The sequence below is a fragment of the Trifolium pratense genome, linkage group LG4 (genome assembly GCF_020283565.1).
Source record: "Trifolium pratense cultivar HEN17-A07 linkage group LG4, ARS_RC_1.1, whole genome shotgun sequence".
Taxonomy (NCBI): domain Eukaryota; kingdom Viridiplantae; phylum Streptophyta; class Magnoliopsida; order Fabales; family Fabaceae; genus Trifolium; species Trifolium pratense.
The window spans coordinates 59,767,709-59,837,581 of record NC_060062.1 but is presented as its reverse complement, the minus strand read 5'-3'; the positions used below and the strand labels follow the sequence as shown (position 1 = coordinate 59,837,581).

Genomic DNA, 69,873 nt, shown 5'->3' with positions numbered 1-69,873 from the left:
TTTACTATTATGTGCGGATTTAAGTTGTGCTTTGTCATTTTATTTAAAAGGAGTAGTAGTTGATTATAGTACCTATGAATTAAAGCTAATGAAAAATTGAAATTAGTTGAAAAATGATTAAATATGTAATAGTGATGTAATTTAAAATTGTTGACAAAATTTGATGGTAGAAAAGTTGTGAGTTTTTTTAAATAAAGAACCAAAAAATGTTGTCACCTGCTATTGATTTATTTATAGTTTGGGCATGTGCGCCACCATGATGGGTAGGAAAGATTCACAATGCAATTATTAGCGTTTTGTGCCATGCCATCTCTCTGACTCTAACTCTAACTCTAACTCACTCGCTGAATTCTTAGATTTTAGATCTTGTGAAGTGAATGTACTCAATCAAGTGGAAACATCCGCGAATGTTACACTGCCTGTCTGTCACAAACACTAACTTGTCTTACTATAATTTTAGTATTAATTAATAATAACAAAGAGTTAATTTTGTAATCTCTTTCATTGATCAATCAGCAAGTTGGACTAGTGTATATAGTATAAGTCGAATTGGATACGCCATCTAATTCATCTATTATAAACTTTTTAAAAAAAAAATACTTATAATTATAACACTATACATGCATTATTCTTGATTTAGAGTGAACAAACCACACATGTGATCTGTGGAAGTAGTAGGGACTAGGAACATGATGGGTAATAATACTCCGTCCTTCTCCGAGCTGTTCATGGAGCGGTTCTCCCAACATCCTCATGGAATATGTGCCCCTCCACTCCACTTTGTGCATTGTTACCTATTAGCTGGTTTCATGTACCGTTAGGAAGGATCTGTGCTGTATGTATGTGATTGGGAGAGAATTAGAGGGAGGATTTTGTAAATAATTCATGAAAGATAAAATGGAAGGCATGAGATTTTTTGGGAGGGGGATGATGACTTTGGTTTTAGAGAGTATATTTTTCTTCATGGTACAGTACAAAAATCTATTGTCTAGAAGTAGAACACACTTTATAAACGAAAGAGGGGCCAATAAAGAAAACCTAAGACATTTTTTCGACCTAAATACAAAACACTCTGCCTTAAGGACAATGCATTGACGAGACAGATCGCAAAAGTTCCATCCCAAAAAAGTATCGTTCAACAATAATTTTCAAATTAACCTACTCGTATTTATATTTCATGGAGACATTTTAACGTCAATTTAGATGGTTGATATAATTTAAATATCTAGTTAATTACATTCAATAAACGCAACAAAGTGTCACAACATTAGTATTGGGCACTAGACGGATTGTAAACTAAATAATTTTTTAACATTTAACATTGAGTTGTGTTATTTTGACGCGCAATTTTGATATCAAATTTTAATGTCAATTTAAACGGATATTTTTTTTATTTTTGCAAGTCACGGGCTAGTTGGATTGACCAATGTTTTCTTATGTTAGGTAGGATAGAAAAGTTTTAACATAATTTTTTATTTAATAAAATTGTATTAAAGAATTAATCTAAATTTAAACTTATGTATCACGGAAGATGAATAAATAACTGTTTTTAAATAATAGGCAACTTAAAAGTAGAAAAACAAATAATTGAAGATAGTTTTTGTTTAAAAAAAAAAAGTTGAAGATAGTTTTGGGCTGGCAATCCCAACCTGCACGGAGTAGATCAACAATTCTTTGAGGGCTACTATTTGCATACCCATGTTTACTAGTATACCCTCTAATCCTTCTACAATTTTTTTCTGTTGTTTATGTTAAAAGAAGCCTACATATAGTATAGAGAGGCCCCTAGATTGGTTGGTGTAGCCAATTCTACAAATTCAAATACTTGGATGGGAGCTGTCCCATACCAAGTTTAACTCTATAGAACAATTAGGACCAAATTATATTTGGATGCAACTAAATAACCCATGTTAGACAAAGAAAATGACTTATCTACAAGCAGTCATTGTTGTATCATAATTTCAACTGTTCTCTGGCTTATAAACACACCTAATCTAATTAAGAATTGGCCTCTTAATTTGGAGAAGGAACAAATGTCCTAATCCACCTAAGAAACACACCTGGCCTGTAGATTTCAAGGTTACGAGAAGTTTACTGTCACATGCTACTTTGAACCATTTGAAACACTCAAGAGTTTGCATAATGCATTTGTTAATATCTAAAAGGAAGAGTTTGCATAATGCATTTGTTAATATCTAAAAGGAAGAGTTTGCATAATGCATAATGTATAATAGCCTTTCCACCATGAATCCCTTAATACTTAAAATATCCCTTTAAGACCATTTTTTATGTCAGCTTCTCTATAGCAGTAAATTCCTACTATTGTTAATTTGGAGAAGGAACAAACGTTCTAATTCACCTCAAAAACAAATGTTGGAACCCTGAAAGTATACAAAAATGTTGGAAGTAGCTCTGTTGTAATTAGCAGTAAACTCCTACTAGCCTTCTACAGCCCAATACTGACACAATACATATCAATTAGCACAGCTACTATAAGTTCCAGCCTAATCTCTTAAACAATACATGCTTTCTCAAACAATTAGCAATTGCAATTAGATAAGCAGATAATGAATTTCTGCTTCAGAATTCATCACAGTTTGAATAAAAACAGTTAAACAAGAGGAATACCTTCAAAAGAAAAAAGAGGCATATATGCAAATGGTATAACAAACATATCATTATAACACAAGCACGTGAAATTAACTATTAAGGGACAATTTGAAAGAAGTACTCATCATCATCATCAGGATGTTGAGGGCTCAAAGTCTGAAAACTAACACAATCCATTACACGTGTCTGTCAAAATAAACTATTAAGGGACAAAAATAAAGAGCATGAAGGTAAGAAACTTGGGAATGAATACTTTGATCATTGGCAACTTGGCATTATTATTCAGCAATTAATCAAAAATACAATCTAATCAATCAACAGCAAGGGGATACAAAATATCATCACAAATCTACCCCCAAGTAGTTTTTACAAATCCAGTGTATACATTGTGTTTACTTTAATTTTGAATATACATCAAATATCCTAATTGATCATCAACAATGATTGATTACACAATGTAAAATACCAAAACAGAATTGCAGGTTCACAAATCATCTGTACTCCTTTCCCTTTCTCTGATCATCTTGAGCCCAAAATACCTGCCAAAACAGAATCACAAAACATGATTACTATTAATCATTCATTCCACATTAATCAAACATCAATTCAAATACAAAGAAAAGAAACTAAAAAAACTCACCTTCCAAGCATCATTAGTGTAGCCTGAGGATTAGTTCCAGGTGAAATACTAAAAACAGAACCATCCACAATTCTCAGAGAATCAATTCCAATGACCTTAAGATGAGAATCAACAACCCTACCAACAACACATCCACCATGATAATGCCATATAGTACTAACAGTCCTTCTACAAAAATCAGCCATCTCACCATAATCCGATTGATCATGCGGCAATGCCGGTCCAATAAACCGAAAATCTCTCACACCTAACCAATTCCTAAACTTAAAATCATTCATAGCTCTACTCCTCAAAACATCCCCTAATTTCCTAGTCCCATTAACACACCTCTCAACATCAACAGCATTGTCAAAGTAATTAAACCTAACAATTGGACTAAACCTAACATCAGTGGAAGCCAATCGTAGAAAACCGGCCGAAAGAGGCCCCGAAATCTTCGAAATCAGGGTCGCAACCGTCAGATAAAGCGGAGAAGCAGGCGAACGGATGAAAGCAGTTTGCGGTGGGGATGAAAAAGGAACAACATTAGAAGCAGCTTCTATATAAGCACCTGAATTAGTTATTCCTACAACTTGTATAAGCGAGTGTTCAAGAGGAATTGAAGGTAGAAAAGTGATACCGTTACGTGGATTATCATATAGAAAATGACCTACGTAAGGTAAATGATGAGTCACCGGAATTCCCCACGAAGAAAGATAAGGTCTAGGTCCGATTCCACTGAGAAGAAGAAGTTGAGGACTTCCAATTGCACCTGCTGAAAGAATCACTTCACCGCGATCTTTCAGAATCGCGTGATGATATTTACTGTTTTCATCGCGATAAAGAACACCGATAGCAGAAGAAGAAAAAGTTGTTGAAGAAGATGCTAGAAGGAGTCTTTCGACGCTAGCGTAAACGGCAATTCTCAGATTGGAATGTCGTGCATATCGTAAAAGATCTGCTGAACTACGTCGTTTACCTGACGAATCAAAAGTAGATCCACCGATTTTCGTGCCACTAGCGTGATCTAATGTGAAACCGTTATAGGGACCCACACCTGCTTCTAGAAGACCATCACGAACTGCGGATTGCCACGTTTTCAATTGAGGACGAAACACGATTTCTCGTTCAACCCATTCGTACGATTCGTTCACGAGTTTTAAATCCCAAAGAAGACCTGAATTCGTGAAAAACTCACGATCGGCTCTGCTGTAAAAACCGGCGTTGATCGCGCTACTACCGCCGAGAACGCGGCCACGTGCGTTGAGTACGCCGTCTTCTGAAACGAACGATTGAGCCGGTGAATCTTCGTTGTTTGCGTTTGCGTTCAAGAGTGTGTTCAAGAAACCTTCTTGGTTCATTAGGTTGAGTCTTCCGTGGCTGATTCCGCCGCGTTCAAGGATGAGAACACGGTAGTTTTGTGAGAGCGTGGCGGCTAATGGACATCCGGCAGTTCCGCCACCGACTATGATGTAGTCGTAGTAATCTTCTAACGGAAACTCGCTCGCGTTCGCCACCATTTTCAGGTAACTCGGTGGCTTATCTACAATACATAGAATTAGTAATTAAGATATGATTAAATTAGTGAAGAATCGAATTAAGAAGACTTAGTTAGTTAATTACCTTGGTGTTCATCTTGAGAGTGAGAATCTTGTGGAAAGGAAGAGGCAGAGATGAATATTGAGGTGAAAAATAACAGTAATAGAAATTGTATGGTAACGGTGATGGATGAACCTTCCACCATTTTTGTTTTCTTGAAGTTGAGTGGTTCTTGTTCTTGGATAGAACAGAAAAGAATGAATGAATGAGTGTGGATTTGATTTTGGAGGGAAGCAAAACCGTTATGTATATTGTTGTAAGTTTGTTGGAGTTTTTAGTTCCCTCAAAAGCGAGCGAACGATACACACTCCTAAACGCACCGTATCGATATTCATTTTAGGCACTCTTATCTTATTGAAGGGTTTTTTTCACCACAAAGGGATTAGAGTTTAAATTTCAATTTGATAATCATCTTACTTGAATTAAAGAACGTGGTGACCGGCGTCAAACACATTGCATCGAAACAGTTATAATTAAAGTGAGAATATTGCAAATATTTTGACGGCTTGATACTCAAGTCATTAAGATGCGTTGAGTGAAAAGTAAATGTTGTAGTATATTTGGATTGTCCTAGTAAAGAAATATTAGTTTAATTGATATGCACCGACGGTGTAAAATAGTTTTGCACAATCGTCCAATAAAAAACCATTATTTTGCCATGTCATATCAAGAAAGTGGGATGGAGTGGGGTGATGTGGCGGAAAACATGGTTGGTATTGATTGACAGTGTAAAATTATTTTACACCGTCGGTGCATATCAATTAAATCCAAGAAATATATATAGATCTATTGCAGCGGTACAATTGTTGATGTGGGGAAAACCATTACGAAATTCTCATCAATGGCTAGAGAAAATAATGGTAAATAATGAGGAGGCCGACTTTACATCCGTAAACAGTTATGTTTTATTGAATCTAATGTGGAAGATGGACTCAGGACTCCTGAATTGGACTGGTTTTGTCGCATAGTATTAGGTTAGGTAGTAAGTACAATGGCAAACATGAGTCTTGACCTGGTCTAAAACACTTAAACAAAAACGGATTAGAGTTTAAACTTTCTTCTAAATAAATTATCGCATAACTTGAACTCGAGTTCATTTATTAGAAGAGATTATGTTATCAAATCTCTAAAACATTGTACTCATTAAAAATTGTGATATATATAAATGATTTTATTTGTTTATTGAAGCAAAAATATATACTATTTTAAAAGAGTTATGTATATCATCATCAGGCTTACAACAAACTTTTGTCGGGAATTAAATCCTCTGTTAATCTTTGTTTTAGGAAGTTCTTTCTCTTGTGATAGTATTTGTGTGGAGTAGAGATTTTCTCCATTTTTTAAAAGAAATTTACAATACAATTATTAAAGTTTAGATGTACAAATATTTAAATAAGTATTAATAATTATCAAAAAACGTGCATTTATATCTTTAATTTACTTTTTTTTACGGTCTATTTTTAATTTACTTCAAAATTATAATAAATTAATAATGAATATTTCTATTTTTTTGGAAATGGAGAGAATCCTTATTCATTTGTGCTGTGCTTGTTTGACCAAGAGTTACAAGTAGTAATTGAACAGTTACTAAGCTAAATGCATTTTTGCAGAATTTTTTTAATTGCATCAAGAAAGTTAAGTTACATAACCTACTATTCATGATGCTTTAAATCATATCGAAAACCATTACTTCAAATTCTAAGTACTTGTTTGGAAAAAGACATATGCATGTTAACAAATAAAGTTACTTTGACTCTATAGCTTCTTAAGATTAATTGAGTCCAAAACGGAAGATTGTTATTATTATTTATTACCGTAAAACCAAACACGCTATAAAATATGAGTTGAGAACCTCTACATTTTTTGTTCTTTCCATTTTTTTTATCATCAAAGTTTTTAAATGTAGGATGTATAAAAGATATTTGGATCTACTTAATGTCACACTTTGCATTTATATTTTTAAAATTATATAATAATGGAGGAAATGGAAAGAATAAGAAATAGAGAGAATCCTAACTCATAATTTTTGAAATACTGTAAAAAAAATATAATTTTTGAAATATAAATGCAAAATTGTGACATTAAATGAGTCAAAATCTCTTTTATACCCTCCAAAATATTAAAAAACTTTTTTTTTGTTAGGCAAAATATTAAAAAACTTTGATAATGAAAGAAATAAAAATCATAGAAAATGAAGAGAGTGCTTGTTCTGCTAATACTACTGGCACTATTTGCTATAGAGCCTTAAATCTTGATTAGAGCATGAGCCTTACAATCCTTATATGTGATTGTTCAGACTGTTTATGATTTCTTTACATAATCGCGGTCACTAAAATTCCCCATCACTAAAATTTGTTATGAGTTGGGCTTAGGCCCCGTTGTATACAAAAAAAAAAAGGTCATGAGTTGAATAATAAACCATGAAGTATGTCCGGTCAATGGTTGCTTGAAAACTAGTATATGAGCCACATGTGTCCTATATCATAAAAGAAATGAAAATTTATCATCTCGCGTTTCTTTTCTACCGGTTTTTATGTTGATAGCAAATTTAAATATGGGACAAATTTGATTATGGGTTTACAATTTCATTGATCATTTTAAAAATACATTGATAATGCATGTGGAAGACCAGTTAATATAGTCCTACAATTTCAAAATCCAACTTTGATATTTAATGAATTTCATTATTATGTATAAAGTAGAAAAGGCATTAAGCCGCAATATTAAGTAAAACCGCAACTAAATGAAGACTTTAGGGTGTGTTTGTTTCAAGGTTTGTAATGTTATTCCTGGGAATATGAGATCTGAAATGTAACATTGCTATGTTTGTTTCAAGTTTTGAAAATTTGTTCCCAGGAATTTTTTAATCCCAGGAATGTTAATTACACATAACTTCTACACTTGTTATTCCCATGCTAATAGGGTGGGAATATAACATTCCCATGGGAATAAAACTCAACTTCCTATAACTTCTCATAACTTCCCACTACCACTCACATTTATTTGCATTTTTATTTTTTTCAATTTTTTATTTTATATAAATTTTAAAAACATTCCCAAGAAATCTAAATTTTAACCAAACACATGAGTAGGAATGTTATTCCTGGAAATAATATTCCTAGGAATATCATTCCAAGGAATGCAATTTCATACCTTGAAACAAACACACCCTTAGTCACATAAAATTAACAAGTAGATTGGCACAGCATGTGGTGGAAGTGGAAGCTGACGACTAACATGAAGAAAAAAAAGAAAAGCATTTGTGATGAACATGTACAAACTGTGATGAACATGCATGCGCTACAAGTAACACATGCATAAATACTACTAGTTGTACAAATTCATATTTATTTTTTTTGCCGTAAAAGTTGTACTAATGAATATGAAATGTAAATTTAAATTTCAGTAATAAGGTGCTAGTATCTCTTGACGACTCTCGGTTGATTTGTCAAAGCATGCACATAATTGGTTTTGCTTCTAAGTTGGGCATTATTAATGCTTATGGTCAAGCCCCGAAGGTACCAGGAAAGAAACAATTGTAATAGACCATATGAGGCCGGATAGATTTGGGGATGAAAGCATCACCTGGGTTACAGACAAACACATAAAATGGTTCAAATGCCATTGGCTTGTTATAGTTTGGTTGACTTTAAGACAGGTTTAAATTTCAACATCAAACATCCCTAAAAATGGTTACAGTATCTATTACTTTACTAATCCATTAAAATCGATTATATCAAAGTTATTAATTTATCCTTGTTATTTTTAACCATGTTGCAAGTTTTATATCCTTTATTATAATTTCATTAAAAAAAATATATAAAAAAATATAGAAATAATATAAGATGAATACAAAAAAATATAGAAAGGATAAGACGAGTGAAAAAACAATACTATATAGGAATCTATGCATAAAAATAGAAACAAAAAAAAAACAATTAAAATATTATAGAGAGTTTAGTCAATAAAAATAATTATGGAAAGAATATAGAAAAAATAAACTGAATACATAAAAATAGGAATGTAGAAATAGAAACATAAAAAATAACTATGTTAAAAAAAACATAAACAATATTTTTCATCAAAAATAAAATAAAATAAAAAATATTACTACCAAGTTTACTACTAACTATTAATAATAATAATAAAATAGAGTTAATTACTATCAAATTTATTAAATTACCCTATATATTTGTAATAAAATTTCTAATTTTCAATTAAAAAATATATACAGGACCATTATTTATCACTGAAACATAAAAAATTGGATAAACAAGTTTTACAAAAAATAACACAATAGTTTCACTTATATTTAACAATATTTTATAACAAATTTAAATATTTTATTCTAAATAAATTTTCTACATTAATATAATGATAAACTTAAATATCGAATTAGAGTCAATGGATCCGTGCGAATGCACAGGTCTTGAGCATAGAATAAGGAATCGTTGATGTTGTTACTCATCACATTTTTCGTTCTTATGTGGTCACATGACCAAATAAATTGTATTTGATTACACTCACAAAAACTATTATATCATTTAATAATTTTAAAGGTAAATGTTATTTAATTATTTTTTAACATACTTATTTTATTTTTGTGAAGGTATATTTTTAAATGGAGTGTTTGCTAAGGATGCAACCATTAATTTCACGGTATTCAAAACGGAGCTTAGTTACAATTAAATAATGGAAACTTTGAACATATAACATAGTAATCCAAAAATAATAAACTAAACGAATGAACAAACACATGTTTGTATTTAAGGAAAAAATAAGTACTATATTTTTTTATCATGTACCGATAATCTTGGTATCTCTTGCGGCAGCTAATTTATGTCAGAAAATTTATGTAATATACAATATACATTCTCTCCTTTCAATTGAATTGTTTTCAAATACAAGATAAAAAATTAAAATCCTAACTATTTAAAAGATCCAAATTTTAGCTCCTATCACATAAACCAAATTATTATACGGTGATGATGACGGCTTTAAGCAAAACAGCAAAAGATTAAATTGAATTTTTTGAAAGAGAACAAGAGTACATATATATAATGTATTCCATCCATGAAAGATGAATGTACTAAGGTACCGTTTGGCCTAACTTTTTTATGGTCTAAAAGCTACTTTAAAACAAAGTATAAAATAAGTGCTTTATAAATAAAGTTAAAGTTGTTTGGTGATTTTATTTTTAAAAAACTTAAAATAAATTATAATTTAAAATTTGTTTGTTAAAATATTTTATGAAATTTATAATAATATTAAAAATTATTATAAACAAATAAAATAATTTAAAAATATAATTAACAAATATTAACATTTTGTGTGAAATAATTTAAAAATATAATAAACAAACATTTTAACGAATAGTATTTTATAAAATCTACCGTTTAATTATAAGTATATATTATTTAGATCATTTATGTAAAAATTTACACAAATCTAAAACAATTTGATAGCAATGTTGTATCCCCTAAAACTATCAATCTTGTTTTTAAGAGAATTAGTTTTGCCATTTAACCGTTTGCGCCTTTTATTCATAATTTCATATGTAATTATCCTATATATTTTAATGAAAATATTATCCTATATTTATTAATGAAAATTCATTTGATACGTTATTGATATTCACAAAAATAAAATAAAAAAATCAATAAAAATGCATAAGTTCTTAATTTTAGAAGGTCTCAATAACATATAAAATAATTTTAAATTTGTGTAAATTTTATATAAATAATCTAACAATATAAATTTTAAATTCATTAAATATTTTATAAAATTTATATTTGTTAGAATGTTATTTTTTTATAATGTTAAAATGTTAATACGTGGCCGTAACATTATCGGTCTAATTTTATCCATTATATATATATATATATTGAAATGAATAATTTTGTAGTTTGAAGAAGAAAAATACTACTATACATGGTACTACATTTTACTTGATTATTTTAAATAATAGTAGTATATACTTTTATTGTGACTGTGAAAATTAATAAATTGTGCATTTTTCAAAATAATAATATTATAATAATATGAGTAAATAAAATTATTATAATAATAGTGCACATGACTTGTGAAAATTAATAAATTGTGCATTTTTCGCTTATCAAAAAAAAAATTGTGCATTTTTCAAAATAATAATATTATAATAATATGAGTAAAAAAAATTATTATAATAATAGTGCACATGACTTGTGATCAAGAAAAGTAAAAATAATGGTGCATTGTGCACATATGAGGGCCGTGAATATCACAAAATATATGATTTGCATTTGCTTTTGGTGGGATTCGAAGAGGTGAACCACCGAAAAGCTAATTTTACACAGAAAAAGTTAAAAATATTAGCTTTGCCAATTGATGTATTTTACACATGAAAATAAGCAACTTTTTTTTATCAAGTACTTTTAAAAAAAATTGTTTGGCCTGACTTCTCCTTTTAAGGAGTAAAAAGTCTAAAATAAGCTGGGCCAAACGGTACCTAAGCCATTGTAATTAACTAATAAAAAAAAATTGTGCTTTAAGAATCGGTGTTATATTTTACATATTGCAATATCTCTATCGACTCAATTATGTTCATAATTTTTATTCTCCAAACAAATACATATTATCGACTCAATTAAGTATTTTTTTTTTAAGTAAATATATAAATTAGTAAAGTTTTTCCATAAGTTAAATAATCAAAATAAGATTATTTTAATGGAAACTACTATATGATTTTAAAAAATTAGCAAACATAGCATTAAAACTACAAAGAAAAAAAATTAGGCTTAACTACACATTTGATCCATTACGTTTATTTTAAGTTTCAATTTGGTCCTTTATGTTTTTACCGTTTGCATTAGTTACCCCTTTCTGTCAGTTTTGTCAAATGTGGCAACTAGTTTGCATATGTAGATAAACACGTAGATACTTGGACACAGTGACACGTGTATAATTCAAACGATTACCGTGACAAAATGAACGAAAATGACTAAAATAATACTTTTTTAAATGTAAGAGATCAAATTAAAACATAAAATAAATGTAAGAATAAACTATATAGGTAAGCCAAAAAAAAAAAATTCACTTTCACATCATCCTAAATTTATGTGGTACATTAGTTCATGCATGCATCTGATGTAATGTCAATTTTAGATGATACCTTAAAGGAAACTTTAAATTTCCTTTAAAAATTTGAGATAATCCTAACCTCTTAAAATATAAACAAGAACAACAATCAAACTTATCATGATACTAAATATTCTTTTTTATAAAGAATACTTTAGGAATTTTTTTTATCATTTTTATAATTAAGAAATTTTGAACAATTTTCAAATGTTTTAAATGTTCAATTTCAATTATACCCTTATTTATTATGAGATAAAATTTAAAAATAAATAAATAAGTTGAATAAAGAGTAATTAAATAAGAATATATATGGAATAAATTTAAATTTATAAATTATTAAATGAAATAACTAGCTTGTTCAAAAAAAAATGAAATAACTATGTTAAACTAGAACTTTGACCCATGCGGTGCATGAGTCTAATTAGGTGTAATATGTAACAATAAAAAATAAAATACAAAAATTCTAAGAGCATTTTCAATAAGAGTAGTCTAGGGGATTTCATAGACTAATTATTCTATATTTGTTTATGTGCTTATTTTATATTTTATATATTTTTAAATAATTTTGGAACCCCATAGTTTTGTTTACTTATTAAAAAAAATTGTTGATAACTAAAGATTAAAAAAATGATGATAATTAAAGGTTAAAAAAAAATTAAAGACATAATCAAGAACATAAACTTAAGTAGACATCCATAAATAAATAAAAATTGTGATTAATTCCGCCTTTCAAATTTATTGAAAATATGGTTAACATATTAGGATTCCTAATTTTTTTCATAATTGAAGCACATGTTTTAGCGGTTGAAAGGTTTTATTGTAAGTAAGGGATGCAGGTTCCATGACAATCTGTATTTTTTTTAATATAAAGCTGCAATAAAAAGAAAGAGAAAATGAGAGGGGGAAAAATTTCGTTTAGGGTTAGCTTATGTTGGCAAGCTTATAATATAAGAGATTATCGGTTTTTAATTGTTTAAATTGTGCAATGAAAATTTATGGTGCTTAATTGTCGTATGAAATCTTTCCTATGAAAGTTGATGGAGTTTAACACTTTGTGGACATAATTTAAATCACAATTGGTCTGCTAGTGCATATTGTATCAATTGATCATCAGTTAATATTAAATCGACAATGTTAAAATCAAAATAATGAATGTGATTAGTGACATGACTATGGTTGTGTTTGGTTGTATTGCAAAAAAAAAAAAATGATTTAGCAGAATTGAGTTTGATAATAACTTTCTAAATTACACGTGATAATAACTTTCCAAATCTCACATGATAATTATTCTCTAAATTTATGATCCGGTAGAAAAAAAATATTGATCAGGAAAGACATAAAAATATTTCGTGATGAATAATATAGTCAACAATAATTTTGATATGATATACTTTTAAAATTGATGATGCTTATCAATTATTGCACATAATTTTGATATACTTGCCATAATGGTTGGAAATATTGCCTTGCACTGAAGGGTTGCGGGTTCGAATCATAGTCAAGACAAAATTGTATTATTTTTTAATAAAAATTGCAAGATAAAATGGAGGGAAAACAGGGAAAACAAATTAGAGTTTAGAGTTTGCTTGTGTATACAAGCTTATAATATAAAAGATGTAATTCCTTAGTCTATGTGATTTTTTCAAAGTATTCTTTATAAAAATGATCGGAAGGAGTAATAATATATCACACATTAAACCTCAAAATTAAAACATTAAATATAGTAAAAAATCCAAAACATTAAATACACTTTAACTTTTATAAATTTTTATACAATTTAAATTTTAGTAATATACTACCATTAATGTGTAATAAAAAAAAGTAATATACATTAATATAGAAACTGATATCAATAAATTTAACCGATAATAAACTACTATTTAAATTGAAACATTAATAATTTGATGGATATTCTTAAACTTTTATCCTATTTTAAAATGCACTTTTTTTTGTAGATAAAATGCACGTTTTTATCCATTTATAAATTTTAGAAAAAATTTAACTATTTATTTAAAAAAACAAAGTTAATTATTTATGCACAATTTGACATGGAATTTTCTTTTTTAAAATAATTTCTATAACATGGAATTTTCTTTTTTAAAATAATTTCTATAACATTGGTATCTGTGAAATGATCCAACCATGCAGAATAGATGTGTAGGCTACACCTTCACACTCCACCCAGTCGACCGACCTACACATAAGAAAGGGTGCCGAAATGTGATTGGTCCACGCGTCCCACGGGCCCTGTACGCGCGTGGACCCCATGTCTTTTAAATCTGGATTCCCTCTTTCGATAGCAACCTCTCACTTCCACCTCTCAAGCTCAGGCTCAGCACAATTTTTTTACTATACTTTTCCTTTCTTTTCCTTTTTCTATTTATATTTTTATTTTAATTTTTCTGTCAAATTATTATTATTATTATTATTATAGAACCTCACCCTTCATATTCATTCATTCATTCATTCACCTCTTTTCATTTTTCTTCTTTCTTTTTTCTCTAATCATCATAAAATCAAATCTCGTTTCAATTTTCCTTTCGCTTCTTCTCACACTTCCCGGAAACTTCTCTTCACTCCTCTCAGCATGGTTTTTTTCCTTCACATCATTTTCATCTAATAATAATAATATTCATCATCATCAAGATTATTAGCTTTACCCGTTTTATTATTTATCAGTTATTAGTTATATTTATCATCATTTTTTAATCTCTCAAATAAACTAAACTCATCTAGTTATTATTATTAATCCTTTTTAGAGATTAGATAGAGAGAGAAATGAGATGAAGCCGATTCAACTTCCACCTCCAACCGCCACCGGCTCAGCCACAGCCACGGGTTCTCCCAACCGTCCTCAGCGCCGCCGTAGAGACCTTACCCTTCCTCTTCCACAGCGTGACACAAACCTAGCTGTACCGCTTCCGCTTCCTCCGTCCGGCAGCGGAAGCGGTGGAAGCGGCAGTGGAGGAAACGGAAACAACGGTGGTGGAGGAGGAAACGGAGGATCAGCGACGACTCAACAACTGGTGATTCCGTTCGCGGAGCTTGAAAGGTTGAACCGGATCGGAAGTGGTAGCGGAGGAACGGTTTACAAAGTAGTTCACAGAATCAACGGTCGCGCTTACGCTTTGAAAGTGATTTACGGACATCACGAGGAATCAGTTCGTCGTCAGATCCATAGAGAAATCCAGATCTTAAGAGATGTAGATGATCCAAACGTTGTCAAGTGTCACGAGATGTACGATCACAACGCTGAAATTCAGGTTCTGTTAGAATACATGGACGGTGGATCTCTTGAAGGGAAACACATCCCTCAGGAGAATCAGTTAGCTGACGTGGCACGTCAGATCCTCCGTGGACTCGCTTATCTCCACCGTCGTCACATCGTTCACCGTGACATCAAACCGTCAAATCTGTTGATAAATTCACGGAAACAGGTTAAGATCGCTGACTTTGGTGTAGGTAGGATTCTGAATCAAACTATGGATCCGTGTAATTCATCGGTAGGAACGATTGCTTACATGTCGCCGGAGAGGATAAACACTGATATCAACGACGGACAATACGATGCTTACGCCGGTGATATATGGAGTTTAGGAGTGAGTATATTGGAGTTTTATATGGGAAGATTTCCGTTTGCGGTTGGTAGACAAGGTGATTGGGCGAGTTTGATGTGTGCTATTTGTATGTCACAACCACCAGAAGCTCCAACAACTGCTTCGCCGGAGTTTAGGGATTTTGTTTCGCGGTGTTTGCAAAGAGATCCGTCGAGGAGATGGACTGCTTCTCGATTGCTTTCGCATCCTTTTCTTGGTAGAACTGTTTCTCATCATAATCAGATTCCACCAAATCTTCATCAACTACTTCCTCCACCACCAAGGCCATTATCATCTTAGTTGAATGTAATTTTTTGGTTTTTAATTTAAATTATGATATGATTACTATTTTCAAAAAAAGAAGAACTGAATTGGTTGGATCAGATGCTGATTGCAGATTGCAGATTGCTGATTGGATTCGTTGAATTGATAGCTCTTTTGTTCATCAATCACACCATAACATGAATCTAGCATTGGCTTGCACTGGCCACCTCTTTTTTTATTTTATTTTTGTTTATTATCTTTATAAAATGTTATTATTATCATCATCATGTACCAAAATGTAATCCAATGCTTCCTTAATTTGCTTAAAATTATGTGAGTGCTTTTTCACTTATTTTGTTTTGTTGTTATCTTTTTATGCTAGTAAATGATTATGCACGCTTGGTTGTTCTTTAAAGGGAATGGAATGGAATGGGAACAGAAATGATGCATAGGCAGTTTTGTTGTTGTTCTTTTCTGTTTATTCTTATTACTAATGGAAAAAAGTATTTGCTTGCATTTGGTTAATCTATATAGATAGATGGATACTCCTATAGAGTTTTATTAGTAATGGTAATGGTAGTGATTTGTGGTTGCGACTTGTGTGTGTAGTATTTAACTTAGGTTCTTCACTTTAATAGGTAAATAAATTAGGGAATCTAATCTAAATGTGTATATATATAATATAATGATGATGATAGATAGCTATGATTTGTTTGAGTTGGGGATATTTGTTTCTGGGGTCCCCATTTTGGTTCAATGATGCTGTTTTTTTGGACACATTTTACATTTTTTTTTTCTCATACTTTTCTTTCTCAATATATACATTAGCGGTAACCTTTTTGTACTCTTCAAACGGATACTAATTCATGAAAGGAAAAAAAAAAATGAAAAGAAGAGCATCATTAGTGGTATGAAGGGATGTGGAATATTTGCACTGCTGTATATATGTTTATCCTTGTTGATTTTCACCTTGTAATAGAAAGATTGAAAGAACATAATCTTGTTCTAAACCCTTTTTTGGGTTTGGTATTTCTCAACATTAGTGGGATTTGATTCTTTTTAAGTGCTTTTAACTTTTGTTTTTTTTCTCTTTTAATAGACAGATGTTATAGTAACGTTATGTTAGTTTTCATCATCGTTGGAAATTGGAACCTCAAGTTTAGAAAGCATCTTTTGGCTCATCAACCACATTAGACTAACTTTTTGATTATTTGATTATGCATATTGTGTTCATGTTTATGTTTTGAAAGAAGGAAAACTTGCTATTTGGGATCCTAGCTTTTATAACCTGTAAGAAGATGAAGATATTTAACTTTATATTTTTGTTGTTTACAAAACCAATATTTAAGGAATTTTGTTCTGCAAATTTACTTATTTGGGAGATGTATTGGGTTGTACACTTGTTCCCACTCACATTCCGTTTGGTTTCATCCAATTTGGTTGTGGCTATACCAATTCTACAAGAAAAACATTGCAGTATTATCCAAATATGGTAATTGCTCCAAATGGAGGTACCTACCACCAAAAGGTGGGTGGAAGAGGCTTGAGTTGAATTGCCATTATTATTGCTAAAATATAAAGTTTGAACTGTAAAGGGAAGAGACATGTGTATATGCATATCCACTTTAACATCAGCATAATAACCGGGACAAGAATTTTTCACTGTAGCAAAATAACACAGTTTTTTGCAGTTACAAATCTCGGTCATTGATTTTGATTAAACAATCTAGATTAAACTATTGATGTTACACAATTAAATGATCTTGTAGTTGATTTTAGTTTAGATGGTTGAAAGTACGCTGTTTTATGTACTTAATATTTTAATCACTAAATTGCTTCTCTTTGAAATTGATCTTCAAGTGATTCAAACTCGTAATAACCCGAGTTATATCAAGCTGAAAATGTTACCCACTTGTGTCATGTTGATTGTAATTGTTGGACTTGTAAATTGTGAAGTCTATTGTCTCTTTGGAGCTGCGGCACGTTCACCTAATAACGGTGAAACGCAACGTCATGCAAAAGTTAATCTATATTTGGAGTTTCTATAAAGTTGAGTGAATCGTTTTCCGGCTTTTTATGCTTGGTCTTCTCTCCTTTTTTAAATCTAATGATTAATTGAGCCACAAAGAAAATAAAAAAAAGAGAGAAAGTACTAGATGAATGGTCAAACTTATGACAACACCAGAAACATAAGAGAGTAGTAGAGGATTGAAATTCATAAAGTTGCGGTAGAAAGTGTAACAATTTTGGACGGTCCAAATGTGTGTGTGATCAAACATACCTTATATTCATAAATCACTTGAAGACAACCATATTAGATTATCATATCAGATATGAATCATCCAGACATAGTTTATTTTGTCACACAAGGTCAAACCTGGCTGCATTAACACATGGTAAATTTTTATTTTTATTTTTTTTATTTTATTTTATAATATGGTAAAAAAAAACTTTGTCAACCAAAAGTGTGTGTGGGACGTAGCCATGGAGAAGTTGTTTACTTAAGCAGAGTCAATTTCTAAAGTCACGACAAACGCCCTAGCTACGGTCTTTATAAATAACTAGGTACCATAGTCAATGTTTCACATTAGGAGCAACACTCTTTGCTAAGTTCAATATTAATTTATTTCACATATTCATTCATTTAGAAAGAAACAGATGAGCTCAAAATGGACATAAGCGTGCGTAAGTAATACAATTGACTATAGAATTAACAAGTGCTATTAGAGAAAGAGTGCAGCAACTTCGTTCACCAAATTCACCAACTAAATCTAATTTAAAAAAAATGCACAGGTGAACATGAGTTTAGATTGTTAATAATAGAATAATTCTGTATACTTAGTCTTGATATTTTAACTTTATTGACTTAAAACTAACTCCAAATTGTTTCTCCACGTGTGTGTGTTTGTGGCCATTTGGTTTACCATTGGCGTTGAAAATAATCAAATTTGGGAGTTGAGATTTTTTTTATTTGTTAAAACTACAATGAAATGGCTCCGATAATTTTGAGTTTGCGAGTAAGGTAAAATCAAGTAATAAATTGTTATTATCGGTGATTAAATTTGAGTTCTCCTAAATGATTTGCTGTAGAGAAAATCATCAAACACTTGAACTCGATATTTTAATTTGTGGAGATTTATTTTTGATAATTGCAAAATTATTGTTAAATATTTCAAGAATTCGTTAGAATTTTTTTGTTGTCATAGTTAAATGTAAAAAGTGAAGAATCTTAGATTTAAACTTATGAGTTAGAATCTGACTGTATACATTTTGTTGTTAGTAGCTAGTTGCTGTCTGTGGATAATGCTTTGCTTTTGCTTTATAAAAAGGAGGAAGAAGATTTTGATGCATACATAACATAACATTATTGTCTAATACTTTTCCAGATCATCTGTAATCCGTACATATTTTTGGATGGGCTCGTTGAATTTTACCTTGTTGTGAATTACACCATGCACTAAAACTATTCTTTTTGCCGGAATTGGATATCCTGCCGTAAATATTCCTGCTGTTTTTACGCTGTTTTTAATCAGCGCCGTCCGATCTAATATTGATGGTTGTGATTGATTTGTACTGATTTTATTAAGAAGTAATAAGAACCGTCCGATTTGAAATGGATGGTTGAGATGCACTACAGCGTGTAACTGTGAGATTTATTACGGTAGTGCATCCTAATCCCGTTTTGCCCATTACTACTACTCTACTCTACTACTCTGATTTGAAGTTATTAATGTGAAAATTATATTGTAGTAAATACTAAATACCAATTAGGATTAACTCAATACCTTGTCAAAAAAAGCATGGCTAACTCAATAATAACTAAATTGAATTGTTTCGAAAATGAAGTTCAATTGATAATTGTCAGTAACATTGATTTATAGAAGACTAAATTGAAACATAAAATTTTCTATAATTGCTAGTATTTAACGTCAAACTCTTTCCAGTATGACCAATACATTTTCACTTTCCAATCCAACTCTAAATATCATGAACCAAACTTCACAATTCACATATCCCCAAACCAGTCTACAATTCAGTAACAGTGAGAAAACACACAACTATTTTCCATCTTCCTCTTGAATCACTTAACCACGAGTCAGTGTCCACGACATAAAAGTAAACCTCATTAGTCATTTGCTCACTCCATATATGTATTAAGACAAACAAACTAAAAGCTACTTTTAACACCTCCCACCCACCTACTTTTTTTAATATCACACATCTTCGGATTTAAAAATTCTAAACATAAAAATTACGGTGTTTTCTTGCATTTGAATGAATAATTCAAAAAATAAATAAATATATTTTTCCCATTCAAATGATTAAATTTTTTGGAAATAACGCCCACTCAAATCATTTTACAAAATTGATGTATGTATACAAATTAAATTCATTTTAATATACTTCTTAGTATTGTAAAGCTTAAACCAATTGTTTTACTTCTTTTTTTACTCATAAACCAATTGTTTTACTTAACGCCTTACATTAACATTTGTTTTAAGCCAACAAGTTTGTTGGGCTGACCCTGCTTCAAATGAAATAAATATCATCATTTTACTAGATATCATTGACCATACAAACAGATACTAATTTTAATAAATCTACGATTATATATATCTTATGGTTAGGAATATATTGTTGTTTCTTTATAAAAAAAATATTGTTGTTTTTTGAAACATTTGTTGTTAAACCGTACCAAATGAAAGGAAAAGGAAATAGGCTGTATCAATGAATCCAAAATGTAAAAGCTAACTCAAGGAGACAACATGAGTATTGTAGGAGTCTGGACAGTGACATGTGTGCTTTAATTAATAACTTAAATCATAATTAATGAATAAGAGTTCCCTATAGTGGACTGGATGGTGTATACTTCTACGATTATGATTAGGTCCTTTCACCTAATATGTGCATAATAAGTATTTTTCTTAATTATTAATATGCTTTTTTTTTTTCGTCTATAAATGAAATGACAAAGCCAGCCATTGAAAACTCTAACACACACAAAGTGGAGTGACCGGGGTTCGAACCCCGGTCCTAACGTCCGAGACTAACAATTTCGACATTTCTGTCAGTTGAGTTAGGATTTGTGGACATTGTTAATATGCCTTTTAGTGAAACATTAGAGAGCAAATTGTCCAGGCTGGCTTAATTGGTCGTTATGAAATCAGTTCAAGGCGCAGTTATGAGTGTTTGTTTCAAAGCGATTGAAGAAGAGTTTGGAGGTAAATGTACTTGATGTTACTGCATAATATCAGGGATGCTGAGGAATTGGTATCTTGCTAGCTCTAGTTTATTGTTGTCCTTGTGTTACGCTAATGGATAAGAGTCTCGCATTTGAATGAGATATTACACGGACATGTATTTATAAATTATGAGAGGAGTCTTCACCTTTTAAGTCGGTTTTGTGCCTGACAAATTCAATATGAATGAATGGATCAAATTGTTATACTTGCTTGATATTTTGGTCCAGTGTAAAACATGTGAATCGCTAGTAGTTGAAGAGTTTAACCATATAGCAGTAATCAATCATAATGATCATATATGTTGTTTTAATCAAATGTATATACTACTAGTAATAATAATTAACAACAAGGTCTGAAATTGAGCATGTTGAATTTGGAACAAGCCAGCCGTGAATAAAAATACTAGTTGTAATATGAAAAATGAATTGATTAATGTTTAATTTGGAACACCAGCTGCAAGCTTAGCCCTTAGGTCCTTTCTTAATATTTTGCCTGAGGGTGACTTTGGAATGGCATCAATGAAGAATACTCTGTTTATTCTTTTGTAAAACACCACCTGCGCATATATGCACAAAGAATACATCAATACAAAATGTTACTAGATTCATATCTTTATTTAGAGTAATAAATCAGAGGGAAAAATTATTTTTTATTATTTGTCAAAATATATTATTATTATTTTTAATCTTAAACAAAGACCTATAAAAACATTTTTCTATAAAATTTATGCTTGCTTTGCTTTGGAATTCACTTTCGGTATCGACTAGTATTTAGTTGGGCTACCCCGTTAATGTAGCTGATCAGTTGCAGAAACATTTTATAGAGGGGTTGGAATTCGAATCTTTAATTTCCTCGTTTCTTGATCATACTTACATATGTGAATTTAGCAACTATACTACTTAACTATAAAAAAATTTGAGCCGAGCAAAATTACCTGTTTAGAGACAAACTTCTTAATTTCATCCTCAGTTGTCTCGATATTTCCATTTGATCTCACAACAAATGCAACTGGGACCTCACCAGCAGCTTCATCCAGCATTCTGGAAAAACAAAATATGAAGGATTTATTTTGTTAGGTGAAATGCGATGACGATGAGTATATAAAAAATAAAACATTTAATTTATATAGTTTAATGGTATAAATTTTAAATTTTACACCGTCAATTAATGTATGCAATGCAAGAAATTAAGAAAAATGAATAATTAAATAAAGGAGAATGTGGGGGTATAGAATAGAATAGAATAGAATAGAGGCATGCACTTACGGGACAACAGCAACATCAGAGATATGAGGATGGGAGAGAATAATGGCTTCAAGTTCAGCTGGAGCAACTTGAAAACCTTTGTATTTAATCAATTCTTTAAGTCTATCAACTATGAACAATTCATCATCATTGTCAATGTAACCAATGTCACCCGTGTGCAACCAACCTTCTTTGTCTATTGTTCTCCTTGTTGCTTCTGGGTCGTTTAGATAACCTATATATATATATAATACTAATCATGTTAATTCAACATAAAGATTTTAGTTGCATTTTTAATATACAATTAATTACGTGGTTGGTTGGCATGCAATCCTCCAATGATTCATATTTCAAATATGACTTTTCTATGTAGTAATTGTATTTTAGCTTTGACAAGTACTTTTATCAATAGTTGACAAAATGCATGATCTGTTGACGGGTTTGAATACATACTCCTACATGTTTCACGTTTTCAACCTTAGTCAAAGGTAGGTAACTAGGTATAGAGACTTCAAAGGATTGAAATGTTTGGTGTGTGTGGACGACCAATAAATACAAGGTGCATTTAATTAAATAATTAAAAAAAATGTTTTTGTTTAGGTGTTTATAAAATATGTGGTAAAAAAGTCATTATGTTTAGTCTAAGGGTGAGAGATTTGAGTAACACATTAAAGGTCCTGAGTTCGATTCACAACTCATTATAAGCAAAAAAAAAAATTATGGTAAAAAAACAATTTTAAAAATAAAATAAACAAAGAAAGACAATACCAACTTGTGCAATGTAACGACCTATATTATCCATGTTGGTTAATTTAATTGGCTTTAATTTAGAGATAAAAGGTCTGCTAATTGTGAGTTTGTGACCATTATTGGTGGGGCTGACTTATATTTTGGGACGTAGTAATTAGCCTCACCCCAAAATTTCCAATCACGCAAGCCACCAACCTTTGAAAAGGAAAGCCCCAAGACCAAAATAGTAATATTACTTGTGCACCATGTATTTTTTGGACTTAATTAAGTTAAAATATGTAATGATTTCTTAAGCTACTAGCAGTAGTATGTTAACCAGATTTATTTTAGGTTGGGAGAATTTATAAAAATTACATGAAACCTAATACACATAAATGAAAATTTCGACAATTTTGACATATATTGGTTGATCTATAACCTATGGATAACTTAATAGTTAATACACATAAATGAATTTTTTTTTTTATACAACAAAGAGTGCAAAAACATCACATGACAGATCAAGACATTTCAACTACGTTGACATAATAAAAAAATATAATAGAGGCTGCATAACATAATAATAAATTGTATAGGAGTAGTACCTTGCATGATTTGGTCTCCTCTAATACAAATTTCACCAGGTTGATTACGAGGCAAAGAAGAATCATTTTCAGGATCAACAATTTTCATCTCAGCATTTCTGACAACAGTTCCACATGCACCCGGTTTCACATCTATTGCTTCTTTTGCAAATGACAAACACATTGATAAAACTGGACCTGCCTCTGTCATCCCATATCCCTATAATTATTCAATAATCAACACTCAATTAATTACTACTATTACTACATCATATAAATTAACACGTCCCCGTCAGCTTAGCTCAGTTGGTAGGGACATCGCACTATATGTGTAGGAGTTCGGGTTCGAACCCGGGACACTTCACTTATTCACCTTTAAGGTGGATTTTCTAGCCACTAGACTACTTGACAAAAAATAAATAATAAAATTAACACATTCATTAATAAATAATTAATTAATATAGTAATATAAATTACCTGTCCTAGTTTGGCTTTAGGAAATTTGGCCCTAACAGTGTCTTCAAGTTCCTTACCAAGTGGAGCACCACCAGATTTCAACACTCTTATTGATGAAAGATCATAGTTATCAAGTTCAGGTGACTTAGAAATAGCCAAGACAATTGGAGGCACAACAGGAGCAATAGTGACTTTGTATTTATGAACAAGGCTAAAAAATGCATTAATATCAAACTTTGGCATTAACAGAATTGAAGCTTTGGCTCTCAAACCACAGAGCAAAACAGAGTTGAGTGAGTAGATATGAAACATGGGAAGAACACAGAGTATCACATCCTCAGAATGGTAATATAGATTTGGATTTTCACCATCAACTTGTTGTGCTACACTTGTCACTAATCCTTTGTGTGTTAGCATAACACCTTTAGGTAGTCCTGTTGTACCAGAAGAATATGGCAAAGCAACTACATCATCAGGGTTTATCTTTGCCTGTTCAAATTTACAAGAGTAGAGGAAATTAGAGAGATAGAATTAACTAGGACTAGTAATTTTTTTGTCAAGTAGTTTACTGGCTTAAAATTTCACGCTTAAAAGGTAAATAAGTGAAATGTCCAGGATTCGAAACCCCGCACTTCACATTAGGTCATTTAATACAAATTTAGAAAAAGTTAAAATAAAGAAAATAATATTTTTTAACAAATAGTATTAATTAGATCCTAAAATTGTAAAAATAATAATCAATATTATATTTAAAACCAAATCATAATTTTTATGAGATAGATGAAGTAATATGTTACTTTAGGCAAATTGTCACCAATAGAAAATACTCTTAAATTTGCATCAATATGATCATTATTACCTCTTCAATTTCATTCTCATCAGCTTGAGCCAGCTCACGGAAATGCATATGATTTTCTCCTTCTGGTAAAGAGTCCACAAAAACCAGCTTCACATTTTCTAAATCCTTAACTTTGTCAAAGTAACAACCTTGTGTTACAAGCAACTTAGCATTGGAGGCTTTTGCTTGTTTAGCAATTTCAGCTGAGGTAAAGAAAGGATTCGCAGCGGTCATTACAGCGCCACGAAAAGAAGCACCGAGAAAAGAAAACACAAATTCCGGACAATTAGGGAGAAGAACCATGATGACATCGCCTTGTCCGATACCTAATTTGTTGAGACCGGATGCGACTCTTCGTGAAGCGAGTTCAACATCATAGTAGGTGTAGATTTCGCCGGTTGGGGCATCAATGAGGCATGGACGTGATCCATACTCTGATAAATTCTCAAAGCAATATGAATGAAGAGGAAGGTGCTTTGGAATGTAGATATCAGGAAGCTTGGATTTGAAAATGAACTCTTCAATTTTTTGGATAGTCATGATTTTGATTATTTGATTAATGAGATTTGTGTTGTTGCTTAAGCTATTTCTTTCACAAAGAAGAAGAACTGACACTTGTAATATAGGACTTGTTATGGTTAAGGTGATGTGAATGTAGCCAACCACATGGGAATTTGTTAAACTTTGGTCGTGGTTGGTGAAGGGACAAAATGGACAATTCCAAAAAAATTGGTAAAGGAAATTATTTAATATATAGCATATGGTAGGTGGGGGAGGTATGAATATGTAACATATATAATGTACATTTTATTTTAAGAATCTCTTTGGTCAAAAGAAAGTAGTTGATGTATTATCAAAAAAAAAAAAAGAAAGTAGTTGATGAGAGTGACATGAGTTTTTTTTTTTTTTTGAAGCAGAGAGTGGCATGAGTTAAAATACAAATAATTCTCTAGTATAAATAATCTCGTTGTGGTTGTACAAAAAATAACAAACAAAAATTTGTTGTGTATTTTTAGAAAATTGTTTGCTAAAAAAAACACTTTGGGAAATTATCAGATTAATATCAAACAATTTTTTTTTTTTGGTGAATACATCAAACAATTTATATTACAAAATTCATAAAATGGACATTTTATTTTATTTATAAGTTGTTCGATAAAAAAATTAATGGTTAAAATTGTCAATAAAAATTCATTTTCACTAAAACCTATGAAAATTGATGGGGTAAAAATAAATGGGAAAGTATTTTTGGTTTGGTTGGTGGTGATTATTTCTTTTTCTAAATCAAAGGATTATAATTTTGGTATTTTTCTTTTTACCTACCATAAGACCATTTCAATGGGATGAAGTGGTTTTTTCTCATTTGGACGGAAATCTTCTACTCTATTATCATATGTTTTTTCTCTAGGCCTCCGAGATATCTTTTATATCCCCAAATATTTCAATTTTGCCCTTGCTAAAAACTTCGGTTCGCAGAAATCGAAGTTTTTTCTAGTTCAAATTCAGGGAAAATTCGGTTAACAGAAATCAATTTTTTTTTTAAGGCAAAAAAAATTGGATTCGTAACAACCAAAATTTTTATTGAAAGGCAAAAACGTAAAATTCAAAGAGGGAAAAAGAACCATGAGACCTAAATCCTTTTCATCACCAACCACACCATCATGTGGCTGCAATCATTTTGATTCTCTATTGGTTAAATGGGCCTGGGTCTATCTACTTCCCTGACTCCCATGCCCATTGGGCCTTTACTTCCACTTTGACAATTTTCCTTTTTCACCCTAAAGAATGTTTTATGAAAAATAGAAGGAAATCATGCTTTTATTTTCGCATATCAAACAAGATTATCTTCATTAGAGCAATATGATTATCTTTGATGGAGAAAACATATAGAAATCAGTTTGCACAAAAAATTAAAGTATTGTAATAATACTATGGTTCTAATGAAAAGAAAGGAAAAAAAAAGTATGAACTCAAACTTAATGAAATATTTAGAATAACTTTGATGAAAGTGAAAGAATATATGAAATATGAACTCAAACTTAATCAAGAAATATCTGTTGATCTCATGTGATATTAAGGTTCAGATAAATTCTAAGAAAGACTTTTACAATGAAATAAGGGAGGAAGAAAGGTCAAGGTCAAGATTCGAGAACTTGGTAGGAAAAAAAGAGTAGAAAATCCTATTACGAGAGGGGTTATAGACAGATAATACTTTTAAGGCCATTATTTCTATATTAAGTTCCTTAACATGCACCCTTAGGACACATGTTAGCTTTCTTCATACTTAAATGTTTTTGATACTGAGTGCATAAAAAACATAGTGCAAGTATCATAAATAAAGTTATTATTCATCAAAAAGTTAATATATTTATTTCCAATGTATGAATAACACAACTTAGAAGAACTTGCATTATTAGACAAGTTAAACAATGTCCTTAAGACACTCATTATCATTTGCTATATTTTAAAATGAAATATGATATATGTATCTAAAGGTGCAGTGTTCTATATTCTAAATGGAAAAGTTCTGCAAATCTCAAATTATAAGCCATTGCAAAAGTTGTGCAAAATCTACAATAATCCACTTCATCTCTCTAGCTCAAGCAACTGAACACACACACTTCATCTCCTAAAAATGGAGAAGTACTTTTCGTGGATCTAGTTGACCACTACAGTAACTTGAAGGAACTGCAGATATTTCTTGTCTTCCTTTCCATTCTTCACCAGGTTTGAGAGTAATTGCTTTTTCTACACAAGCAGGCTGAACACACAACATATGTTTGTACTCATGATCCCCCATATCAGTTATGGTCTTTGCTTTCTTGTCCCATGGGTTCCATACCACTATATTCATTATTTCAATAAAAAAATAACATAAAAACCAATTCCGAGATACATAATATATCACATTTTATCATAATCCTCGTGCACGCACATAAGTATTGATAAACAAACTAACCAGCATCAGGAAGTCCATCTTTTCGTATTTCAAAAGTTCTCTTCCTTTCATGGTCTATGATAGCGATTTTTGTGGGAGTGCTTACATACACTTTGTCCACCTAAACAAACAAATATTGAAAGAGTTACAAAGTTGAACTAATCAAATTTAACAACATAAGAAGAAACTACGCCATTGATGACATATACTACTCACTTCAGATTCAAATGTTATAGCATCTCCTTGTTCTGTATATCGTTCCCTATTCTTCAAGTTGTCTAGATAATCTAATGTCTCTAGTCCCTCTATTCGAACTTCACTGAACATAAGCAAAGTGAAAGTTAGTTTGCACTTGCAACCAGTACCAGTCACAAATATATTAGAAGATTAAAAAAAGTAAGTGATATAGTACAATTAAATGATGATTAATATATTCATCAATATCAAAATTTGAACTATTTAAAAAATAGTCATTGACCAATCATATATTTTCCACGTTTTACCGGTAAAATTAGACAATATGTACTTTAATAATAAATGAGAAAAATTATTTAAAGAGAAAACAAGGCAAGAGCAGTTTCATTTGTCACTTGATTGATTTTCACCATTGATATAAGGCAGAAAGATATTGATATTTATGTATGAAAAAAATGAACATGTCACAACAAAACCTGATATCGGTAACATAGAGGTATGTATGATAGGCAAATGTGAAGGTAAACGATTTTCCATCTGTATTTGTATTTCGAATACGGGATGTCAACATCAAATCTCCTGTAGGTCCCAAAGCTATCCTTAGGCGAAACTCATATCTACAAGCAATAATAATAAAATTTTCTTTTAATCCAAATTATCACTACAAAATATAATACATATAAATGCAACAGAAAAAGGAGAATATTAAGTTCATTTTTTTGACAATTACATAGGTAATTTATTTATGTTCTGTAATTCATTGTTGTCTGTGTCAGTTGCTTGTAACACAAGTAACAGTTTTGTTAAAGTTTTAGGAGTTTGTTATAAGTCACAAATTCAGTTAGAAGAGTTTGTTAAGGAGTTGAGAAAAATTAGGGAAGCTAGTTAGTGATATAGCTATATATACCTTGTATCATTGATCAAATTTGAATAACATGTGTTGTGACTCTTCCCTATATTAATCTTCTTCAATTCATCATTTTCTTTTTATTTTTTTCATAAGTGTTCATAGTGTGTGCATTTAGCTTCTCTGTGCATAAACTCATTGATAAGGTTTCATAGATTGATAGACTCAACTTGTGCCTACTGTGTCCAATCGTGTGTGTGTGTGTGTGTGTTTTGAAACCCAACATGTTCAACTATATATCGATACACACACCTATGAGGCCAATTCTTTGAATCATCTTCGGAGTTTTTAAGAAGCAAATCAATGAAAGCTCTACTCTTGCTACTTGTTGGAAATGGAGGAGGATTAGGATCTAAGGTCCACAACTTGTTCCTTGCAAATCCATGATGTTCAAGAGAACCAAGGTTTGAGAACTGCATATGGATATACAGTACTTAAAGAAACAAACAACGAATGAAAACATAGAAGCTTCATAAAATACACATACTTGAGGAAAACATATTGGAATGCCTCCGCGTATAGATCTCGGAGGATTAAAATTAGCCTGCAATGATTCCAGTAATGAATGAACTTCAATGACATCAAACAAAAGGAAATAGCTACATATGCAAATTTTAGTCACAAGTTGAATCCACTAACACAAAAAAATATTAAAACAAAATAATTTATTTCATGTCATTGATAGCATTCTACTATGGCTTTTCCATTAATGACTTGTAAAATTAAATTCTTAATAGCATTCTACTATGTCTTATCTATATCAAACCTGTTAATGAAAATAGTTTTGCATCCTCTCTTTTTGTCTCCCAAGTCTATTTATTTCATGCATTATCTTTTTGTCCATCTCTACATCTACTATGAGAAATTGCATATACCCATTTGAACAAGAATAATTTGGCACATTTTGAAACAAAAACATATTTTTATGTTGGAATAGGATAACATAGTTTGGTTACCTTACTACTAACAAATAGCAATTCTTCTCCAAGTTCATTTTTCCAGGATGTAACTTGCCCTCCGTATAAATACACCTGCAAATGAAAATAATTCTTATATATAATTAGGTTTGTTAATATATATGATGATGATGATGACGACGATTATATATATATATATATATGCGAAATTTGAACAAGGATAAATGCAATTGATATGATACATTGATGCATCATGAATGAAAAATAGATCAATTGTGGAACGTGAATTGTGAAAATGTGATACCATTAAAGATCTGTAAATAAATAAATAAATAAATAAAAAAGAAGAAGAAGAAGAGAATTTTGGGTATTAATTTAAAATTGAAACTGGAAATTGATAGATACCTCAGCAGAGAAGCCACGATTTTCTTTAAGAATGATCTTCTCTAACCCATTAACGCCTTTACACTGTTTGACGTACACCGTTTCCCGTGACATTTTTCTATTTTCTCTCCAAATCAATGGAAATGTAATGTCCTTCTTCCGATCAATCAACTTTTCTCAGCTATATATATATATATCTCGTTGTGTCTGTATATGAGAGAGAGAAATAAATAAATTTTAGTGTTTTCTATTTTTTTTAGTTTATATCATTTCATTGATTTCAATATAATATGGTATATTGTGTTTTCTATTAAATATTATAGTAATAAATATTAAATTTGATAATTTAAGACTCATTTAAATTTGTGTTTTCTATTATAATTTTTACTCATAAAATAAATAGTATTAGATACTTCATCCGATTCTTTTTATAAGAAACACTTTGAAAAAATTACACAGACCAAGAAAACATATCGTAAGTAGTTACCTTCATTTAATACTCTTATAAATTTAAACATATTCCATATATATATTCTTATTTAATTACTTTTAATTCAGTTAATTTACTTGTTTTTAATATCCTCTCTGATAATAAATAAGGGCATAAGTGAAATCAAAAATTTAAAACATTTGAAAATTGGTCAAAGTTTCTTATAAAAATGACCGGGGGTGTAAGACATTATTTTTTACAAAATATATATATGTTCAATAATAAAAAATATAGGATAATTACATATGAAAGAAAGGGAAACGTTCAACAAGTTATGTCGCTAATCCTTTTTTATTGGCAAAATTAATTCTCTTATAAAAACAACATTCATAGCTCTAGGGGACGCAATATTGTTATTCATAACCTTTTGAACTCTTTGCAAAAGACTCACCGTCTCTGCTGCTAGGAAGGCAAAAGTGTCAAATGCAAATAGTATGAAAGCATGTTGATTGTAAGAATATATTTTCGCATGTTTGGCCACTTTACTTGAAACAACTTAGAGGGTTGTCTGTTCACAATAAAAGTTGTCTTCAATCCAACAAGTGGTGAAACTCCAGTCACGAATGCATGCTTTCCACCTACCCTCGCATACATCATGATATCTCATATATGTTGTCTTAGAGTTCAGCATCCTTCCTGTGGTCGGCCAAAAAGTTCACAGACGCTTCTTTTTTCACATATACGTGCCTAAAAATATCAAAAAGAACATTTCAAACAAAATTGTGCCTATATTTGAAGCCTCAAAGTGTTTGAATATGTATTTTAAAAATTATAAAGAAAAAGGAGTTAAAATATTTCTTTATCTCAATTAAAAATGAATTTTTCTTAACCAAATATAGATTAACTTTGTTTTATTACTGTATTAAATTATTAATTAAGTTTTTATTGCAATATGGAAAATCCAATTTATCTTCTTATAAACTACGATCGGGAGAGGCCTAAAACCACTTGATATCAGGATTTACCCTCGAACCAGATTAAACTAGTGGTGAAGGTAAAAAAAAATAAAATTATTCCCCATACTAGATCAAGATGACAATGGGTATGGTGTCGGTAGGTAGTACTTACTACTTATCCTCATTTCGAAATTTGAAAAAATATCCGTACCAAGATTTTATACTCGTACTACGACTATAAGTAAGGTGTCACCATACAAAAATGAGATTCTAACTACCAAAGTACCACTTCGAAAAAGGAAAAAAAAAATATTTAATCTCTATATTTTGGCAGACTTTTCAAAATAGTTTCTACATTTTTTTATTATATTTTTAGTCCTCATATTTTTGTCATTTTTAACATTGATCCTTATTGTGAAATTTAAGTTGACTGAATAAACGGAAAGTGTCACATAAATGTCACACAAACTCATTTAACGATGTTAACGCGCAAACATCCATGTGAAAGCTTGGTAGACAAAATAATGACTAATGGAAAGATGAGTTGGTTAGATCGCAAGAATGAGAACGTGACAACTCAAACAAAAACTTAATCAAAACAAACATAATGATGAATAAAAATTGCAAGTAGTAAATCTACAAAATTGCAAGTAGCAAGCGGCGGCAACGAAAGACATCATCAGAAGCAGGAGTGAGCAGGCGGAGGAAAATCATGGGATGTGGTGGGACGTGGTGGTCGCATGTAGATTGGATTTTTTTTATTATTGCAATTGCAACAGTGAGAGAGAAGAGTTTAGAAAGGAATACGGTACAGACACACATGATTAAAAAATATGATTATGATTATCAACTTCATGTTTCACTCCATGAATAGCAAGAATATTAACAAAATTCTAATAGCATTTTAACCCTACAAGAACATAGCATCTAGTGGTGGTATTGAATGAATTCTAAAGACGAAAATTGTACGTTAAGAAAATTTCATGTATGAAAGTGCACGGTAATTTACAACCAAGAAAAGAAATAACACTAAAATCATTTACAAAAAATAATTATGAACAACGAATCTGCACTAAGAATGAGCTATTATGCTGCCAAAGAAACAAGGAGCTATGATAAATTTCTTATCAACTAAAATAACCTAAAAGTAACAAAGTATTCAACATCTAGTCAAATATCTAGTCAATGATGTTCAATTGGTCACAATTCAACTTTCTCCTTGCACCTTAAAAGTGCCCACGAAGAACTTAGATTTAAGGAAAATCCAATCATCCACACTTAAACAACGGAATCACTTCTGATATCCATTTCTGACAATCCAATCACACCTATGAGTTTACATGTTAGAACAAGTTAGAATGTGTAGGATCCATTATTCATAATAGGATCTAAGAATGTGTTATTAGTACCTGAGCATTATCTGTTTTCAATTTTTGAAGCTCTTCCTGGGTGCATATGAGCCTAGATGATACAAAACAAGATTAAGGAGAATAAGGCACCAATGTTTTAGCATATAATCCAACTAACTTTTATAATACAATACCTCCATTGCAGATCAGTTATCTCATGAAGTAACTCCTTTTCCCTCTCGTGAGCTGATTCAAGCTGCAGTCATGTATAGCCGATATTTGCTTTAAATTAAGCGGATGTAAAGGCATTCAAGTAACAATAGAATTATTTTAATAAAACAAAAAGAGAGAAAGAAAAATGCCATAAGCTTCCATTTATAATTGATAAACTTCCCTTAAAAATTGGTTGTCAAAGTAACAAACCAAACCATTTAATTAGTTCACTGAAAATTTCATACTACTCAAGGTGGACTTAGCATCCAATAAAACTCAAGTCTTTATCACTACACTTAAGGTATCGTATCTGTGATCATGGGAACAAGTTTGGCAATACACAACTATTCTGCCAACATGTAGCAATTATCGATCACTACTAGTATTCAGAGAGATGAGAATTTGGACCTAAGTACCCTGTCTTCCATGCATCTTATATTGAATTTACCTCCAGCATACACACAAACACAGTATTGGGCCAACAACGTGAAGTTTGCCCCCCTCAAAGGTAGTTTCTTTCTCCCGGCAACTTCTTGGCAGGCTACCAATCAGGCTTAATTTGCTTAGGAGAAGGGTTATTTGAGTCGTAAGTGACAATACCTATGCATTGTGTGTGGGAAATCAGGAGCCAGAGCTACATCTCTTTAGTAGGTAAATGTAGGAAGGGTTTGACTTTTTCTTTTTTTTCAACGGCCAAGGAAGGGTTTGACATTACTTTGGCATTTTGTTCTTTGGTTCTCAGTAGTTTTGTGGGGTGAATTGTTTTGTTTCTATTATGTTGCTTGCTTGTATATGGATTTGAGTTACCCTTGTACTTTTATATCATAATCTTTTGCTATTTTAAAAAAACCTCATCTTAATTATTACCTAGGTTTTGACTGAAATTTTTTCCTACTTGCAGGACTCAACAAATTGGAGAGGATCTGAACTCTACTCTATAAATTGATCATTAGTTGAAAATGTAACTAAGCTAACCTTAAGAATTCACTTTTGAGAAGTACATCATATCATATAAATTCTAAATTTCAAAACCTACAACTCACGGATCATTTTTATCATCCAACACATTTTGACACTTCGGCCAATAGAACATGATTCTCAAAGAGACATAGGTCATGCTCAAATAAATTAAAACGAGTCAAAATTATAAAAGTTGATCCCTTTAAATACATACCAATGATTTCTCCGTTGCTGCTATCTGTGCTGGGGTATTTGTGCTATCAGCTGCATGGTTGAGAAATAATTTAAAAGTTTGAAATATAAGAGGAATTAATGGAAAAGGTTCAAATAAATCAACAGATTGAGGTCGTACCGGCAGATTCACCCGCAGTAATTAGCTTCATTAAAGTTAGAATGGTATCCTGTTAAAATGTCATGAACAAAAAACAGTTACTCTTGGATATTAGCTGGAGGAAATAGAATTGAACTATATAAGACTTGAGCATACCCTCTGAAGAATATTTGTCTGCAGCACAGAGTGCAACACGGGGAACAGAGAACAGCCAGAAATATTTGATGGCGTAGAATCAGATATAGTTGATAATAACGGTAAAGGTGAATGTACAGGAGTAGCATTATGCTGGCTTATAACCTACAGCCAATAAATTGTTTCAGTGAATTAGGAATTATACCTTCCGGCCGGCTATATGATTTATGTCTAACTTCATTATCTACCTATAGCTGTAACGTTCTACACTAATGTCTACTAGTATTACTAGTTTCTAAAAGACTTCATGCTTCATAAAAACGATAAATAATAATAATAATATATATATATATATATATATATATATATATATATATATATATATTTTAATATAACCTGATAAAACATAATACTAAGCCTATAAAAAAAATTCCATTACTTTTTTGGAAAAGATGGTAACACTTTCAAGTTGCAAATCAAACACCATTATTAATGCCCAAGTACAACAACTACAATAATCATAAGGCAAACACCCACTAACAAGCCCGCGAGCACTGATTGAAGAATTGAAACTCAAAATATTTATTGAAAAGTGCAGTTTTTTTAGTTACCAATGCATCAAATGTTCTACTTTTCATTCCTTAACATCATTGACACTCGTATAGTAATGTCATAAGTGAATAAGATTAAAATGGATTGATCTATTCATGTATTATGAGTTGGTGTCAATAAATGTTTGATCGAATTCATTTATTTAACTAAAAAAACAAGCTCAATTTTCTTAATCAAGTCAAATTCTTCTTTGGCTTGACATACTAAATCATTTCAGAAAACCATTGGGTGAGAGAATATTGATAAAGAGAAAATATAATCAAAACATAAATGATAAATGAGTCAACCTCAAACTACATTTTGTCAAGCAACTTAGGCTCAATCTTAAAATTTGGCTAGTTTAAATAAGTGAGTTAAGGTTTAACACTCTTTGTTTTTCACGGGCAATCCAGTATTTCAAATTTATATGGTTGAGTTGATTTAGTGCATGTTTGAAATCACACTGAGTTTGACGAAATCACAGGTGGCAATGTGATTTTGTTTAACTACCAAAGTGTATAATTGCCAAAATCAGGGTGGGGCATCAAACTGACCGTCAAACTAAATGTGCACTTAAATGATTCATACCTCTAACAATGAGAGCTAAAAACTTTGATGTAACCATAAAAAGTGAAAAATAAGTCAGAAATTTGTGTGCGTCTAACTATTATTAAGATATAATTAATATATATCTTTAAAATCTATGTACAAGAGGAAGATACAACTCAAGCATCAAAAGCTTAGTTTAGAGTAGGACATTTTTTTTTGGGGGGGGGGGGGGGGGGGGGGGTTCCCCACCTAAAGAAGAACAGGTGACAGTTATGCAAACCTCTAAACAACCAACCTGCATGCTGTGACTCTTTTGCAGTATAGGAGAAGGAACCACCTGAAAGAAATCTTACTATTCAGTCTTCAAGAAAAGAGAATGATCAGTAGAAGTTATTTCTTACCTTTTCCGGGTCAACATTCTCAGATGTAACTTTAAAACGTCCTCTCTGTTGAACAACGGGTACCTTTGCTTTATCATCTGTGTCATCAGAATTAGCTGCTACAGAAATGATTAGTTAGAACTTAGAAATGCAGGAGTAAATAGTGATCCTTGAGGACTTCTCAAGAGCACGCAATTTGTGTTGCTCCCTTGAAATTGAAATCAAGGCATGCCATTCTTCAAAGTAATGTGAGCAGGTACCTGATGATTTTGAGACTCTAGAAGGAAGTTCAGTAAGCACATCCTCTCCTGCTTGTAGAACTGAAGTTGCATTGGCACTTGAGACGTTTGAGGGAAGATTTTGTAGCTTCTCACTGTCATTTATATTGCTAAATATTAAATCTGATAATAGATTAGAGAAGTGTTTGATTTGTTTAAAAAAATATTGTAACTTATAAAAATAATGGTTTGTCCTAATATCGAAAATGGTTGTGAAATAAAATACAAGATGAAGTATACACATTTTAGCTTTTAAATGTAAGAATCGTGGTTACTATAACTCATTGAATGTGTCAATATTACAAATATGTCTTCAATTGTTTATTTGTTAACAATTTTATAGACCAAATTGACTAATATCATGTTTGAATTGGAGTTGAGCAAGCTTTTCTTGTGTTCCAAAGCTATATGACTATGATACTATGGAAGCTATGATTTCTAGATTCAAATGGACGCGCTCGTAACCATGGTAGTTAATCCCGGATCGCAGAGCGGAGCGGCCAACGCCAAAACTGGGATAGCGGCATACCGGGTAGCAGGATGGCCGCGACACCGGGATCACGCGTGATTGACTTCTTTGATGGTAACTACAGTGGTTTCCAAAGTTTGCAAAATATACAATAAGACATATTTGATGACTAAACTAACTAAAAAAAAATGTTTAAAGAGGGGTGACAAAACCAATAGGCCTGTCAAAGAGGGGATAAGAAAAACAAATCTACATCAGCCCAAAGGCCTAGACTGCCCCGATGACAATAACTAATACTACAACTAATGGATTTTCTGCAATAAATAATTCGATCAAAAAATTATTTAATTCAAAATAAAATTAAATAAAACCAATGCATAATTTGAGTATTCACCAATCTGCTCGAATAGGTGGAAGAGTAACTTCCGGTAATATGCTTGACGAACATCCTCTTCTGTGATGAGGAGGGATAGCCATGCCCTCCGTGGATCTTACGCCATTTTCAACATCAGATTTTTCACCTAAACGTTGGTCCACATGATCATCATGACAGGAAGAAGTTTGTGGTTCGTGGCTTGAGCTGGTGATGCTAAAATCATCATCAGATTTTTCAACTTTAGTCCTGGAAATGACAAGATAAAAAAAAAAAAAAACATTGACCCACGATGTTTAACAAAAGTTCTTGTTCTAGCTGTAAAGACATGTAACGATTACTTGTTTTCAAATTAAAGATCCCATGCCACTTTAGAAACATTAGCACATGATGTAAAAGTTGTCGGGGTTTGAGTATTTCAAAAGTATAATTCAATAATTTGACATCACACACGTGTTAGAGACATACTTGGCATCATTTATTGTGGAATCAACTACCACAACAGAAGCCAATTGGTTATGTGTTTCATTATTTTCCTCCTGTAAAGAATTAGCCATTAGAACAAAATTACTATCTTGTTAGCAAAGAAAAATAAGAGAAAGGAAATAAAGAAGGAAGAATCAACTATATTTATAAATATATGTAACACAAATTGCAAATATAATCCAATAATACAAAATGAATTTGTAAATATGATACCATGTCAACAGTTTGAGAACGGCAGTGACTTGAACTTGGCTGTTGCTTATCTTGCGGCGCATCAAGATTGGATAAGGAACTTGAACTTCCCACATGATTAATATCAGATATAGCATCGTCAAAATCGTTGATCTACAATAATAAAAACTACAATTAGATATTTTTAACTTGATGAGTGGATCCAAAGTGTAATATTGAACATGGCGTGTACCAAGGAAGCCTGAGCCTTCATATCTTCAAGGTTGAAGTTCCATCCACTAATGCCTCGTTTGTATTCATTCTACAGTACACAATAATGTTATAAGCATGCCATCAAATTGCTAGCAATGAGAAAAATAACTATGCAAAAAGGAATCATAAAAAAGATAAGATAAGCTAACCAAATGTGTTTGTACTTATAGTATAGAGTATACACACAAACAAACATACATAAACAGAGAGATTATCCGACTCTGCTGAGTTTGGCAGTACCCTGGATTTTGAAAGGTATAACAATATATATATATATATATATAAATTGAAGTCTGAAGCAATGCAGTACTAGTTTCTTATGTTTGTTTGTGTGCATCTAACAGCAGTTGGTTAGACTAGGAAATTGTATTTTCGTACCTGTGATAATTCCTCCATCTGCCCATCAGCCATTTTCTTTTGTGCACGCATATCTTCTTCTTTTCTCTGTAACAGAAAAATTAACTCATAAATAAATAGTATATTAAAGTATCATAACAGGGGTGGTAGGGGAAAAATATAAATACTATATAATACTATGTGGTATTAAATTAAAGTGGAAGCAAAGCAACCTTTAGAATCTCCATGCGATCACCCAAAGCAGGTAGCCCCTCCAATAGAGTTCGGCTAATATAATCACTGGAGCGAGCTTGCTTAAAGAAGGAATGTTTTAACAGCCTGTTTGCTGAGGGTCTTTTTGAAGGATCTTTTACCAAACAACAAGCAATCATCTGCTTAAAAGACTGGAAAGAAAGAATAAAGATATTAGCTAAGAAAAGTCAAAGAAGAGTTGAATTTTCTTGCAGGAGCAATCAGGTAAAGGTGAAATCAAGCTCAGCTGGCTGACCTTGGAGAACTTCTTGTCCCTTTCATAGTCAAGGCCTGGGGGTGCATTTTGCAAGGTCATAAGCAGTACCTGGAAAGTTGAATTAGTATTATGAAATTAAACTAAAAAAATGAGATAAATTATTTGTAGTTTTTGGAAAATAATATGATATGCCACACACCTTCAAGGGTGGATACTTTGAGAAAGGAGCATGGCCATGGGCAAGCTCCAAAGCAGTTATGCCAAATGACCAGATATCAGCTCTGGAAGATCAATTTTGAATCAGATTAATGTTAGCATGTCAATAAGCCAGGGTAATCATTGATGTTGGAGAAAATTTTAGTCATAAATTTTCCCTTATAATGAATTTATTACAAAATATTGTAGACAAAATAATACTAATAATAATTGTGCACTCTCCATCATTTATAATAACATTGCAGTCACCATCATTGATATAATGCAGAATTTTTTTTGGCCAAATAGTAAAGGTGAAAAATCCTCAATATTAGCATAAAATTGTCATCAAATAATATCGGCGTTAAACGATAAAATAGCCGTTAGAATTGTGGCGGCAAATCATTTTATTACATGAATATGTATGATAATTAAGAAATTAAACAAAGAGGAGAGAAAGAACAAACTTGAAGTTATAACCATGCAGTTGCTCCATGACCTCAGGTGCCATCCAACAAGGTGTTCCAACAAAAGTATTTCTAGAGCGTTGGCGATCACCGGAATCAAAAAGACAAGCAGAAACACCGAAATCGCCTAGCTTAACAGCACCGCGAGAATCAATAAGAATATTACCAGCCTTAACGTCACGATGAATATGACCGTGATGATGAAGATACTCTAAACCCTTCAATACCTCCCTAAGTACAGTTGCAATAACAACCTCTTCAAATCCATCAGGATGTGCAGCTTTCAATATGTGAAGACATGAACCACCAGACATGAATGGCATCACAACCCATAGATTGTGATCGCTAACGAATGAACAGTGTGATTTCAACACGTTAGGGTGGTCCACTAGAACCATTGTCTGTGCTTCACGAGATATATTATTCTGCATTCATTCATACATTCGTTATTATTTGGTTAATTATTATTATAGAATTAATAATGATTAATAAGCAAAAATTAATATTAATTAATGAATGAATGATTATCTATCGTTCGTTATTGTATGAATGAATGAAATAGTAATAAATTGATTGATTGTACGAACCAGATCGCAGTTGTCACGTTCGAAGTCGAGAATCTTGATAGCGATGATCTCGTTGAAAGGAACACATTGAGCACGGAAGACGGAAGCACTAACGCCTTGACCAATCTCTTCGTAAAGAATGTAATGTTCGGCGCCGATAGGATACTTTTTCTTTTCGGATTCCTTTTCCTTATCTTTATCTTTATCCTTCATGCTGCAAATCGACGATGATGATGATGATGATAAAAAAAAAGCTATAAGCGGCGGCGGTGGTGGTGGTGTGATTAAAATAAGAACGGCGAAGAAGAAAACAAAAAAGGAAAAGAGAGAGAGAGAGTGACGATAGTGATGAATGAATGAATGAATGAGAAAGGAAAAAATAAATCGGAAGAGATACGTAATGTAATGTGATGATGATGATGATGATGTAATTGAATGAATTTTGGGGAATTCCGCAGATTTCTCGTGAAATGAAACTAATGTAATTGCTTTTTTCTGTACTATAGGATTATAAAATAAAATTGTAGAGAATTGGGCTTTTCTTTCTTTTTGTTTTGCTTTGCTTCCTATCTTATCGGATGGCCGTAAACAGAGAAGAGTGTTCTGTTTTGCTATCTCCCGCCACACCCCTCTTCCTTCTTTTTTTTTTATTCTATTCTATCTTTCTTTTCTTATGTAACCACTCTTCCTTCTACTTCTATCATACACTACACCTAAACACACTCTTAAATACTAGTACTACCTCCTTCTATAAATAAGTATAAATACACTTTCATTTTGGTATAGCTATATTCACAAATTAAAGACTTTCTATATAGTAATTGATTTTTTTGTTCTTTTTACATTTACAACATGCACAAGCAAGAAGGATAAGTTGGTTCAGTAGTGATTGGTGTTGGACTTTATAGAAAGGATCATAGTTCAATTCTCATAAATGCCATCAAAAAATAATTAGAACAATTAATGTCATAACTGGCCCCGAATTAGATTAGCGGTTCACTGCGTTGGATGCTGGGTGTAAAAATCAACAAAAACAATGGAGGGGAGGGGATAAAAGAGGTTAAAAAATACAACACCAAAGCTAATCACCCACATCAGGATTTGAATTTACTACAACTAATCATTGGATTAAAAAAATAAGAAATAACATGAAAAAAAATATAGAATCCAAATCATTTGTACTAAGATATTAGAAAACTCCATTAGAAAAAATTGGGGAGATCCAAACGCCTCCTAACCTTAACAATGCATTAAGGCATTCAATCAATCTTAAACTATCTAATGCGACAGATGAGCAAAACATTTTCTCAGGCGAAAAAATTAAAAATCACAAAGCATAACCAATATTCAGTACTAGAAACCAACAATTATCATAATCATATGTTAACTTTTGAATATAGATATTAACATCAACAAAGACTATTTTTGTTTTTTTCTTTAATCGGATATCCTCTGCGTATAACTGTAGAGACTATACCTTCGAGCCTTGTGGGTTCCATGTGGAAAGCAAATTTTCTTCAAAGTTTTGTCATTGTTGGATGCCCTATACATAAATCGAACTCATTACCTTAGTTAAGTTAGAAATGACCTGCTCATCTAAGAATTCTTGGGTACAAAAGACTATTTTAAAATACATACAAGATGGTAACAAAGATGGAAACAACTAGACGTTAATAGAGATGGAAAAAATATCAATCAATATCAATATAAGAGATATCAATATAAGAGATAAACGAGATAGAAATTAACCAAAAGAACTTGAACATTTTGAACCTAAGCCCCATAGAAGACACCACTTGTTGCTGTGAATTCGAACTTTTATTCCAAAAAATTTACCAAAAACAGTAAAATACGAACTTGAATATTTATAAGGACTAGATATATAAAATCATTGTCAGCAAATTTTCATCTTTTATATTTTGAAATTTTATTTGTCTGCGTGAGCATAATTCAGTTGGTATGGATATTGAATTTTATATGTATAGGTTCAAAATTTGAACCCGAAATTTCCTACTTATTCACCTCAAGAGAAGAATTTTTTAGCCATTATGCTACTTAACCAAATAAAAATTGAGAATTTGCTTATACTAATATATGAAATCGAAGAAGACTAACATAGTATGACACGAGTGATAGATATTTGTACTATAAACTATTTGACTCTGGGATTGATCTAAAATCGACGTGTGAGAAAAATTATTTGTTGAGAGAGATCAATCTTAAATAGTTATCAATTATTTAAAAAGTTAAATAGACAAACTTAAAAAAAATATTTATTTTTTTTGTCATAAAAAATATATATATTTATCTCCGTGTCCTTAGCATTTTCTTTTTTTGTTTTATGTTTCTTTTTTTTTTTTGGTACATTTTTATGTTTCTAAATATGGTTCAGAATGAAAGAATGCATGTGATGGCTATTTTATGTTTCCTTTTTAGTTTTGTCTTCATTCAACATTACCCTAATGTCTCCACTAAATTAGTGATTTGATAATAGAGGAGGTTGTGGAGGTATTATTCGGGGAAGCCAAGGAGAATGGTTGGGAGGTTTTGCTAGAGGATTGGGAAATTGTAGTGCTATTATTGCTGAGTTGTGGGGAGTGGCTGAAGGATTGAGTTATGCGCGGCGGCTGGGTTTTACGGCGGTCGAGCTTAATGTTGATTCTGTTGTTGTGGTTCAGGCGATCAAGACCGGAAGATTTAGTAGCTCGGTTGGATTACCTTTGGTGAAACACATTCGGCGAATGTTGGATTTGGATTGGGAAATTAAAATTGAGCATGCTTACAGAGAATCAAACAAGTGTGCAGACGCTATGGCGAATATTGGTTGTCATTTAGATCGTGAAACCATATTTTATGATTCTTGTCCTATTCCGATTAAGGAATTATTGTTAGCTGATGAGTTGGGGATAACCACCCCTAGAATAATTTCTATGTAATCTTTTCTTTTTGGGGCTTAGGCCCTCCCTATTACCAAAAAAATAAATTAGTGATTTGATTTGTTAGATTTTTTATTTGGTCTAGTCTGTGATTTGTTAGAAATTGATTGATAATAAAGTTTAGAAAATATATTACATATTTAATTGTTTATTTATTTAGCTTTATTGTTGTTTGATTGTAAAATAAAAAAATTGTGTTGACTACATCAGTTTTTATTTACGATAGTGTTAGCTCCAATGGTATAAAAGTGATTATTATTACTTATTAGTTGTTTTCAACCTTAAGTTTGTTAAGCAGCAAATAAATATGGTCACTCCTACTTTAGTTAGGGTGACTTATTATAGGACTAATTATTGTAGTTTCAAGTCGATTTCTTTTTGTATTAAACTCTTTTAATTACTGATATGAATTTGCTCCTGTTAAATGGTTCTTTGACTATATAAATGTTGAGATATTTTCAGTTTTACGGATTTAATTTATTTATAAAAAAGAAAATAAAAAAATAATGGATTTAAAATTATAGTAATTTTTGTAATCTCCCTTTTAATATTGTTTTTAGGAATTCGAATCATCTAAAATGAATAAAATGTAAAATATAAATTGAAAAAATCAATTAACGATTGATATTACTTTTTTTTTCTCATCAGTTTAATCTGCTTCGGGGGTCGGTTCTGACATCAAATGGTTTCAGCCCCCTTTCGATCGCTGTTGCGGGTTATTAAACTGTGGTCCTCCCTACAAAGTGCAGCACCAATCACCACTTAACTAACTAACGATTCATAACTATTGATATTACTTTTTTATCCTTATTATGGTAGAATGTTGGTAATTTAATAGGTTAAGTTAGTTTTTTTATTTTAACAAGAATAGGTTAAGTTAGTTAAAGTTTTGGTTGGTACAAATGCACTATCGACATGGGATTCCACAATGGTTTAGGCAAAATGAGTGCGGGTTGGTGTGTTAGAGTATTTCTTGTACTTTTTCAATTTATTAATATATTGATTTTTGTCGTCGGTTTCAAAAAAACATGGGGTAATTTGTGATAGCTATAACTTATTGGATTCGAAGAAAACTGCTCAATAATTGAAGGTGAATCGATTGTCTTGCTTGAAGCTATGAAAGAGGTTTTTTTTCTTTTTGATTAAATGAAGGAGTTGGAACATAGATGTTTCACAAATGTATTATTTGAAACTTACTCAAATAATATAGTATATGCAATTCACAACTTACTTGTTGGTATTATATAATTTAGTTCATTAATTGTGAGACTCAAAATGTATTTTCTTTAAATTTGAACATTTGTGGTTAAGTTCATAAAGCAACAAACAAATATGGTTGTTCACACACTTGTTATAGGATTTTTTTTGTGTGTCTAGTCGTTATATATTTGAGTGGCCATCTTCCTTGTATTGCACTTTTTTTTTTTTTTTTTTTGGTACAACCTTGTATTGCACTTTTATTGATTAATAAAACGACTTGAAGTTTTTATTGCAAAAAACAAATTAATTAGCAAAGATTTAGTCCATAAACCTTAAAATATTTTCAATCAAAGTAGTAGTAAAAAAATAATAATAAAGCTTAATTATAAAACAAATATAAAAAGTTAAAATATTATTGTGAGTCTTGTGACAATAATAAATATCGTATATAAACAAATTTATACACGTGTGAAAATATAATTAAGAATAATATATAAAATACTTAAATATACATTTATAATTATTATTTTAATAAAGTATTTTTGACGAAATCTCCGCGGTGTGGAGGATAAAATCTCGTTGCCATCCTCAAATCTCTCGAGGGATTTTCTACTCCATCTCTACGGAAAAAAATATCTATTTTCGGATTTGCAAATAGAACGATTCCTATATCAATTCCTATTTATGGATCAAATTGACATCCCTAATCCAACTTTTCTGATTCTAAACGTACGTACATGTCTTGCGTTAAGGTAGTAGAATTTGAATCTCGAGGTTAGAGAAGAAGGAGTGATTGGGCTCCAAAAGCCCATTTATTTTCTTTTATACACAAGCCGAGCCCGTTAACTTATTCCATCGATATCGAAACTTTTATTTATTTATTTATTTATTCCATCGATATATAAAAAGTCTAGGCTGAGAAAACGCCTAATCCCTAAATTTGGTTCCAGAAGAAGAAGAGAAATATGGCGTCGTTGGGTGCAATGATGGGTATGACCACCGTCTCAACTCCATCGCGTGTTCTTCTTTTCTCACCAAACCTAATCCCATTAAAACGCAGAACTATTACCTGTTCAATTCCAAACAATCACAAAAACAAAAACCTATCCATCCGCACCGCACCTCCGACGAAATCTCTTCTTATTCTTTCAAACAATCACAAACGCCGAACCATTACTTGTTCAAACAATCACACCGCACCACCAGAAGAAGATATTCTGTCCGGTTCCACTCGAACTGTCACTACTATACTCGCCGTGGCGGCTTTATGTATCAAAGCTTTCGTAACCATTCTTCCACCGCCGGATCTATCTTTATCAATCGGAGTTTCATCTTCATCGATGTTCTTTGCTTCTATTATGAAAAGAAGTACTCAGGGGTCGTTGAACACTCCGTTGACTGTTGTTGCTGCTGGATTGAAGAAATGGCTGGATATTTACAGCGGTGTTTTGTTAGTTAGGGTTTTGCTGAGTTGGTTTCCAAATATTCCTTGGGAAAGACAGCCATTATCAGCAATTAGGGATCTTTGTGATCCTTATCTTAGTTTATTTAGGAATATTATTCCACCCGTTTTCAATTCTCTTGATATTAGTCCTCTTCTCGCTTTTGCTGTATTGGGTACTCTTGCTAATATCCTCACTGTTCCTGTTTAGACCTACCCTGTACCCACCCACACAGGTACTTCACTTTCCTCGCTTTTTCTTTTCATTTTCAATTCTATATCAATTTGATTGATTGGATTGAATTTTATCTCTAACATGATGGATTTATTTAACAAAACATTACTGTACTGACTACTTATAAATTATTGGAGGCTAATTATTTTTATATAGCTTAGCGACTATGTAGTAGGAGGGACTGAGGGAGTGGTACTTAAAAGACCAAAATGAGGGTTTACTCTTGTATGATATGATGCTTTAAGTGGTAGCCATTGAGTTTGAGTTTGAAAATTTCAGCATGCTTATTATATCATGTAATCTCGAATATTATATCTTCTATCTTGTGATTTTGAATATTTGGATGTTATTACTTGGCTGGATAGGTGTCGCCTACTGAAGAATCTTTTCATGAACGATAATGCATTTTCTTCCAACATTTTGGCACAATTTAGAAAAGGAGCTTCTTGGGAAGCATAGGTTAAAGTTTGGTTTCCGTATACAATGTAATTTTCAGATTGGTATATTTTGGTAGTTATGTACTTAATTATATGGTATCGAAGAAGGTTATTGATTTTAAATTTTCCAATGATATGGTGTTTTATTGATGGGTTGGATATTCTAGTTGTATCTTAATTGAAATCCATCCGTTATTTATGAGATCTCTGCAGAGTTTGTAAGCTAGTAATATGGTAATCATTCTCTTGCATAAAATATAATTCATTATCAATTTTGGTTATGAACTTATGATGCACCATGATTGCTTTGCCATCTACGCCAATTTTGATTTAGATAATCTGATTTCTTATTTGAGTTCAAAGCAAAATCCTTTGTATCTCTCTGAGTGATAGAATTCTGGCTATATCATTATTATTCATTATACATATCTAACCCGAGAAAATCTTCTTACCAGTTGGATAAACAACAATGTATGAGGAGAGGAACTAGACATGTCTAGTTCCTGATATTTTACTCTTTAAATGTAAGAAATCAATGTATGAGGAACTAGACATGCAATTTTCTTGTCTTGAATTTACATTTCTTAGGCTGCCTTAGCCATGAAAATTGTTAGGTGGCTTTTTACTCACTCACTACCACCTCCTAGGCTTGAACCAACCAAAGTATGGACTTGGAATAAATAACAAAAGATGATACTTGAAGTATTGTCAGACACTCATTGTGTTCTAATTGCATGATGCACAATACAGTATTCAATACAATCCTCAAAGAGAATACAGTATTTCTGATGCATTTTGTGTTGTTGCTGCTGTGACCATCATTGTCAGAATTAATTGGCTTTGGTCTCTGATAGTCTTATGAAATTTATTATCTGCAGAAATTTGCTTCTACTGATCTATGCATTGTCATATTGATAAGATCAGTCATATTGAGAGTAGTGAGGAATGGTCATATCATTTATTCAGTTTGAGATGGATGCATCTCGAGCAAAAGAACAAAGCATGATCCAAACAGCTCCCATTGAAGAGAACAGAAACTCTTCCAAATATGGTACGCCTTTAAAGGCACACGTGATTGACTTCTTTCTAAATGTCCTGTATTATGTTATGTTTCAAACAGGAACTCAAGATCCTGATTCTGCATTATATTATTCTTTTGTTTTATTATTTCTAATTTAAAGGTCATTTTAATTGTACGCACTCTTTTGAACAAATTGCTTAAACCCATTCTTTGTGATTGATACTCTTTTTTTTAAGGAAAAATGTTATGACACATGTTAATGTATCTATTGCATTGAATAATACAAAAAAATTAACATTTAAAGAGTTAAATGCATAAGTTTTAAGAAAATATTTTTACATTTACCTCCTTAACATGTGTCTATGACAATATGCCCTTTTGTTTTTATAAAAAATGACAGGTAAATTATCTTGGGAAGAGATAAGATGTGTTTAAGGATGTGTGAACAAAGGTGTTGTTAACGTTGATCTTTCTCATTTTATCAACAAACTTAAATTGTACACTTGCATTATAACAAAATTTACAATCGTTGTGGCAACTTGCAAAGCAAATTCAGTTGAAGCAAGCAAAAGCACTACTTGCTACGACAATCATAACAACATAAATGATATCTTTGGAAATACGCAACTAGTTGTTTACTCCTACATCCATCCAGTGTTGAATAATTACAGCAACCACTAACTCGGTTCTACTTGGATTGAGTAAAAAAAAATCCATAATTCATTATGTATTTGTTTTTTTTTTTATCAAATTTGTATTTGTTTTTTTTAATAAATAAAGGTAATTTCTCTTTTTCCCTATTAATTGTTTATAATCCCTCAATTTCACCATATTGATATATTTTGATACTGTAAAATCTTATTGAAATATATCTTTTAATGGTGTATAATCCCTCCATTTCAGGATTTTACATGTCCGCGGTCCGCTGTTTAAATAGCGGAAGAAATATTTTGATAATGGGGTGTGCAAGAAAACTCAGGTGGAGCCAATAGAAATTCTCTTGAATTAAGAGTTAAAGTGTAGAACAATTTGAGTTCAAGTTCTAGTAAGAAGAAAAAAATACTAATATTAAGAACTAATTATTGATTTTATTTGTTTAAAAAAATGTTGACCATATTTGTGTGCATGTAATGGTATACAGATCATATCTATCTATCTATAATAATATATACTTGCATTAACAGTTGGTATGTGCTACGAAGAAGTGTCAATCAATAATATTATATATATTTTTTTTTTGGTTGCATTATATATTATATATTTAATAGTATTATGTTAATGTTCCAAAACTAATTCACTCCTCACTATATTCAAAGTATCACAATTAACCTTTAAGTTTGAAAATAGCTAAATCTATTATTCTAGTATTATGTTACTGCTTACCTTTCTAGAGAGTGAAAAACTAAAATTTGAGATCCTTTAATGTAAAATTAAAGGTGAATAGGCGTGGATGGAAAGTGTTTCATGTATGAATTAAGCAAAAATTATATTAATCGGTCTCATGAATGTAGCTCAAATTTTAATTATCAGAGATATTATTGGAGTGGTCGGGGTTCGAACTCCGGATTCCACGTTTAAATATAAGAGTCTAGCCACTATACTACATAACCAAAAAAATATTATATTGATTACTTTTTATTTACAGATGGTAACACGGGTCATGGATTAATCTACGAATTCTCACTGTTTCAAAAAAAATTATAATTCATTTGATTTAAAAAGTTCATATTTAATTTTTTTTCATTTTAAATTTTTTTATAATATTGTAGAAAAATATTTTAAACATATCTGAAAAAATTATCTAAAAATTTAGAAGTTTAAGGATAATTGAGCGAATTTTAAAATTTAGAAAAATAGTAAGAATTAAAATTGTCTGCATAAAATTTGGTTTAAACGTAATACATGTCACGTTTTTATAAAACTAAAAATAAAATTTGACAATATTTTAAGAACTAAAAAATTATTTAACCTCTTATAAAAAAAATAAAATTTAACCGATAATCTGTATTTGCAACTATTTTAGCAAGAATTTCAATGTCATTTTAAAGTATATAAGTAAAGAAATGGACATTTTAAAAAGAGGATTGGAAGCAACCGCAAATTAATACAAACACGCACTAAAAAGCACTAAAAATGTGTGGAATGGTAGAGAATTAAGAACAACTACATAAGTGAGGTTGCACCACACCTTAACTCAAAAAAAAAAAAATAAGACATTAGGTTTATGAATCATCTCACTTATAAAATTCTCAACTTTCGTTTTTCTAAGTAATATGAGACTTTAACTTACCTCACACTTGTCATAACATTAAGGACAAGGAGGAGTATTAATCATGATTTTAAATTATTATTTTTGGAATAAACAGTGTATCTTATGTGCACAACTGCAGACTCTTCCTAAGAGTTTTAAATCTGAAGCTACCCAACCCAGATAATTATAAATTACTTTTTTTATCTACATTAACTCATAAGACTATGTTTGGATTGGTGGTATATGGTAGAATTGAATGAAATGAAATGAAATGGAAAGGTAAATAATAGAATTTCATTGTTTGGATTTCCAAAAAGCTACTAGAATGGAATAGAACCCGATGGAACCAATTCCATTCTAAACCACTCAATCCTTCAATTTTTCATTCCCCCCGATTTGAGGTGTATCCAATAAAATGGAATTTCAGATTTTTTATATTACTCTTTTACCCTTATTTTACTTGTCTCTTCCTCTTCTCAAATACACATAAATCACACGTGAAACTCTCTACCTCTTCTTCTTCTCAAAACTCTCTACCTCACCTCTCCAATGGTACCGAATTATGTTACTCAAAATCCAAAAGATCCGATTATGAATTAAGAATTATGCTATGATTGTTATAATCCGAATTTGTTATTTGACTATTTAAAATTAAGATATCATGTTTGATGCTCATGTTAATGTGCATTGTTTAGGTGATTAGAGTGTGTTTTTTAATCACCGGTTAATCAATAAGAATTAATATGTATTTGTTTGTGTTTACCGGTTGACAATTCGGTGATGCTATTAGTTATGCACTTTGAGTCATTTGGTAATTCAATGAAATATTACTGTTGCAGGATATTGGCATTGAGAATCTATCATTTGAATTACTTTGCCTATGCACTAGTGTGTTAAAGTTTGAGTGAATTGGAGTTATCGCTTATAGTTTAATGTTTTGAAATAAAGGTAAAATTGGAATAAAAATATTATAATTTATTTCATTCCGTTCACTTCTCAAACGATGGAGTGGTAATTTTGTTCCATTCCGTTATTGAATATCCAAACGATGGAACAAAATTTGTGTTCTATTCCGTTCCGCTCCACTCCATTCCATTATATTTCATTTTGCTCCATTCCGTTATGTATCATCAATCCAAACATAGCCTAAGAGCATCCCCAATAGAGGTATTAAAGAGAGTTTCATGGACTAATGATCCATACGTTATTCCTTTTTATCATTGGAGTTTCATGACACAACATGGAGAATATCAAAATTGATGATACGTTACATTATTTAAAGTATCGTATCATCAATTTAATATTATCTTTTTGATTTAGGCAAAGTTATATATATATATATATATAAGGGAGTAATTGTTAATAATATATGATACACAAAGTGGTATCACTGCTGGAGCAAAATATGTATGAGTTGCATAAGTATTACATGACATTAATCACATTATAGAGAGCATAATAATATATGATACTCTAACAAATTGTAGCTACAACTGCTTTAGAGCATCTTAAATGGTTGTATCATTTTGGGTATCATACATTACTAATAAATGGACTTTATAATGTCATGTAATACTTATGCAATTGATGCATATTTTACTCTAATGGTGATACTACTTACTTTAGATATCATACATTATTAACAAGTTGGTTCTATCTATATTTATTTATTTAACTTAAATTGATGATACAGTTCCTTAAGGTACCGTATAATCAATTTTAATATCTTATATGTCACGTCATAGAACTCTAATGATAAAAAAAGGCTTAAATGCAGTTTTGTCACCCCTGTTTTGATTAAATCAGAATTTTACCCCCTGTTTTAGTGGATTCCCCTTAATCTAAGACAAAAAAAAATAACATTTTCAATAAAATAAAGGTTATATATATATATATATATATATATATATATATATATATATATATATATATATATATATATATATATATATATATATATATTTGTGGGGTTAAGTGGTTAACTTAGCATCGACCCTTCATTTTGTCCATTTATAAAGGTGCCTTTTCTGTTAGATGAGATATTTCTTCTTTTAGGATTAGGATTAATTAACTTAATTAAATAAATAATTCACAAAAATGAGTGATCCTAATTAATAACAAATTTTATTTATTATTATTGTTACTATTATTTCACAATAAAGGTAAACTCTTTTTTGGTGGTGACAATGACAATAAAGGTAAACTAAATCAAAAGGAAAAATGTATGTAAATAAATAAATAAAGAAGAAAGGAATTCGTTGAGGGTCGTTATTATTGCCTATTAAGATGAATGAATGAATGAAAGGATTGGAATATATAAACAGAAAAAGAAAGTATTAGTAGGTGTTTAACTAATTAATTGAGTAAAACACCAAATCTTTAACTTCTTGGTGACCTTGATCAGCTTCACTTCTTGGTACCACGCTTAGATAGGTAATATTAATTTTAGGGTCATCCTAAGGGGCATTAGTTAAACATACTAAAAAAGGAAACAAATGATAAAGTTAATGACGAGAGAGAATAACTTTTCACATCATTAAAACATTGAATGCACAATTTACGAAATAAAATTTATATATTTGTATCCTTAACTAGTGTCCGAGGCACTGTTTAGCATTTTCCTTAATTTTAAAATAAGACACAGATCAATTTTGTAAATAAGTCAAATTAGGAAAATCAAAACTATAGATACCAAATTCATTATAAATTTTAGTAAAAAAAATTCATTATAAATTATTATTTTTATGAATCAATTAATTATAACTTGGTAAAATATAGAGATTTAACTCATAATAAATAGTTAAAGACAAAGATAAATTTGTTTGGTCGATTTAAGTAGTAAGCTAAAGGTTAGACTTAGCGTTGAGGGATAATTATCTTATTTGATTGTAGAAAGTGACTCAAAGGTTCTCATAAACATGGTCACAAACAAGTGCAATAGTAAATGATATTTACAAAGTTTTTATCATCGTTAGTGATGACTAATATTCGTTGAAAATCTGTGAGGTCAGAAATTGAACCCGTGACCACATGTTTAATGAGATCAAAATTCTTACTACTTGGATCAATTTATTGGCGGTAAGATGACCTAGTTTTTTATAATGATATTATTATTTTGCAAATAAATTATATGTTGCTTGGTTTGGTGGTTTTTGCTGGACGAGACAACCTACCAGTTGTTGCATTGCAGCACCTGTTTTTTTTTTTAAGAGAGAGAGAGAGAGAGAGAGAGAAAGAGAGAGAGAGATTTTTTTAACTTTTATAGAAGTGGTTATTTTGCTTTGTGTGAGAGAGAGATATATAGAGAGAGAGAGAGAAAGAGAAAGAGGTGAAGTCTCAACTCAACTCAACTCAACTGTGAAGAAGAAGAAGAAGAAGAAGCAGTGCTAGTGATAGAGAGAGAAACATACACACAGACACAGACACACACACACACAAACAATGGGATCTCAGACTCACCAACACCATCACTCTTTTTGATTCTCTTCTTCAATCTTCTTCAGGTACCAACAACTCAACATTTTCAGATTATTTATTACCCATTTTCATAAAGTTTCTTCATTTTCCCACAGATCTTCTTCTTCTTCTTCTTCTTCTCTCATTATTGCATTTATACTCCAAACCCATTTCCAAAAATCGTTTCTTTTTCATCTCTTAATTTGCTTATGTTTATCAAATTATGTCCTTGTTTTCTACATTGTAATTTCTACTAATATACTTTGATTTTTATAAATTCAACTCAATGATGATATATGAATGGATCTCTGAACATGTTTGTATTTTGAGGAAGATCCATCACTTCAAAAATTCTTTTTCCTTTAGATCTACTAACCATATCCTAAATTTCCCATTTGGATGGTTAAACATCCCTTTCTTTCATTTTCCTTTTTCTTCATTTTCACTTTACCATCGTTTTAGGGGTTTCTTTAAACACACTAAATCATATAAACTACTGTTTTTGTTTTTATCTTTATGTTTCCTATGAATTCCACTTATGTTATTTATGGATTTCTGTTCTAACTTCTATTCTAATTTATTTATATATATTCCTGTTTGTATTTTTGTGTGTCACTATATTGAATCAAAATTAAATAATCAAGCAACTCTTTCATGTACCACAAAATCAAGCATTGTGATTCTCATGATTTTATTTGTGGTTTTAATCTGAATTTTTTAGTTGAATGTGATTCATCTTAGTTATTGTCTAAGGCAAAAGAATATGACTTTACTTCACAAGGTTTTCAATGAGAAAGAGGAATTGGATACTTGTAACGCTTTCTCTTGAGTTGAAATGTAGTATCTAGCTGTTAATCAAAGTCTCGAAATATGGCTAAATTTTCTATTTTATACTTTTTTCAGTTACATTGTTCTGCAGCATTACTTTGAGTACTGCATCAGCGAACTAGTACGGTTTCTTATTTATTCAGTTGATTCTTTTGAGCTGATTTGAAAAGACGCGATGGGTTCCAGATTCCCATCTCATCAGCTCAGCAATGGCCTGTATGTATCAGGCCGTCCTGAGCAACCGAAAGAAAAGACTCCGACAATGAGCTCAGTTGCCATGCCCTATACCGGCGGTGACATCAAGAAGTCAGGAGAATTAGGGAAAATGTTTGATATCCCTATGGATGGCTCTAAATCTAGAAAATCTGGTCCATTAAATAATGCTCCTTCAAGGACTGGATCATTCGGAGGAGTTGCTTCACACTCCGGACCTATTATGCAAAATGCGGCTGCTCGTTCTGCTTATGTCACATCAGGTAATCTATCTGCTGGCATGTCTGCTTCAGCCTCAATGAAAAGAACGAACTCTGGTCCGTTGAATAAGCACGGGGAACCAGTCAAGAAGTCGTCTGGTCCTCAATCAGGTGGAGGTACACGCCAAAACTCGGGTCCAATACCTCCAGTTCTTCCAACAACTGGTCTGATTACATCTGGCCCACTGAATTCATCTGGGGCTCCAAGGAAGGTATCTGGCCCGTTAGAGTCTTTAGGGTCAATGAAATCACATAGTTCTGCTGTAGTTCATAACCCAGCTGTGACTACTCTCAGTGTGGATGATGAATATTCCTTCAAGAAGAACTTCCCTAAGCCAATATTGTGGTCTGTGATTCTGATTTTTGTTATGGGATTCATTGCCGGTGGTTTTATTCTCGGAGCTGTCCGCAATGCCATACTCCTGATAGTTGTTGTAATTCTTTTTGGTACTGTTGCGGCATTATTCACTTGGAATAGTTGTCGTGGAAGGAAAGCTATTGTTGGTTTCATTTCTCAATATCCAGATGCAGAGCTTAGAACTGCCAAGAATGGGCAATTTGTGAAGGTTTCTGGGGTATGTAATTTAATTTTGACGTATACATGTATACTACAATTAATTAAAATGTAGAAATAGAAAAAGCACAGTCCACAGACACAAACACATCCACCACTTACCACACATTGTTTGACTATTCATTTTTCTCATCCATCCATTAATTAGTTGATCTAGTGTTTTTAATGAAACAGATATCAATTACTTGACTAGTTTTTATTTTTAAATATGCATGATTGATGGAACAAAACATTGATATATTGTAACTTTTGAAGGTGGTTACCTGCGGTAATGTTCCATTAGAGTCCTCCTTTCAAAAAGTTCCAAGATGTGTATATACGTCCACAAGTTTGTATGAATATAGAGGATGGGATTCAAAAGCTGCTAATCCAAAACATCGCCGTTTTACCTGGGGACTTCGTTCGACTGAGGTAAGCAATGACAATCCGTTCAATCTTTTCTTTTAAAACTGTCAATTAGTTTTTAATTTGATAAAATATTGGGACTTCTTGAAATACTTTGGCTATTGAGGTGAATTATATATTTTGCTTTTTGATTGATGTACTTTGGTCATGTAAATTGTTGAGAAGTAAACAGAAGAGAGGCATGTAATGAACGGTGTAAACGAATACCGAATATAATATCAGTTTGATAATAAATACAAGAATCTTAATTTCACCAATTACATAACAATATGGGACTAAACACACCCCTTTTCACCCAACACCACGAAGGTGCTGGGGGATGCAATGAAGGCAACCCAAATGCCACAATTACGCGGCTAGGGGCAAACCGAACAATGAGAAAAGGTTTACAAGTGTGTTTTCTCAGTTGACACGATTCACAAGGTAGATTAGACAATTTGAGGAGGCTCAACACCATTCTCTGTAGTCTTAAAAGACAGAATGACACCATTCTGCATGTGTAGTGAGAGAGGAATTCATGAAAGAGGAGCAATGACGTCAATCTCAGATTGCGAATATATAGCGGGTTGTTCGAGTTCCACTACGCAGCAGTGCTATAGTGTCTTCATAGCTGCCATCTAACAACACTTTGTACTAAATTGCGTATCGCGGATTAATAGTGATTTGTTCAACTTCCGCTACGCTGTAGTGCTGCTATTTACCAACATTGTGACAGCAAACATCAGAATGATTGGAGAGCTTGTAGAAGCCATGATACTAAAATCTGGCACCAATTATTAGCCTTGTATAAGAAACAGTGTTAAAACCAAATTCATTGCAGTGAAACTTATAAATGGTCAAGATTCCCATCTCATCAACTTTTACTATCTATAAGTTGCATTAAAACTAAGATTTCCTGGATGAATAAGAACCTTTACGATTGGTGTAGATTAGAAGAAACTTAGTCCTCAATGAAACTCTGCCCGTTCAGCGAATTTTTCTGCACACAATGAAGAAAAAATGAGTTTCTTATTCAAATTGACAATATGCATACAACCAACTTCTAACCCGACACAAACAACAATGTTCAAATTAGAGCTTGAAAAGGATGCAGAGTAGTCACCTAGTGACTGATGAACCATCTTTTCCAATTGGTTCTCCAACACGAGTGGGATTAGATGCTACGACTCCTAGGATTGCTGAGGAATCAACGTTGCTAGCACTTCAGAACTTTACCTATGTTTTGTTTCAACCTTATTCACATAGAAATAAAACTATTAATATTTAATAATGCAAACACATTATTGCTCCAGTTTATAAACTATTAATATAGTTATGAAATATTGTTTATGATCATTATTTTCTTCCAGTTTTGGTTTCTTGGACCTTGTTACATCATAACACCGTCTATCTTATTATATCTATCAGACGGAGAAAGCTCTGTTATGATTACTATTTCTCTCTTGTTTCCATTTGAAAGAAATTTATAAACTGATCAAAAAAGATATATTTTTGTCACCTTCTGATACTGAATGCGCAGCTTTCTTTCTATTGTTTGTGCAATTTGCTGAGGATTTCTTATGGTGGCTATCAAGAATATTCCTTTATTATGTATCACATCTTTATATATCATGTTATGCTAGTATTATATTTGTTTGTTTATGGAAGTTTTGGATTCAAATCCTGTTTAATGTGGAATTGAAATGCCTGTATCAGGATGCAAATTGTATATTTTGGGGACTTTGCATGTTAAATGTTAATATATGAAACTTATAGCTCCTTAATATTTTATTCAATGCAGAGGCATGTGGTGGACTTTTACATCTCTGATTTCCAATCTGGTTTGAGAGCATTGGTCAAAACAGGCTTTGGTGCAAGGGTGACTCCTTATGTTGATGATTCCGTTGTAATTGATGTTAATCCAGAGAATAAAGACATGTCCCCTGATTTCCTTCGATGGTTGGGGCAAAGAAACCTTTCAAGCGATGATCGTGTTATGCAGTTAAAAGAAGGGTAAAGTATTTTATCTTGTTTAAGAATAAAAGTTCAAGATACCATTAGTAAATAGAAACATTAGTATCATGCATCTTCGTATAGCAAAAAAGCATGGAGAAGACGAAGTTCTTTCTTATGAAAGTGTTGGCAATGATGTTTTTGTAGGTACATAAAAGAAGGTAGCACTGTTAGCGTAATGGGGGTTGTTCATAGAAATGACAATGTGCTTATGATTGTGCCTCCGCCTGAGCCATTGACGACGGGATGTCAATGGGCGAAATGTATTTTTCCAGCTAGCCTTGAGGGTATTGTTTTGAGATGTGAAGATACATCAAAGATTGATGTGATTCCAGTGTAGTTATGTTCTTCTTATCCCCGGAGTGAGTGAATGAGTGAGTCTCTTTAGGTACTATTCTTCTTTGGGAAAACAAATTGATGGGGTGGTTGGTGGTTGGTGGTTGTTGATGTTGTTGTTGTTGTTGTGTTTTGTAAGCATATATGTGTTGTTGGTAAGTCAGTGTGAATGTGATGATGATCTTGTTACCATTTATTTCCTTCCTTCCTTCCTTCCTTCCTTCCTTTTGGTTGGTTCATACTCAACTTCCTTAGTTTGTTGTATAGCTAATGACAATTCTTATTCGTTTATTTTTCTTTTTAAGAATTTCAAACTTTTTGAATGGATATGATATGATGATTTCTTATAGTGACAAGTAAGTAATGTATATTCATTTGAACTTGCTGTGTTGATCTGTTAATGGAAGAATATATATATATATCATCCACCAAATATCATTATTTTGTAGCATCATCTGAACCAATGATTTTTCTGGTTATCTTGTTAATACATTTGTTTATTGGTGAAGAATCCATTTAATATTTGGCTTTGCCATGTATTTTCCTCTCTTCAAAAGTGAATGGAAAAATGAGTTTACCCTTTTCTGGATTATATCAAAAGAACTTGATTAATTTATTTTAATTGTTGTAAATATAATACCGCAAATACTAATTTTGTAGTTATTTTATAATATTAATAATCTAAAACCCATTAGAAGATTTAAGCAAGTTTTTTACGACACTATAAAATAAACACTAGTTGATTCTGTTGAGCATAAACTCTTACTGCCACCGTCAGTCAGGTATTCCATTCATTCACTGCGGACTTTGTTGTTTATTGAAGAGGATGTTGTTACGATTATTACCTTTTATTTTGGAAGGCCTCACATTGTTTTTTGTTTGACAACATTGTATTGTATGTAGACTAACTATTCTTTAAAAAATATAACTCATACATACATACATTCATTGACAATGATAATTCATTCCACTGTTTTGTTATGAACGATTTGATTGTGCCTTCAAAAGCATGCACAGTCTCCCTCAATGGAAAGTTGAAAATGCCCGATAAAGTCAGACAAGTGAAGTCAGAACCTGTTCAAATTTCGCTCAACGATTGTTTGGAATGCAGGTTACTCACTCGTCCCTCCACTTCAAATTGATGTCAAAGACTTAATCGGGAGGACCTATGAGTGTCCTATTAGTTGTCCTTGTATCCAAGTTCATACATAGCTTTGTTCTTGCATCAATTAGGCCCTGCTAGTGAATACCGGGATCGGTCTCCTGGATTAGTAGGTCTTCGGTCGGATATTGAGTTTTCAGAAAGAAAAAAAAAGTCTATGATGTAGTTGATAAGGAAAGACATTGATTGTGTCTGTTTGTCCACAGTCAAGAGCTTCTATTGCAGCCCATTCTCATTTCTCCTCTTCAGGTCACACTTTGCTCTTGCTTGCTCATAAATTTCTTATAAGCTTCTTTGTTGAAAGCACAATGTTTTCAAACTACTGAGATTTCAGGTTTTCAAAAAGCTGACAAGATTTTTCAAATCCTTGGGTGAGTGAGGGTTGTTTTTGATACAAGTTGCAGTAGAGACTTGACCCTGGTCGAATCTTGTGTGGAATTAATCACAAGGTATAGACAAAATCTATTGGTAGATGATGAGAGGAGGAGTAAGTAAAGCCTGCCAATGATTGCATCAGCATGTCCAGGTATGGAAATTCAACTTATCATTGTTTTGAAAATTTGTGTCTTTGAATGCCAAACATGACTTGGCAGCCATGCATTACGATTCAGCAATATAAAACAACACTGTAATGGATTATTAATTACTTAAGGTATTAGGTTATCAACAAATACATGTCTAAGGGTTATATTTGACATGTGTTTGAACTTTGATGAAGGTATAAAGATATATTGGGTGATACACATATTATTCTGAATTTAGAACTAGGAAATTAAAAAAGGAATTCAGGATATTGTATTTACTGCCTGCAATGTATGCTTTTCACAGACATGGCTAACTCCTCATTTCTATATGCAGGTTTGATCTGCTATGCTGAAAAGAGTCATCATGGATATGTTCTTCTACCTTACTTTTCATCGGTGAAGAGTCCCCAACAAACAATGGGAAGTATCATAAATAAAGCGCTATCTATGCCAAGAGATGGAACTCAGGTTTGATTTATTGATGATAGTATCTATCTTACAACCTATGTTAGATTTGGAATGCTGCAATTCCTAGACTAGAGTGATACTATACAGTATGCTTGAGTAATTGTTTCAACAGGCCAGAAGAAGTATACCATGTCACTACTGTGATATTGCCTTGTTTGTTATGATAAAAAGCTGGAAGCTTCTAGGGATGACTTTGTTTTCCAATTAGAGTTTCATTTTGATGAAGTTAACATGATTTCAGAGGTATTGACAACTGTCGAGATTTTGGAATTGATTTCATGCATACATTAATTTTTATTGAACTCTTTTACTTTTACTTGATGATGTGTATATTAAGTAAGTCATGCATGTTTGGGTTCAATCTTTGTTTCAGTCAAAAGAAACTTATTACAATTGCTTCCTTTGCTTAAGTTCTTGTGATTGTCAAAGTGAAACAACGATGTTCTCGTGCACTGAGGTGCTTGCAGACTATCTAATACTAATACTAATACTAATACTAATGATGAAGGAAGGACGCTTGTATGGGGTCCGTGGAAGTTCTGGCTGTTACGCAGAAACAATATGCTGCTAGCTAAAGCACTCTTTGGAAGACATATTATTGACGGCCCTTTGAACTTTAGAAACATTAAAAATTCAGATTATCAACAAGTTAACCTGGAGGCAAGTCAAGTTCTTACATAATTGGTGAGGTGTTGAAACAGAAATATAATAAGAGTGAGTGAAAGTGAAAGGAATGGATAAAAAGGAAGGAAGAAGGAGCTCAAGAACGTAATCTAAAAATTTGGCCAAGTTTTTGCACTAAACTAATAGATAGATGGTAAAACAAAATTGTTTATAACCAATTTGTCAAGCATACAATTTCTCTGAAATGGTCTAGCAAAATTTCATGTGCATATTTTGTTTATGCTCCATGTCAAATTTCATGGTGAGAAAGGACAATTTAGCACATGAGAGATGCTAGTGAACCTCAGTTCTTGATTTTGAATCAAGGTTCCTCTGTGATCACAGACAGTATTCTCTATTGGGAAATTTAAACAAACATGTATGTATCCAATGATGCATTTACTTTTGAAGTTATGCATGGTAACTACAACAACGACTGAAAGTAGTTTATCTACAATGAATTCTGATGACATACATACATACATACATACATACATACATACATACATACATACTAGTACATACATACATACATACATACATACATACATACATACATACATACATACATACATACATACATACATACATACATACATACATACATACATACATACATACATACATACATACATACATACATACATACATACATACATACATACATGTATGTTAAAGGCCTTGGTTAGATTAGATATCCTCTTTTAGTTTACTGTTATGATGACAGTTAGTATGTTGTTAGAATTTCAGTATGTTAAGCTCATAGTAGTAGTTTAATTAGAGCTTCCCTTTTCATAACTAGTCAGTCAGTCCCATGAATCATCATAATCATGATTAAAATAAAGTAAAGCTTGTATGACATGACATGTGTGCCTTCCTTCATTCATTCATGTTGTGAATTCTTCTTAAAATCACACCAATGAAAGAACTTGATGTGTGGAGCAAATCGAATAAGCAATCAAAACGTGGAAATAGCAATAATAATCACGAACAAAAGATAAGTAATAAAACTGTAAAGAACACGAAGCAAATTGTTTACCCAGTTCGGTTATAACAACCTAGTCTGGGGGAGAGAGACTCTCCGTTCCACTATCGATGAAAAGCTTGATTACAAAGATTCAATACAAGAGTTGCAAGAATTTAGAGTTTTCCTAAATTCTACCCTTTTCCCGAATCTCTTCCCGTGACCAAGAGATTCAATCAATAAGTGTTTACAAGGTGATGAATCAATCCCCAACCCTAGAGTATGCCCAAGAGAAGTTCTCTAATAAACCCTAGTCTTTTGTTGGCTTTAGAAACCCTAAAATCACCTTAAAAATCAGAAAAAACGCATTGCCTATAAATAGGCTCGCGCAGGCTGCGCCTCGCGCAAACCTCACTGCGCCTCGCGCAGGAGGCAGTGGCTAAAGCTCCACCTGCATATCACAGCTGCGCCTCGCGCAGAATATCCTGCGCCTCGCGCAGGAGGCAGCAGCTTAACTTGTTTTTTTCTGATCATAATTCCAAGGCAATTACAACAATTCTCCACCTTGCCTTTAAATTGATGGTGATGCCAACTTCCCACCAACCATCATGTTGCTCTCTCCACTTGTTTACACCACACCCTCTTCGGCCCCCGGAGTCTACCTCTCCGTGCTCCCGAAAAATGCTTGCCTCCAATTGCCCTTGGATTTTTAGGACAATACACAAGCTAAACCATACCCTCTTCAAACCCCGGATTGTAGCTTTCCGTACTCTTGAAGATATGCTTGCCTCCAACCAACCTTGGAATTTTTAGGTGGTTTCACAAGCTGCAACCTCAAACTCTCCTTGTGTCCAACTACCTCCAGCAGTCTAACAAGTTACCAAGCTTGATCACCGTTGCTTCCACACAAGGTCTCCATAGCAATACCACTTTGGTATACCTCCACCTCAAACCGAGATTCCTCCACCAAAGCCTTAAACCGGTATATCCACTATGTCTTCCACCTTGTAACTGAGTATTCTTACCACCGCCTCTCCAGGCTGATGTTGAGTATTCTTCCACCGCCTCTCCAGGCCGATGTTGAGTATTCTTCCACCGCCTCTCCAGGCCGATCAGCAAGCTATGAGTGTCAACTGGTGACTATGAGTGCTCCCGCACTCTCATAGCCTTCCTCCTCATCAACGGCAACATGAGCTGACGAACTACCGCTGCCCCTTCTCTGAGGACAGTCCTTCTTGAAGTGACCCGGATCCTGACAATGGAAGCATTTGAACCTGCCACCATTATCACCTTTTGGCCTAGACTTGGACCCATATTTCTTCCCCTTTCCTCTACCTTCGATCTCACTTCTATCCCTCGTCACATTCAGCCCTTCCGCACTATCATCAACCCTCAAGTCTCTCAACTTTGTCAACTCCTTGGTCCTCAAAGCTGATTGAACTTCATCCAAGGTGATAGTACCTTCTTTGCCATAAAGCAATGCATCCTTGAGATTTTCAAGTGACTTGGGTAAAGCACATAACAGATGAAAGGCCTTGTCCTCGTCTTCCAAATTCACGTCAATGTTCGCCAAGTCGTCAATGATCTTGTTGAACTCCGAAAGTTGCTCCACCACAGGCTTGTTCTCCACCATTCGAAAGAAAAACAACCGTTCTTTCAAACACTGCTTATGTGCCAAAGACTTCGTCATATACAACGCATCCAGCTTGGTCCACATAGCCGCCGCAGTTTTTTCTTTAGCTACTTCCCTCAACACATTATCCGCGAGGCACAAGATAATGACACTCAAAGCCTTATCATTCATCTCGCTCTTTTCTGCGTTCGAGAGAGTATTTGGCATATTCGATATGCCCAACAATGCTTCAACACACTTTTGTTGTGTTAATATTGCCCGTACCTTCACCTTCCATAAACCGAAGTCATTTTTACCGGTGAACTTCTCAATCTCCCACTTAGAACCCATGATACTTAATTCGTTTGATCCTTTGCCCCACGGTGGGCGCCAATTGTTGTGAATTCTTCTTAAAATCACACCAATGAAAGAACTTGATGTGTGGAGCAAATCGAATAAGCAATCAAAACGTGGAAATAGCAATAATAATCACGAACAAAAGATAAGTAATAAAACTGTAAAGAACACGAAGCAAATTGTTTACCCAGTTCGGTTATAACAACCTAGTCTGGGGGAGAGAGACTCTCCGTTCCACTATCGATGAAAAGCTTGATTACAAAGATTCAATACAAGAGTTGCAAGAATTTAGAGTTTTTCCTAAATTCTACCCTTTTCCCGAATCTCTTCCCGTGACCAAGAGATTCAATCAATAAGTGTTTACAAGGTGATGAATCAATCCCCAACCCTAGAGTATGCCCAAGAGAAGTTCTCTAATAAACCCTAGTCTTTTGTTGGCTTTAGAAACCCTAAAATCACCTTAAAAATCAGAAAAAACGCATTGCCTATAAATAGGCTCGCGCAGGCTGCGCCTCGCGCAAACCTCACTGCGCCTCGCGCAGGAGGCAGTGGCTAAAGCTCCACCTGCATATCACAGCTGCGCCTCGCGCAGAATATCCTGCGCCTCGCGCAGGAGGCAGCAGCTTAACTTGTTTTTTTCTGATCATAATTCCAAGGCAATTACAACAATTCATTCCTTTAATATATGTAATTAAAAAATGGCGGTTCCAAGCTGATTCATCATCATCATCATCTATTCTTATAATATCTATCTATCTATCTATAATAATAAAGTTTATAGAAGATATATAAATGATGAAGTGAAACGTGTTGTTTTATAAACACTAAAGAAGGGTGAGTAAGTAATACGGAAAGGACACGTGTGGTGCAAGTGGTGACTAACGTGTCCAAAAAACATCACCCTACTTAACAACATATCTATCTATCAATGGTTTGAAACAAACAAATGAAGAATGTGATAGATAACAATTAGAATCAATTATACGCTCTATGGATAAAAAGTGGGGTGCAAGTGTTGTGGTTTTGGTTTTGTTGAGCTTCTCTTCTATTATTATTTTTGTTGGCAATGCCAATGGAGCCAGTAATACAGTTGATGATGGAGGAGAGCAGAGCAAGAAATCGGCTATGTGGGTGTGGCAGAGACTGAGAAGTGCATATTCCATGTATTATTCATCAATATTCCCAACAACTATTGGACAATATTGGCACATGGTTAAGACCATTGTGAATCACACTTATGCCTATTTCTTTCCTCCAAATATAGAGTAAGTTGTTACCTTTATATATACTTAGTTTTATTTTACCTACTAAAAAATCAATTAGCAACTAACAAAATAATGTATGTATGTATGTATGATTAATTTTGTTTATATATAGTTTTAGAAGAGGAGATGAGGCTGAATTAGCAGTGGCAAGTAACAATGGAGCAGGGGAGAAGGTGAAAGAAGCTTTTTCCAAAAGTCTAGGAACAAGCAAAGCTACGTTAGAGGATGCTGCAAAATCAGCAGCAGAGAAGGTCAAGAGGACTTTATCTGATAAGGAAGAAAAGAAACGTCCAAAAGAGCTCTGATTCTATATTAAAACAATGTTTTGTTTTGTTTTGTTTTGTTTTGTTTTGTTTTGTTTTGTTTTGTAGCTAATTAATGTTGTAGTAACTACTAAGAAGTATTAATGTTAGTATATGCATATGAAATGATTATCTTTGTGTAAAGTTTCATGTACGTACCACAATACAAGCTAAGCTAGAAGATCATTCATATAAGCTTGAATTGAATGATCAATGAGGTGAGGTGTAAACACATGAATTTCAGTTTTGGATGTTAAATTTAATTTCACAACTCCAGTTATATATAATATAATTAAGCGATTTACTAAGTCAAGGATGGGATGACTGAAATGAATTGGTGGAAACACCAAAAATCATATTTCTAATTAAGTCATTTAACTCAAGTGATCAAATGGTTAATGAGTTTCACAAAAAGACAACTTTGGATTATTAGTTTATTTCATTGGATTGGACTCAAGTGGTTGTGGTTGATGAGCTTAAAAAAAAACTCCAGATTAGTAGTTCTTTTTTCCCTAAGGGAGGATTAACACAAAATAAAAAAAAAAAAAAAACATTTTCTTAATTTTCAAGCTTTTTGTTTTTGCAAATCTATGTTTTTTATTTACTTTATAAATTTATATAAGACAAAAGAAATTACTAATATAGCTTTCAGGCATCATGATGGAGTTTATTAGTAATTTTTAAGTTAAACTGAACATGAAAATCGTAAATAATTTTAAAGTTTAGGGTGACCTTGTTTATGGATTTTAAAGCCCAACACTTGTTTTTGCCATCCCTAAACTAAACATGATGATAGCCCATTTTACCAACTTTTCTCACTTTATAGTGGGAGTTTTTTTTTTTCCTTGTTAAAAATTGCTGTTGAAAATAACATTTTACACTAAAAAAAAATTTGGAAAATATTTTCTGAACCTTCTATGCATAGGTAAAAAAATGTTGTCGGAGAGAAGAAATTTTTCTTATAGTGGTTAACTCGTATTTCCTCGTGTCTCATATGTTAGTAAAAATTCTTTTTTTAAGTTGATATATATTTGAGCTTTGGTCATATGAGCTTAACATATTCTCAATCACCAAAATTTGGAATCTTTTAAGAAAAGGGATTTAGTAAGTTAAATTTGTGTCCCAAGATTAAGAATTATTCGATTTAAAAACTGAACTCGAAAACATTTTTTGGTAGTAATTATTTGGTTCACCTGCTCACATATTTTCACATCTAATCTAATAATCATTAATATAGTGTAAAGAAAAAAAAAATATTTAGTTTGACCTATTTCGATTATTAAGATTTTTTTTTGACTAAAAATAAATGATATTCATTCATTCAAACTGATAGAATACATCGATGTAATACAAATTCAAATTTGCTAAAAACAAAAAGGATGAATCTGCAAACAAACTCACAGCATCCATGTTAATAGCATAAAACGGCAAATTACATAAGCCTACATATATGACTATATTGAAGTGTCTGGAATGTCCATGTCCCCAGATCTGCAGCGTTGATGACACAAAAGTCGACATTGGATAAATTTGTACTTGATCGGATCTAATCCTTCAACCTGAAACAAATGAATACCGCACAAAGACGGGAAAACAAAATACACCGCACAGGGACGGCACAACAGAATACACCGCACAAGGACGGGATAACAAATAACACAAAACCAAACAAATATGTGAAAAATCACACTTATTTAATAACGAGAAAGAAAAAACAATTTGGAGGGGTGATTTTAGGTCAAGATTTGACCTGAAATCACCTCTCTTTGATAAACTAAGAAGAAGAAAAAAGGTGACGGCTAGGGTTAGAACCTAGGAGATGAGAGAAAAAGAGATAGGATATTGTAACTATCACAATATGGTATATGTTACATGTTTATACTTGTTACTACATGTGTTGTTGTTACATGTATATATGCTATGCTTCAGTAGTTAGTCGAAACAAAATAATCTTTCTTTTTTTTTTTAAGGAAGGATCGATTATTAAGATTTAAGAAATTATTGTTTAGAGAGTCGCATGTATGTATCTATAACGGTCGATGACAATTTTTTCAGAAACATTAACTCGAAACCCAACCCACTTCCGTCCACATTTTTTGTTGTGATAGTTGGATCCATCCATTGAATGTATTGTTCCTAAATTCCAATTGTTGTGTGTTCTTTAATAATCTTGTTGTATTTATGTCCTCTATGATTAAAAAAGTTGTCTTAAATGCACAATTTTTTTTTTTTTGGTTTTTAAAAAGTGTAAAGCCGTTAATGTAAGTTGTGACTTTGTTTGGCTTATTTATTAAGGTGATAGAAATAAGAAAACTCAGATCAGATCTACAATATGCTTTGTTTGTTATTGGGCCACTTCTAGCTTCTTCCATGTGCGGCAGTAATGTTTATTTTTATACTCTGTCACATATTGTCTTAATTTCTTTGTGTGACTCTCATCACAAGTCAAGAAGAAGAAGAAGAAGAAGATGGTGGAATGAATCAAAGAAGAGCGAGAGCGTACACATTCAGCCAGCGATCGTCACCTATGCATCATCCATGTTATCTCTCCTCACACTCTGTCCTCCTTTCGTAATTCTTTCTACTGTAAGTAAGTCTATTTCTATTCTATTCTATTCGATCTACTACTTCCTCATTCATTCATTCATTCATTCATTCATTCATTCAGATCTAATTAATTCAATGTTGCTTGCTTCCAGATGGTATACAATGACGGCGGCTGGCTGATGGATCACTTCTCAACACTTTCCACTACTTTAACAATAACGCTGGCTTTCTTAATCTACTCTTCTCGCTTGCAAAATTATCATCGCTGTTTATGCTGCTGCTGCATTTCAAGCCGCACTTCACCTTCTTCTTCCCGCTCCAACTGTTTGACATAGGGTATAGAGCTTTCTTCTGGACAGTCCCAGCTCTTTTCAATCATGTAAGAAAGAGTGTTTATTTCTCTGTACATGTTGAAAGTTGTAGAAGATATTAATTAAGTATATCTGCTTCTTTTTTCCCATGCAGTTTCTGCCTTACTTCTACGTGATATTTCTTACGATCCTTCTTTTCGATCGAGCAAAAAGGGACAATGATCGATGCAGAACCAAGTAAGCATTCTGTTTATATCTGTTAGCGATACTTCTTGGACATTTTCGTTTCAGTGTGCATAGACTACCACAGACGATGCTCTTTGTCATATTCCATTCTTACAAACAATTTGCTTTAATTAGGATTCATGACTTTCGGTGCATGTTTGGATTTGGTAGTGAGTTTTGAAAAGTTACGTAGCATTGTGATTTTGTTGAAACTTCAAAGTGTAGTTTTTGCCAAAATCACGGGGCAAACAACCAACGATAACACCAAACTCACCACCAATCTAAACATGCAATGGTCTAATTCCTAAGTTTTGTTTTTCTTATCTAGAGTTGGCCTTCATTCCCAATGTATTATGAAATTTCATCGTTGTGGGTCAGAAGCATTTACATTTAGTTGAAAATTTGCGCTGCATGCAGGTATGGCAAGTACTGGAAACTCTATTGCGACAGGGTACCTTACAGAATCATTCCAGGAATATATATATTGAAGTGTGATCATTGATGATGACTTGCTGGAACTTCCCTTTGGAGCCGAGCCATGTTTACCTTTGTTGTTTAATTACTTCCTCTGATTGGTGTACTTTAGATGTAATTGTAGACTATATATAGCTGTAACTGTAAGAAACAATTCACTAATTATTGAATTCTATTTTGTAAGACATATATAGACTTGGTTCTAGAGCTGTTTATCAATAATGTCAAACTGACTTTCCGGCTGCTTTGATTTTATTTAGAGATTAGAGAAATAATTTTGCTTCTCGTGAGTACGAAATCCAAATCCTCGTATATACATGACCTAGGAATTCAGTTGGTTGCATTAATCCAATCGTGAATTAAGAACAATGATTGAGTAAACCTTCAAGAATATATTACTTTTTTAAAAAGACTTAACATGATACTTTGGCCTTTAATCATGAGAAGACAATCATTGTGAAGATAATATTGCTTCCTTCCTTTGGACTTTTGGTGTAATTATATCCTTGTGTTCCAGTCTTTCAGATTTATTCATTTAACGGAAATGGGTTAAAATTTTCTTGATTATCCTCTCTAATGTTCAAACTTTTGTTTGATAAAATGCATCACGCATTACCTTCTCCATTAAATGATGTGACAACATATTATTTGATGAACATGTGAAATAAATTTACACCGCACAATAATTAAATTCAATACCCATAATATAATTAATAGCGAAGATTTAACTAAAAAAAATTGGGTGATAGAAGAGATATAGAGTGGAGAAGAGTAGTAAACTAAAGAGTTTTGTTTTGAATACTAGAGAGAAGAGATGAGGGTATTTGGGGGAATATTTGGAAATTAAATTGTGTGTGTGAGGGGTGTAACTATAATAACGGGGGTGTAAAGTAGCATATCTTAATAATAGAATCTATATCTATAATATATAAAAAGCCAAACATATTTGTCTTTCTCTCTCCTCTTCTCATGCATTTGATATTAAATGCTATTATTACAATAATTAATAATTAAATTAACTAAATTAATATATTTTATAAACAATTCATATTTAATTAGTGAAAATATAATTTGTTTTTATCTGTTTAAATATTAAACATTCATATTCAATTTTATAAATTAATTTATTTTTATCCATTTAAATATTAAACATTCATATTCGATTTTATAAATTAATTTATTTTTATCCATTTAAATA

The 69,873-nt window shown here is 32.0% G+C and overlaps 8 protein-coding genes, 1 long non-coding RNA gene and 1 pseudogene across 16 annotated transcripts; 6 read left to right on the top strand and 4 right to left on the bottom strand.

The window, feature by feature from the left end:
* Positions 1–2,843: 2,843 nt before the first annotated feature.
* Positions 2,844–5,086, bottom strand: LOC123923187 ((R)-mandelonitrile lyase-like). Its single transcript, XM_045975857.1, has 3 exons — positions 4,853–5,086; positions 3,251–4,772; positions 2,844–3,149 (listed from the first exon to the last, which is right to left on the bottom strand). The coding sequence occupies exons 1-3, from the start codon at positions 4,971–4,973 to the stop codon at positions 3,095–3,097; spliced, it is 1,698 nt and encodes a 565-aa protein (XP_045831813.1). The 5' UTR covers positions 4,974–5,086; the 3' UTR covers positions 2,844–3,094.
* Positions 5,087–14,404: 9,318 nt separating this feature from the next.
* LOC123921190 (mitogen-activated protein kinase kinase 4-like) lies at positions 14,405–16,156 on the top strand. Its single transcript, XM_045973623.1, has 2 exons — positions 14,405–15,846; positions 15,938–16,156. Exon 1 carries the CDS (start codon positions 14,728–14,730, stop codon positions 15,838–15,840), a length of 1,113 nt encoding a protein of 370 aa, XP_045829579.1. The 5' UTR covers positions 14,405–14,727; the 3' UTR covers positions 15,841–15,846; positions 15,938–16,156.
* Positions 16,157–21,301: 5,145 nt separating this feature from the next.
* LOC123921299 (4-coumarate--CoA ligase 1-like) lies at positions 21,302–25,658 on the bottom strand. The gene is made up of 6 exons (XM_045973792.1): positions 24,920–25,658; positions 24,082–24,549; positions 23,626–23,824; positions 22,313–22,526; positions 21,982–22,087; positions 21,302–21,603 (listed from the first exon to the last, which is right to left on the bottom strand). Exons 1-6 carry the CDS (start codon positions 25,436–25,438, stop codon positions 21,484–21,486), a joined length of 1,626 nt encoding a protein of 541 aa, XP_045829748.1. The 5' UTR covers positions 25,439–25,658; the 3' UTR covers positions 21,302–21,483.
* A 1,567-nt stretch (positions 25,659–27,225) lies between these two features.
* LOC123923233 (putative glucose-6-phosphate 1-epimerase) lies at positions 27,226–30,410 on the bottom strand. Its single transcript, XM_045975917.1, has 8 exons — positions 30,261–30,410; positions 29,895–29,969; positions 29,426–29,482; positions 29,191–29,351; positions 28,508–28,648; positions 28,053–28,155; positions 27,858–27,957; positions 27,226–27,742 (listed from the first exon to the last, which is right to left on the bottom strand). The coding sequence occupies exons 1-8, from the start codon at positions 30,351–30,353 to the stop codon at positions 27,528–27,530; spliced, it is 945 nt and encodes a 314-aa protein (XP_045831873.1). The 5' UTR covers positions 30,354–30,410; the 3' UTR covers positions 27,226–27,527.
* A 2,178-nt stretch (positions 30,411–32,588) lies between these two features.
* LOC123921825 (serine/threonine-protein kinase BLUS1) lies at positions 32,589–41,000 on the bottom strand. 6 transcript variants are annotated; one of them, XM_045974510.1, is made up of 19 exons: positions 40,238–41,000; positions 39,651–40,075; positions 39,188–39,269; positions 39,028–39,096; positions 38,753–38,923; positions 38,562–38,627; positions 38,164–38,232; positions 37,953–38,084; positions 37,722–37,792; positions 37,275–37,502; positions 36,394–36,506; positions 36,155–36,249; positions 36,049–36,090; positions 34,635–34,778; positions 34,500–34,548; positions 34,362–34,411; positions 33,169–33,230; positions 33,035–33,086; positions 32,589–32,953 (listed from the first exon to the last, which is right to left on the bottom strand). In XM_045974510.1, exons 1-19 carry the CDS (start codon positions 40,427–40,429, stop codon positions 32,948–32,950), a joined length of 2,118 nt encoding a protein of 705 aa, XP_045830466.1. In that variant the 5' UTR covers positions 40,430–41,000; the 3' UTR covers positions 32,589–32,947. The 6 variants fall into 6 exon arrangements, with proteins under 6 accessions (XP_045830466.1, XP_045830465.1, XP_045830464.1 ...); XM_045974509.1 differs by having other exon boundaries at positions 36,155–36,252; positions 40,238–40,947; XM_045974508.1 differs by having other exon boundaries at positions 36,034–36,090; positions 40,238–40,867.
* A 4,249-nt stretch (positions 41,001–45,249) lies between these two features.
* LOC123924314 (ylmG homolog protein 1-2, chloroplastic-like) lies at positions 45,250–46,615 on the top strand. Its single transcript, XM_045977164.1, has 2 exons — positions 45,250–46,029; positions 46,394–46,615. The coding sequence occupies exon 1, from the start codon at positions 45,318–45,320 to the stop codon at positions 46,002–46,004; it is 687 nt and encodes a 228-aa protein (XP_045833120.1). The 5' UTR covers positions 45,250–45,317; the 3' UTR covers positions 46,005–46,029; positions 46,394–46,615.
* A 6,276-nt stretch (positions 46,616–52,891) lies between these two features.
* Positions 52,892–58,150, top strand: LOC123921023 (uncharacterized membrane protein At1g16860-like). 2 transcript variants are annotated; one of them, XM_045973395.1, is made up of 5 exons: positions 52,892–53,240; positions 54,097–55,069; positions 55,324–55,479; positions 57,254–57,465; positions 57,613–58,150. In XM_045973395.1, the coding sequence occupies exons 2-5, from the start codon at positions 54,197–54,199 to the stop codon at positions 57,803–57,805; spliced, it is 1,434 nt and encodes a 477-aa protein (XP_045829351.1). In that variant the 5' UTR covers positions 52,892–53,240; positions 54,097–54,196; the 3' UTR covers positions 57,806–58,150. The 2 variants fall into 2 exon arrangements, with proteins under 2 accessions (XP_045829351.1, XP_045829352.1); XM_045973396.1 differs by having other exon boundaries at positions 53,034–53,238; positions 54,092–55,069.
* A 691-nt stretch (positions 58,151–58,841) lies between these two features.
* Positions 58,842–60,822, top strand: LOC123923051 (annotated as a pseudogene).
* Positions 60,823–64,431: 3,609 nt separating this feature from the next.
* Positions 64,432–65,169, top strand: LOC123923975. Its single transcript, XM_045976728.1, has 2 exons — positions 64,432–64,816; positions 64,929–65,169. Exons 1-2 carry the CDS (start codon positions 64,542–64,544, stop codon positions 65,119–65,121), a joined length of 468 nt encoding a protein of 155 aa, XP_045832684.1. The 5' UTR covers positions 64,432–64,541; the 3' UTR covers positions 65,122–65,169.
* Positions 65,170–67,467: 2,298 nt separating this feature from the next.
* LOC123924732 lies at positions 67,468–68,882 on the top strand. Of its 2 annotated transcripts, none has more exons than XR_006814832.1 (4): positions 67,468–67,708; positions 67,818–68,044; positions 68,131–68,213; positions 68,619–68,882. It is a non-coding gene; the product is annotated as an uncharacterized LOC123924732 (long non-coding RNA). The 2 variants fall into 2 exon arrangements; XR_006814831.1 differs by having other exon boundaries at positions 67,469–67,704; positions 68,619–68,881.
* Positions 68,883–69,873: the final 991 nt, after the last annotated feature.

Coding starts and splice junctions, on each gene's coding strand:
- LOC123923187 (XM_045975857.1), bottom strand. CDS start 4,973: ATGGTGGAAGGTTCATCCATCACCGTTACCATACAATTTCTATTACTG. Junction 4,773..4,852: donor CTCTCAAGATGAACACCAAG/GTAATTAACTAA, acceptor TATGTATTGTAG/ATAAGCCACCGAGTTACCTG. Junction 3,150..3,250: donor ACACTAATGATGCTTGGAAG/GTGAGTTTTTTT, acceptor CTGTTTTGGCAG/GTATTTTGGGCTCAAGATGA.
- LOC123921190 (XM_045973623.1), top strand. CDS start 14,728: ATGAAGCCGATTCAACTTCCACCTCCAACCGCCACCGGCTCAGCCACA.
- LOC123921299 (XM_045973792.1), bottom strand. CDS start 25,438: ATGACTATCCAAAAAATTGAAGAGTTCATTTTCAAATCCAAGCTTCCT. Junction 23,825..24,081: donor CTAAAGCCAAACTAGGACAG/GTAATTTATATT, acceptor GAATAATTATAG/GGATATGGGATGACAGAGGC. Junction 22,527..23,625: donor AGGAGACCAAATCATGCAAG/GTACTACTCCTA, acceptor ATATATATATAG/GTTATCTAAACGACCCAGAA.
- LOC123923233 (XM_045975917.1), bottom strand. CDS start 30,353: ATGTCACGGGAAACGGTGTACGTCAAACAGTGTAAAGGCGTTAATGGG. Junction 29,483..29,894: donor TGCTATTTGTTAGTAGTAAG/GTAACCAAACTA, acceptor GAATCATTGCAG/GCTAATTTTAATCCTCCGAG. Junction 27,958..28,052: donor CTATAACATTTGAATCTGAA/GTGAGTAGTATA, acceptor TTGTTTGTTTAG/GTGGACAAAGTGTATGTAAG.
- LOC123921825 (XM_045974507.1), bottom strand. CDS start 40,429: ATGAAGGATAAAGATAAAGATAAGGAAAAGGAATCCGAAAAGAAAAAG. Junction 38,628..38,752: donor ATCGCATGGAGATTCTAAAG/GTTGCTTTGCTT, acceptor TTTCTGTTACAG/AGAAAAGAAGAAGATATGCG. Junction 38,085..38,163: donor TGAAGGCTCAGGCTTCCTTG/GTACACGCCATG, acceptor TTATTATTGTAG/ATCAACGATTTTGACGATGC.
- LOC123924314 (XM_045977164.1), top strand. CDS start 45,318: ATGGCGTCGTTGGGTGCAATGATGGGTATGACCACCGTCTCAACTCCA.
- LOC123921023 (XM_045973395.1), top strand. CDS start 54,197: ATGGGTTCCAGATTCCCATCTCATCAGCTCAGCAATGGCCTGTATGTA. Junction 55,480..57,253: donor GGGGACTTCGTTCGACTGAG/GTAAGCAATGAC, acceptor TATTCAATGCAG/AGGCATGTGGTGGACTTTTA. Junction 57,466..57,612: donor GTTATGCAGTTAAAAGAAGG/GTAAAGTATTTT, acceptor ATGTTTTTGTAG/GTACATAAAAGAAGGTAGCA.
- LOC123923975 (XM_045976728.1), top strand. CDS start 64,542: ATGGATAAAAAGTGGGGTGCAAGTGTTGTGGTTTTGGTTTTGTTGAGC. Junction 64,817..64,928: donor TTCTTTCCTCCAAATATAGA/GTAAGTTGTTAC, acceptor GTTTATATATAG/TTTTAGAAGAGGAGATGAGG.